This window comes from Eucalyptus grandis, chromosome 6 (genome assembly GCF_016545825.1).
Source record: "Eucalyptus grandis isolate ANBG69807.140 chromosome 6, ASM1654582v1, whole genome shotgun sequence".
NCBI classification, from domain to species: domain Eukaryota; kingdom Viridiplantae; phylum Streptophyta; class Magnoliopsida; order Myrtales; family Myrtaceae; genus Eucalyptus; species Eucalyptus grandis.
The window spans coordinates 30,450,062-30,512,114 of record NC_052617.1 but is presented as its reverse complement, the minus strand read 5'-3'; the positions used below and the strand labels follow the sequence as shown (position 1 = coordinate 30,512,114).

Sequence of the window (62,053 nt, the reverse complement as noted above, 5' to 3'; positions counted from 1 at the left end):
CTCAACTTTGTCTTGGCTTTGTTGACATGAACTTGAGCCTTTTTTGCTTATTTTACTCTTTAATGCAAGATTTAGATCTTAATTTTGGTCCAAATTGACAAGTATTTTGTTAGGGTTTTTAAAAAGAGGAAATTTGCGACATTTCATGCATAACTACCTCGTTTTAAGGGCTTTTTTGTTGAATTTTGCCACGTGGGCTTTCCGGTAAGCCATGTAGATTAGAAAAAAATGTTAATAATTGCTATGTTGGATTTCCAGTATCTCAAATTAAAATTAGCACTCAAGTAATCATTTTTTTAAATGACACTTAAATGATTTCATGAACAGTTTTGACATTAAAGTGAGTGTCGTACAAAAGTTAAGATTATTCTAAAATCATTTTTCCCAAACTTTAAGAGTTTCAATTAGAGCAAGGTTTTAGCGTGATTTGCTAAGGCAACCTCGATTGATCTAGCTAATCGGTCCAGGACACTTCCTGTATGGTCTAGGCAGATGCATGAGATCGCTCCGTCCAAAGAGCCTTCCTCGAATGAAACTAAGTTGATTTTCCAAGCTCCCTCCCTGGTGGGTTCTAGATCTGAGGTGGGTTTCAATTTCTCCACTCAGCAGGTTTTGAATTCGAGTTCCATTAGCTAATATTGCGTCGCCTAACTTGTACTTCCTCTAACAGGCTTCTCGGGTCCGGGCGAAATTGTCGCGAGCCTTCCCAATATGCCATAGAACTGTGGCCACATGCTCAAGCGGAGGTGATGTTGCTGTGTTCACTGAAAACTTGAGCAACCAATTTTCTATGATACCCCTATATAGGGAAGTTACGCAGCATTGGCTTCTCAAATAATATGAAATGCCGTTCGAAATGGCTCTTATTCCTTGGTTCTGCCATTTTGGATTAAGGCTCAACCTTTTGACATCCCCCTAGGAGAGATGCATGAGCTACATGAAAGAAGCGTGAATGCATGAAACAGCAATCACCACCAATATCTAGCCCTCTGTGCCCGTCCATGAGAAACAAAATACGCAACGTGCATGCATTTCTTCAGAGTGGGGCCTTATTCGGACGCAAATATATCCTTCTGCTAGAAAAGTCGCATAATGAACATTGAAGCAAAGCAAGCAATTACTGCTACTATACTCACGACCAAAATTTAAATGTCTCCTGCCTCAACCTTCTGAATGAGCAAGAGCTTCTAGACGAGATGCAAGATATTGAGCACGCTCATCTTTGAGTGGCTTTATTTCGGGCACAAATTCCTCTAGTCTTGCTTTCAATGTCTCCTCTTGTTTGCATAGAATTGCAAGCTTCTCATCTATTCTGCAAGGTACAGATTGGATATTTGTCCCTTGGATTTCACATCATCCCGCTATTGAGCACCTAGGGAAGGCGGCACCTGATAGCGTTGGGAGAGAGAACATGTCACGGGATAGTAATATTTTGACAAGTTAAGCATAGCTATTGGCAAGAATAGTCACAGGCAAATGTAAGATTTGATAACTAATAATCAGTTGCTCCGCATCAGCTTACTAGGGCTTAACCACATATTTCGCCACCAGGGAATCGTTGGCTTTCCATTTTGTCTCCCACTTTAATGCAGTGTTTGTGGCGACAGGGATAGCAGGAGTTCATCAATTGTGCCACATTCGGAGTTTGTGTGAATGAATAACTATCTATCGATCATTTGGCATATGCTAACTAACATGATAAAAATCATATGCCAGAAGAACAATGGATGCTAGATCTATTTTTTACGCTGGGACTGCAACTTTTTTTGCCCAAGAAGTGTGCCTAATTGCCCCGAGAGCTCCCAAACCCTCATCACTCACATCGGTCACTCATCCTCAGAAATTAACACAAACTCTGCCGACCCGCCCGCTTGGTAGTATGTGGTTTCTGCTACTACCTTAAGGAGAGTGATCTCTAACTGCACCCTCACTGTGCAGCTAATTACTCCACCCCTGAATGCGCTGCTAGGATACTTCATGATGATGATCACACTTTTGCCCTCGCCGAAACGATGCTGGGATGGAAGCGCCTTATGCCTAGAGACCAGTGTGACTACAGTGATCATAGCAATGGCAAGACCTATCAGTGTGTGCTATCCTCATGTTTCAAGTGTCATGAATTAGCATGAATTTGAGGAAGCGGGTAAGTTATGCTTTTAGGTCTACATCGGGTGGCAAGATTTACTTTGCCAAAACTATTCACATATGAATGAAAAATAAGGCGTGATGGGGCTTCATTACATGTTTTATTTCTACTTAGATACCACCTCCAAGTATTTCTGGAGACAAATAAAAAGAAAGAACCTATCTATCTAAGCTCTCTCTTTTGCTCTTTCTTTTAGGAATTTAATCAAGCCTCCCAAATTCTGGTAGGATGATCCACCCTTCTTCTCCACAGCCTGCCTTGCCAATCTACCAATCTGTCTTGCCCTGTCCCTAGCCTGCCTTGCTCTCTCTCCTCCCGTTAACTCCTTAACTCCATCCATTATCACCTCACTAACAATTGTCCCTGTGACACCACTTTCTCTCACCATCACCCGGCCTTGAGCCCTGTCACCACAAGCTTAGCATTAAATAGCTGCTCAGCACCCATCGGCTACGCCAGCATTGGCACCCCCATGGGCAAGCTTTGTAATAGGAAGTTCGGCAAAAGTATGCTCAAGTGCCAAAAGTTGGCACGAATGGACACTTAAATGCCAAAAGTTATGAAAGTGACACTTAAGTATCAAAATCGGAGAGAAATTGATCACTTAATGCTAATTCGGCCAAAATGTTGACGTGCGCAATTTTCGGTGAAGTAAGTGCAAAACGGCGTAATTTTGCACTCGACGTGGCGAGATAATGCAAAAACAACATCGTTTTGGTGCGACGTGATAAAAAATTAATTAAATTTAATTTAAAACTAAATTTATTTAAAAAATTTAAAAATACTAATACAAATATTCAAAATATTTTTTTTTTAAAAGGGGAAGGGGGCCGGCGGCCCGGCCAACCCTCCCTACTCTATCATCGGCTCTTCTTGGTGTATTTTCATTTTTAAATGTTTTAAATAAATTTAAATTTAAATTTAATTAGTTTTTATATTAATTTTTTACCATGTCGGCACCAAAACGATGTCGTTTTGCACTTGTTTCATTGGAAAATTGACACATCAGCATTTTGGCCAGATTTTGGCCGAATTGGCACTTAAATGATTAATTTTGCTCCGATTTTGATACTCAAGTGTCCTTTTGTGCCAACTTTTGACACTTCAGGAGTCTGGGTGTTCAAAGAGTTCCAACCTCAATGACTCAAGAACTCACCTCCCACCGGCTATGACAAGATGTGCCGCCAATCCGACCAATTGTGCAAGATGAAGCCCCTCCTTTTCAATAGATCCTCCCATCCATTGTTTGGCGACACCCATGTTGCCAATTTCATCGCCCATATGAACAGATGCCTTGCCATATGTAGTCCGTGAGCTATATAATCCGTTTGCACGTCACTCAAATGATACATATATCACTCCGCCTCTTCCAACATGCTCATCCAGCTACTTTATGTAGGATTGAGATGGGTCTGCCTATTTGGATCCCATAGGCCTCTCCATTTGATTCTGGTCGTAGAGCAAAGTCGGCCAATGCACCAAGCTCTTGCTCCCTGGTAGTAAAATCTTTCCAAGGCAGCAATATAATCACCTTGGAGCTCTTCAAAACTTGACGATGACCCCCTCACTATTCACATTCGCCTCTTCAATTGCCGCTAGTACAGACAAGAAAGGGTCATTTGGGTCTTTGCACCTCTCTAAAATGGTGATGTCATACTTATTGATTGTGAAAGGAATACTCAACTTCAGCAGTTTGATAAGATCGGAATCAAGCATCACCAAGATGGACAGGACAGCTTTCACGATGACCATAGACAAAACCCCCATCCCATGGAAGACAATCCTAGGAATTCTGAAAGACTGACACACATCAAGTGTCCATCCTAGGAAAAAATTAGAAATCACATAGAGTGGGCGATACCGGGCTTCCGACATCTCCCTGAGAACACACTCAAAGGCAGGTCTCATGGCCTTGGTGGCTTTCAAGAAAGGCACCAACAGAGCCATGGTAGGATGATCAGCAGTGTTCCCACCTCCTTTAGGAAGCTCTGGGACTCTAGAAAACTATATGGTGCGCAAGGAGATTTCAGAGTAGTTCAAAACAAAGATGAGTTGGGCATTCTTTGGGGTGGTGATAATGGTGACTTTGACACTGAGGCTTTTTAGGGCTTTGCATATGTCTAGTAAAGGGAGTGCATGTCCCTAAGCGATGTGAGGGAACACCACCACATGAGCACAAGGTGATGGTAAGACCAATCCTGTCATGGCTTCCACGAAGTCGAGATCAAGATGGACAATATTTTGGAGAAGGAGAGTTAGGAGAGAATTGCGAATTGCCATTTAAAGAGAAGCTCGCATTAAATAGAGAGACATTGGCAGAAAAGGAAGCATATAAATGCTCTATTGCATAATTCCATAGCAGGTGATGAATTAGTAACGTTCATCAACTCCTAGATTTATTGCCTTTTTCTAACTAAATGTGGATCAAGCACTAAAAATAAGGCCTAATTTTCTAAAAAAACTCCAAATTTTAAACTTAATCCCTAATCTGTTCCAAACATTCTTTTTATTTACAAAAAATTTCAATTGTTATTCTAGTCAAATGTGTCCCATTAACCTTCCATCCACAAATCACCGTTAATTATCAATGTGGCAATTCTAGGCTAACACTAAATCCCTGTCATCAAGCTGATATGGAAAAACTCCACAAAAACTTGGACTTTCCCTGCTCGGAAGACTAGGAGAAGTTAGAAGCAATTAGGGCTTGCTTCTTCGCTTCTTCAATTCTCGCTTGGAGAGAGAATGCTCAGTCATGTTTTTCAGTATCAGATTCACTTTCGACAATACGAAGCCAGAGCCAGTGAGCTCCTCCGTCCCCCTCTTCATGCATTTACCTCTCGATTCATTTCGCTCGAAGGAATTGCTTGCAGACAAACTTCTCAGATTCTTGAACAAAATTTGATTGGACAAGAATGCTAGTTGATCGTCGTGGTAGTCAATTTTTCCTTGGAAGTGAATTGTGTTGTTTACAGTTTGCTTCAATTAGTGTGACGAGTTAGACATTGAATTTACAGGTCGACCATCATTTTGCTTGACTATTGAAGCAATGATGAATTCATTCAATTGTTGACTTTTTATGTTCAAATATTGTTTCTAGTTTATGACTTTACGTGTTTTTTTTTTTAACAAAATGAAGTGACAGTGATGATAGTTCATAAGGTTGGAGTGATTGTAGTAAAGCTGAAAAGGAATAAGTAAAGTAGAAGTTTTGAAACTTACAGCAAAAGTGTAATTAAGTCCTAAAATTTTCAAAAAGTACAATTAAATTTTAAAACTTATCGAATTGGTGTAATCAAATTCTTTTGTTAACACTTACCAAAAAAAAAAAAAAAAAAAAAATTCTTTTGTTAACTCCGTTAAACTTGACTAACAGAAAATGCTGACGTGATTTTTTTATATTATCTTCTTTTTTCCACGTGGCATCCTATGTGACATGAGGTTAACTAAAACACTAAAATGATGCTGTTTTGATCAAGATCTCAATTTTTAACCTAAATTGTTATGTTAGATTAAAAATAAATATCATATATATATATAGGCATGAGGGCTATGGCCAGCCCTCTCGCCTATGGCCATCGCCCCATCGCCAATGGGGCGTTAGCGATGGTCGACGACCTTCACCCAGGTTTGAGAGGGGACCACCCTCTCCTAGTTTCAGTGAGGGTTGATAAGGGTCACCTATCCTTGCCGAGGTGTCAATGACCCCATTAGCCATCACCAATGCCCCATGGACAATGGGGCAATGACCACAGTTGGAGGAGGGCCTCCAATTGCCAGTCGTTTTTTCCTTCTTATATGTACTTTTTTTCTTAACTTTTAGCATTTTCCTAAACTTTTAGCCTTTTTCAGTTCGTCTTCTTTTTGGAAAAACTTTTGGATCTTTTAATCTAATTTAATTGAGATTTGATGTAAAAATTAGGATTTTGATCAAAATGATGTCATTTAAGTGCTTTAGTTAACCTTAATGTCACGTATGTGTAGGAGAGAGAAAATAATAAATAAAATCAAGTTGGCACTGTTAGTCAAATTTGACACAATTAACGGAATGACTTGATATATTTTTTTGAAAGTTTTAGTTTTTCTATTGCACTTATCTCTAAAGAAAAGAAGAAATTAATACAGTATTTTTTGTATTACAATATCAAAAAGGATTACAACTCAAATAGGCCTTTCTCCGACCAAACAAAAAAATATGTCCTTCACCTTTGACCGGAAAAAAAAGGTCTTTCACCAACACTAGAAACAAGTAATTCAAAAAGAGAAAATGAGAGATCCTTAAAAAAAACAGCTGCAAGATGCTTTGCATCATCTAAAACACGACTTCATTTCAGTCAGAGCTTCTCTATACAAAAATCATATGCTAGCGCTCAGTTAAAAATTGATGAGCTTCTTTACTAGCTGAAATTGACATTTGCATAGCACATAAAATATCTTAAATTTTCTAATTTTGACATCATAAACACCCATAACATTGCACTTAATGTTGTTCTTTATATTTAACCACTATCCATGCACTGATATATATCAAGCCCGTTTTAAATTGGTATAGCACGAAACAAATAATTGGAATTCATAATTCATCTACCAAATGAAAAATTCTTAGTGATAGACAATACATGTTATTTGGGAAAATTAAATTTGTTTAAGGTTATGGATGGAAATGTGGTCCCTAGAAGTTTCCTCTTTCTTTGACACGTGTGATTGAAAATTTAAATTTCCGCGGAATTTGTCCTTTTTGCATTGGATAATAACTCCTCTTTGACTACTTGCTGGTTTAAATGCAAACTCTGACCTAACCGGAAGATGCTTTATGTTTTAAATGGATTGGAGTTGAACGGATGAAGTTCACAAAAGCAAGGAAGGTTATTTTGTTCTGTCCTTTGGTCCCATATCTGGTATCTTGTGAACTCTGTATTTCATGTTCGAAGTTTTTGATAGGATGGCTATTCAAGAGTCAATGTCTTAGTAGGATCTTCCGTAATCCATACACTATACCATGTATCAGTCTAATAACATAAAGCCTGCCATGATCAAGTCTTGCCTCATTGATCACAGAATATGAGACGAAACCAAAGACTAGAGTCGGATGTCACCGTGCTAAAAAACCTTATTGAAGAACTCGATGCAAAGACGGCACAAATCTACAAAGAAGAAGATGACGTAAGACTAGAGTAAGTAATGGCTAGGATAAAAACACTTGAGAGTGCTGCATTTGGAACACAAAGCCAACATCGAAGAAGTAGAACATGACAGTGCGATGACAATGACGAGTTGCTGATCCTTGAAAGTAAATCTGTTGTTATAGAGTAATTCTGGGTTCTTTGTTTCATGTCGTGGTTCTGGATCATGGCAAAACCCAGGCAGAACCATATTTTAATAGAGCATTACAGTGCAAAGGCTTTTGAGTTACATTTTGCCCCTCTTGTTTATTCTTAAGATGAAAGAATATAGTGAAGTCCGAGAGGCATGAAGAAACCTAAGAATTAGGGGTAAGCAGTTCCAGGTTCCGGTTCGGTTCCGTCTGGAACCTGGAACCTACCCTCGGGTACAGGTTCCTCAAAATGAGGAACCTGGAACCTACCCGTGAGAACCGAGAACCTGGAACCTACCCTGTCACAGGTTCCAGGGTCGGTTCCAGGTTCCAACAGGTTCTTTTTTTTTTTTTTTGTTATTTTCAAATTTTAACTATAATGTACGAGCACGTTACCCAAAAAAACTATAGCGTACGCGCACGTTACCAAAAAAAAAAAACTATAACATATGTGCACGTTACCAAAAAAAAATATAACGTATGCGCACGTTACAAAAAAAAACTATAATGTACGTGTATACTACACGGTAACTTCCCATTGACATGTTATCTTGATACATTAACTTCGCACTGCACAACAATAATAGAATATAATTAGAAATTTCAAAACAAATAGTAAACTAGAAAGTATAAATAAAACACCACTAGAACAAGAATGTCTAGAGGTACAAGTTTTGAAAAAAATTTCGATTAAACCCTTAAATGAACTCATAAAATTCTGAAATTTGGACACGTTGTATTTAATACCTAGAGGTACAAGTTTCATGAAGAAATCATAGTCCAATTCGTTCTGGATTAAAAGATAAAATCGATTTACTTTTCCTATTCTCTACTTGCACAATTTTTGAAACATTTTTGGTTAAATAGGCAAATGAACTACAAAAATTACGAAATTTAAATATGTTATAGGGAAGACATGAAGAGAGATATTTCATACAGAACACATTTCCAAAAGAACCTCATACAAAATGATATAGTCCACGCATTGCAACTTACAAGATCCGAACACATCAGATTGCACAGTTTTAGAAACATTTCTGATTAAATACCCAAATGACCTTAAAAAATTATGAAATTCGACTATGTGATAGCCAAGACCATAAGGTAGATACTTCATGAAAACATCGAAGTCAAATTCGTCCTAGATAATTAAATATGGATGGTTAAAATCCCTGTTCGTAGTACCGTAATTCCAGATCTAACCATCTCCAAAGGACCACGATTTCACCTACCTATTCTTGTTTTTTTTTCTCTAAATTTTCGATATGTTGTACCTCAGGATGTCCTTTACAACTTTTGTTAAGAAACCGAAGTGAAATTTCGACAAAAAGGTTGCCTTACAGTCCATGCATTCATCAAGGGTCGGTCCCAAAATCTCCAGATCCAGTCTTTCCAAAAATAACGATTTCACCCACTTATACTTGTTTGTTTTGTCCCAAATTTGAGTATGTTATACTCCAAGAAGTCCTTTACAACTTTCATTTAGAGGCCGAAGCTAAACTTCAAATAGAACATCACATACAAGTCACTAGAACATCCAAGGTCGACCTTTTTCTGCCCTAAGTAACCAGTTCCGGTTCGGGACCGGTTCGAACAGGTTCGGGACCGGTTCGGTGCGGTTCGAAACAAGTTCGGTTCGATTCGAAACAGGTTCGGTTCCTAGAAAAAGGAACCGGAACGGAACCGGTCCCCCTTGGAACCGGGAACCGAACCGGACCGTTCCGATTCCCGGGTAACCCGGGAACCGCGCTCAACCCTACTAAGAATCTAGAAGATGACTTTACGGACGGAATTGTATTTTCAGCAAGGACCCTTGCCACCTTAATTGTTAGTATACTTTTTTCAAGATTAGTAATACTATGCAACATAGTGATTGTGCACAGTGTAAGACATCAACCTGGTTGATCAGCATGTGTTTTATGGACGCAGTAGAGATGGTGAGTGGCATCTTGAACCTTAAGTTCAAGGTTGGGGGAGACACAGCTGAGGAGCTGAGATGTAACCTTAGGAGGTAAGATCAACCTTTACTACTTTCTGTTGAGGAAGTTACGTTTCAGCAAGCTTTCTGTTAAGCTGAGCATGCATCAGGCCAGCTTCCTGTCCATGAGAAGTGACGCAATCTGGCGCAATTTCCATACATGAATTAGTATGAAAGAGAGATAAGGCACAATATTTCGATGGCCGCAAGATTTTTGTTACCAAAACTAGTCACATATCGAAAGAGAAATAAGGCACAATATTTCGATGAGGCTCAGTTACATGTTTTAGTTTTACTGAGATACCACCTCCAGGTATCTAATTCTAAGCCTCATTGTGCCTGGAAACAAATTAAAAGAAGGAACCAATCTAAACTCACTCTTTAACTCTTTCTTTGAGGAATTTAATCAAGCCTTCCAAATTCTTGTACGATGATCCACCCTTCTTTTCCACAGCTTGCCTTGCCCACTTACCAATCTCTCTTGCCCTGTCCCTAGCCTGCCTTCCTCTCTCCCCTCCCATCAATTCCTTAACTCCATCCCTTATCACCTCACTAGCAATCGTCCCTCCAACACCACCTTCTCTCACCATAACCCCAGCCCCGAGCCCCATCACCACAAGTTTAGCATTCAGTGGCTGCTCAGCATCCATCGGCCATGCCAGCATCGGCACCTCCTCCGACAAGCTTTCCAGCACCGAATTCCAACCACAATGACTCAAGAAACCACCTATTGCCGGGTGTGACAAGATGCGCCGCTGGTCCACCCAATTGTGCACCACCAAGCCCCACCCTTTCAATCGATCCTCCCATCCATTGTCCGGCAACACCCAAGTTGCCGATTTTACTACCCATATGAACGGATGTCCTGCCATCTCCAGTCCATAAGCTATATTGTCCATTTGCATGTCACTCAAGCGTGCCTGTGTTCCGAATGATATATGTATCACTCTGCTGCTTCCAACACACTCGTCCAACCACTTGATGTAGGGCTGAGATGGGTCTGCCTGGTTGGATCCCATAGGTCTCTCTATTTGATTCTGGTCATAGAGCAAAGCCGGCCCAATGCACCAAGCTCTTGCCCCCTGGCAATAAAATCTTTCTAGGGTGGCAATATAATCACCTTCGAGCTCTTCGAAACTGTTGACGATAATGCCCGCACTATTCACTTCCGCCTCTCCAATCTCCGCTATTATATGCGAGTAAGGGTCGTCCGGGTCTTGCCACCGCTCCAAATCACAGATGTCACGTTTATAGACCGTGAAAGGAACGCTCAAGTTCGGCAGTTCGATAGGATCGGAATCGGGCATTGCCAAGAGGGATGGGGCATTCATGAAGGCAATTTTTAAGATGACCATTGACAAAACTCCCATCCCATGGAAGACAATTCTAGGAATTCCAAAAGATTGACACACATCGAGCGTCCATCCTAGGAAAAAGTCGGAAATCACACTGAGCGGGCAAGAACCGGCTTCAGACATCTCCCTGAGAATACACTCAAAGGCGGGTCTCATGGACTTACTTGCTTTCAAGAAAGGCACCAACAAAGCCATGGAAGGAAGATCAGCAGTGTTCTCGCATCCTTCAGGAAGCTCTGGGACTCTAGGAAACTGTATAGTGCGTGAGGAGATTTCAGAAAAGTTCGATATCTTTGACAGGATGAGTGGGGCATTCTTTGGGGGTGGCGATGACAGTGACTTTGACGCCGAGGTTTGTGAGGACTTTGCTTATGTCTAGTAATGGGAGTGCATGTCCCTGAGCCATGAGAGGGAACACCACCACATGAGCAGATGGCGAGACCGCTCCTGCCATGGCTTCTAAAATTCAGTCGAGATCAAGATAAACAGACACTAGAGTTGGGAGAGATGGGAGGGAATTGTGAGTAGGCATTTCTACAGAAGCTCGCAATAAATTGAGACATTCACGGAAACGGCAGCACATAGACGCTGCGCTACACGCTTCAATATGGACCCATTTACTGCAATGAAATAGTCAACTCTGTCAAAGTCAAAAGATTTTTATCTCTTGTTTCGAGATGTACGTGGACTGCGCAATAAAAGAAGGGTTTTGCTAATAAGTATCCTACAGGCATTTGTCGTTTTCTAGGCATTGACTCCTCCGGTGCTTAACATCAACCTCAATTGAAACTGAAAGCAGGTTGTCAGCTGTACGAATAGTCAAATACCATCACCGTCAAATCGAGAAGCAGGTCTCTTAACTCTTCTTCTCTACACGTCGCGTCACCCGTGGGGGTGACCATGGACAAGTGGGGAGGACTAGCACCATGCGTTACTTTCGATCGCATTGAATCACCTCAAAATTGATGGACTCAGAACGGGACACAAGCTAAAGACGCGAATCATAATTATTCATTTCTAAAATTCAATTTCTAACTTTTCCTATTTCTATTTTCTAGACAAATTTCTAAACGAAAATATTTATTTAATAACGACAACATTTTTTTCTCAAAATAAAATTTCATTTGATAACAATATAAAATTTCTCATTATTAGGTGGGCACTCAATTGGTAGACAAAACGAACGATTATAAGTTTTTAGTTTTTATTTTTGTTTTAAAATAAAAAAGTAAAAAGAAATTACTTTTCGTTTCTATTCTAAACCTATTTATAGACTAAAAATGTATTTCAGAGATAAAAAAATAAAACAAAATTACGTTACTGCTCGGGCAGGCTGAGCAACGAAGGTGCATGCCTTTTTGACGAAAAAACAGAAAAACAGAGGTGCATTGCATGCGTGCACATTCAAGTCATTTGAAAAAAAAAAAAAAAGAAAAGGCATGCACAGCGTGCTCATGCAGATACCTAAGCCGACCAGTAGATGTTCACGTCGTCGTCCGTTATATAGACTTGTCCATGCTCGAGGAAAACGTCGACCCAGAGAGGAACACAACAGTAAGATGGATTTCTTTGAAAAACAACTCCCCGATTTTACGTTCACATCAAAAAATCTATCTTGATACATAGAAGGGACGCTGACTCTATGCATCGCTATCGAGCCGTGTTATTGTTCGTCATTGGAGAACACTAAATTACTGTCAACCTCGTTCCGTCACCTTCCATTGATGTTGCACTCCATTTGCACTCCTTTGTCTTCTTGAACTGACAGTCAGCCCAGTTGAGCAGATGGATTTCGCGTACGAAAGGAAGCCCGCGCCCCGCTCGTTCAGGTCCACGGATCGAATCTGGTCTTATTGGGTCGTATTGGGTGGGCTGGACGAAATTGGCGATGCATGCGAACCCGACTGCGCCAATTTATTAACGATTTCTTAAAATATTCGCAAACATCAGATACGTTCTCCCCCCGAAAGCACCTCCCTCGGTCGAGTTTTCCCTCGTTTACGTCTCAAGAGTGTACTAAATTATCTCGTGCCTCGATCGCATCGGTGATTGAGATATGTATAGGACAGCGAACCGGAAAGCCTTCCAGAGCCACACAGACACGCGTCTGACTTGTCGCTTTAGTTGGGCATTCTTCTTCCCTTTTTTTGTCGTTTCAGATGGTTTTCTTGTCCGACCCTCTGTGCCGTATCAATCCATCTTTCTGGTTTAATAATCCAACTTGAACTAAGATGAAGATTTCTGGTTTTCAGAAGAGAAGTAGGAGGGTGGAAACGCTCTCAAGAAATCTTATAGCTTCTCCAACCGTTCGTTTTTCTGAAACATCCTCACCTCGAACCAAATATTAAATCGGTGTCGCGGAGAAATCCCGTCTCCCAAACTCACCTACTTCAGCACTTAAATTAATTTACTCGAGACGTTAGGAAGACGCGTCCACTATTGACCACAAGATATTCTTGTCTACTAAAAGGACAAGTGCCTCGAAATTCCATGTACTTTACTGTACATTAAAGTTGAAAGAATCTACTGTTAACTTTCTACTCATATAAATATCACTAAACTTGTGGGTATCATCATCTCCCACACTTTACCAGCGACAGAGTCCAACCTAATACATGGCGAATGACGTTCTTCCATCACCGGCCGTTACTTCGCCTCCGGCATCTGCCGATGGGTCCGCTTCTCGGCTGGGTGTCATCGGTACGATGAGAGAAGCAATCGAGCTACCGGCAAGGAATCCCAAGCTCGTGATCCAAATAATGCTCTTGATCTTTTCTCCCTTCTCTTTCCTAGTCCTCCTTCATTATGTTCTAGCAGGGCCACTCATGGAGAAAGTCGAGGATGGCTACGAGCGCTCTGAGCTAGATCCGCGTGATATAAGATCATTCGTGGGAATTGAGTCGGTATTCTTGTTATCTTCCTGCATAATTTTTTTCCTCGGAATGCTATTGATAGTGTATGGATCGGCGGTCATTTATAACAACAAATCTATAAGCCTCAAACAACTGGTGTCAAGGATAAAGTCCACATGGAAGAAGTCATTCGTCACATGGTTTTTTGTTTGCATTTTGGCAATCTTGTACTGGGCTCTAGCTTTGGTGATAGTTCGATGGGTTAATCTCTACATATGGAGTTGGACAGCGGGAATGCTTGCTGCAGCTTTGTATCTGTTCCTGGCTGTTCTTTGGAGTCTTGGTTTGGTTGTTTCAGTTTTAGAAGATGATGTTTCAGGACCAAAGGCCTTTTTAAGAGCGGAAAAGCTGATGAGGTGCAAAAAAATGGAAGCTTTCAGGCTAATGTCGATGCTGGAGCTCATGAGTTTTCCGATCTATATTGTGTTCTATGTCACGTCAGCTGATGATGATGATAAGCTAGGCGTTTTCGCTCAATTTGCTTTTGGAGCTGCTGCGACATTTCTCTTCTGCGCGGCGAAATTTTTCTCCTTTATGGTTCTCACAGTGTTCTACTACGAATGTCGACAGAATCAGGGGGAGCAAATAGACCTGGAACTGGGTCAGGTGTACAAGGCGGTTCCTCCGGTAGCCCAATGAGATCCTTCTCTTCCATGGGCTATATTATAGTTGTTTTACATGAACTCCAATTTGAATTTTGTTTTTAGATCCCATCATCTTCGCTCCACTAGCATGGAGACTTAGATTGTGTAGCTACGCATGACAACGCTTTTAGGCTGGGAAGAATTTTTTTTTTTTTTTAGAAATAGTTCTTTTTTATTTCTATTTTGGGATAAATTTCCAAGTAAAAGAACGCATGTGGTAGCTACACAAAAATTCGACTCTTGGAATAGAAAAAGAATAAAAATGTGTTTGGTAACTCTATAATTTCTTTTTTGTATTTATTCGTTTTTTATTCTTACTCATGGATCGCCGATCGCCAACCACCGCCCACCGCTGCCTATCGCCGACCACCGCCGCCCACTACTATCGTTGCATGATCATTGGCCGCCAACTGTCGCGCCGCTACACGACCGCTAGCCGCCAATCGCTGCCGCACAGCCCATTGGTCGTCGACGACCGTCGGCGGTGACAGTTGGCCGCTGGTGGTCATGTAGCGGTGGCGGTGGGCGGCAACCGGTGACGGGTAGTGACCGGCGGTGGCAACGGCGGCCGACGACCTACGGCGATGACGGGCGGCAGCGACAGCAACAATGGGCAACGGCGATGGCTGGCAATCGATAGTGGCAACGGGCAATGGCGGTCGGCAGTTGGTGGTGGCTCGGGCGGTTGGAGGTGGCCACGGCAAAAGAAAGGAATAAAGAAAAAAGAAAAAGAAAATTGGCTTATTTCTAGATTTTTTTTTTTTTTTGTTAAAGGTAATAATATAAAGATGAAAGGTCAAAAGTTATTTCTAAAAATTGTTTTCGAGAACAAAAAGCATTTTTTTTTTTTTTTCTCGTTTCTACTTCAAATTTATTCACGGGCTAACTTTCTATTAGGGAATAGAAAAACAACTTAGCGTTTCCAAATGGATTTTTATTCTTTTTTTGTTTGAACCAAAGAATAGAAATTTAGAGGAATAGAAACGTTACCATACGTTGCCTATATGTATGCCAGACTGATTCGTTTATTATATCTACATCACTAACAACAGATTCTAGTAGCCAAAACTAGCAAGCATATGAAGAATCTGTCTTTTTCACCGCCAATTAGCGTGAGGAATCAGCAAGTCACAAGATGTTGGAACATTTTGGCTACTTAGACCTAGACGGCCATCGATGTGTAAGCTTATCCCACTTGGTAACCTCAAAGGATAAATCATATGAGCTAAATCTATGGGGATGGAAAACCCGCTTCAGTATCATGCATAAGAATGATGTTCGCTCCTTGGAAAAAGTGCATTCACTTCATAAAGAGACTCACACATGCTGTAACTCATTAGTCTCTCTTTAATCATCAGAAGCTGAACTCACAGAACTGGGTAAAATAAGTCTCTGTTCATCAGGGAATTCATGGAAAACTAATAAGAGCGCGTGACTCTGAGGCAACGATTGAGCAGCACCAAACACTCACCCATCGTTGATCTGAGTGTCTCATCTCGTTCTTCCACCTATATCCGGATCTGATCTGATGCACGTGATACTAGTATGTTAGAATCATGCAAGATTCAAGCATGACTCTGCTAACAAAATGTGATAGATAGTGACAAGCACGTGAAAATGGGTAGTTCAGATCTCCCAAATCAGCATAATCCATAGACATCCAGCCTTTGAAAAGAATGTAATGCCTCAATCGGCAAACACTATTAAGAAAGAAACTGCCAGAGTGTCCTGAGCATAGAATATAAAGGGAAAGAATGATCGAAGATTTCATGCGATACAATCAAAAGACCACTAGTCGCTGTGCTTCAAGACTTCCGTCATATTAAAAATGGAAACTTCATCACATATGGGCTCCTGTCTCCTTTTTATGGGCTCAGCGAGTGATACATCGAAGAGCCCAGATACTCCCATTTTTTCTGCCATCGTACGAGAAAAGATAATATGAGACAAAAGCTGCATTTGGTGATTTGGATTTGAATTCAGATAGGATAGCAAAGGATTCTATTTACTGTTTGGCGATCTCCTTGGACTAAATAAATCTGGATAAGATGTCGGCTAAAAGGTCCAGGGGAGGGGTGGGGATAAATCTGAATTGGATAAAATGCAAGTTATAATACATGTGGAGGGTTTTAAAAGATATTTTATCTTAGGTTGCAGCGATCAAATGACAAGATTTTTTACAATTCAAACGATATTTGGATGATCTATAATCCCAATTAAAATTCAGATAACCAGACGCAACAAAGACTCTTAGATAGAATGTTTCTCGAGAGTTTTAGACCCACCCTGTGTGCCTTAGAAATGAGAACTTTCAGACAGAATCCTTCTTCTCCAGACTGAATCAGGAAAGTTCAAAAAGGAAGCAGGCCATCTGCATCCATCACATAAGAGACTCGAGGCCCAATTCACGCGACCGACTCCAAAATGAGAGTATTCAAAGTGAAGATCCACACGCCAGCGCCCTTGCTAGCGTAGCTTTGACCAGGTATCATTCGGTATCATTTCTGGGAAAGTCAGCGTATGAGGGCGTCGACAATGTTGAACGTGTTGCGCGAGACCAGAGATGCTGAACGTGGAAAACTGTTGTTTCCACAGGAAATTCGAGTATTAACGTGAAGCCAACGTGGGTAAGGTCGTGATCGATTCATGATCAAGCCAAGGCCGTGCCGTGCGAAGAGAATAGCTTGTTTTTTTGTCTTTAGCAACGGCGTAATTTTGTCCTTCGGTAGCCCTTTGCAGTTTTTACAGAGGCTCTTGACTTTTCCTGGGATAAATTCAGCTCTTTTGAGTGCATGACTGGGTCCAATGCCGCTACAGCAAACCTTGTATGTCGTTAAGTGTCAAAGTCAGCTCTATCCACCGTCTTTGGATTGCTTGGAGGAAACCCCATCTGCTTGTTCCATCTTCGCTCGACTTCTCTTCCTATATATGGCTGAGCGAAATGATCCTCTCCTACATTTTCTTGTTCTCGATCCTTTCATTCCTCTGTCAGAACCCCAATTGCTTCAAACCTCAAACTGCACAAAACATGAACCCGAGATCTTTCGTTTTCCATCTATCAATTGTACATCCTAATATGCTTGTTCATAACGCCGTCAATGTGTCAGAATGTAACAGCAACAAGGATAGATGTCGGAGTCATTCTAGATTTGGATACATATGTTGGGAAGATGAGCAAGACATGCCTTGAGATGGCGATGGACGATTTCTACTCTGCTCACAATGATTACACTACAAGATTAGTCCTTCACACGAGAAACGCAACGAGTGATGCGGTCACGGCTGCATCTGCAGGTACGGGTTGTTAAGTTTTCTTCTCTTTGACACCTGATTGTGTTCCCAGTTGTTTCTTGGTGGTATAACTTTTAAAGAAACAAAATACAATTAACTGCAGCAATGAGATTTCCCGCTAATGCAATAACTCAGAAATCATTCATCATATCTGGAAAATGAATTTATTTCTATTCTTCCACCCATCAAAGTCAGTGAATTTTCTTGGCGAAAGGCTTTTCTTTTTGGGTAAAGTATGCGAAGCGACCCCTTGGATTACTGCTGTAAGATGCTAGCAAAGTGTATGTGTATGAGGGAAAATTTGGACTAATTTTCAAAAACCAATATAGAACCTGAAGTTCAATGTGTTCTGATTTTGCAGCAATAGAATTGTTGAAGAGTTATCAAGTCAAGGCCATTCTGGGGCCTCAACAATCAAGACAAGCAGATTTTATAGCTGATATCGGGAATACCACTCAGGTCCCCATAATTTCCTTCACTGCGACAAGCCCTTTGCTTTCGCACCTTGAAACTCCCTACTTCATCCAAATGGCACAAGTGGACACCTCTCAGCTAAAAGCTATAGCTGCCATTGTCAAAGCTGCCCAGTGGAGGGAAATTGTACCTATTTATGAACGCTCTCATTACGGAAGTGGTATCATCTCTTATCTTGCTGATGCCATGCAAGGAATTGGCACAAGGATACCGCACCGGTGTGGAATCTCTCCTTCAGCTACCGATGATCAGATCCTGAAAGAGCTCTACAATTTAATGACTATGCAAACACGTGTTTTCATTGTTCATATGTTGCCAAGTCTTGCATACCGACTTTTTCTAAAGGCAAAGGAAGTGGGAATGATGAGCAACGGATATGCCTGGATAGTCACGGATGGGATTGCAAGCCTTCTCAGCTCCATGGACCCCAAGGTCATCAATTCTATGCAAGGAGTTATAGGTGTGAAGACTTACCCTCCTCAAACCAGAGAGCTAGACCAATTCACGAAGAGATGGGAACAGCAGTTTCATAAGAAATATCCAGGAATAAACCATGTTCAGCTAAATGCCTTTGGCCTAGGTGCCTATGATAGCATTTTTGCTTTGGCAATGGCAGTAGAAAAGGCTGATATAGCAAACTCACAATTTAGTAAACCAGCCATCCAGGATAAGATGACTGACCTGGAAACCATTGGCGTCTTAGAGTCGGGACAAAAGTTGCTCCAGTCAGTTTTGAAGACCAAATTCACTGGATTGAGTGGTGGAGTTGAATTCATAAATGGACAATTACCGATATCAGCCTTTCAGGTTGTGAACTTGGTTGGAAACGATGCAATATCAATTGGACATTGGACAGAGAATGGCATCACAGAACAACTTCCTGCCAGTAATGAGAACTCAATCGAAGAGAAGAATTTTATGAAAAAAGTTGTTTGGCCTGGTAAATCAGGAAGAATCCCAAAAGGTTGGGACATTCCAGTAAATGAGAAGAAGTTGAGGATTGGAGTCCCGGTAAAAGCCGGATTTAGCCAATTCATAAATGTGGAAACAGATCCTCAGACAAAGGCTCCCATTATTACTGGTTATTGCAAAGAAGTGTTTGAAGCTGTCATGAAATCATTGCCGTATGCTGTTCCCTATGAGTATGAACCCTTCGAGACTAGTGAAGGCAGTGGAGAAAGTGCGGGAACTTATGATGATCTTGTTGGAAACATCTCGACTGAGGTAATGAATTCTGAACTCGGATTTCACATGATTAAATCAAAGTTGCATGTTTTACTTGAACAGTCTGCTTCCCGACCCCTATCTCAGTTTCCAACCTCTCGCTCATATTCTCCACTAACATGCTTTTGTTTCTTAGACCAAAGAAGGCGTTATGATGCTGTCATTGGTGACATAACCATAAGGTCGAACCGTGCCGAATTTGTGGATTTCACACTTCCTTACACAGAATCAGGTGTCTCCATGATTGTTCCAATCAAGCATGAAAATAGAAAAAATGCATGGATCTTTTTGAAACCGCTGAAGACAGAACTATGGATAACCATAGGAGCCTTCTTTGTGTACACTGGCATTGTAATATGGGTTCTTGAGCACCGGGTGAACAAAGAGTTTAGAGGACCTCCGTCCAAACAAATTGGAATGATCTTGTGGTTCTCCTTCTCTACAATGGTCTTTGCCCACAGTAAGTGACCTCATCCATCTTTCTTCAGATACATAGTCAAATGAGTCGTCAAAAAGAAAGTTTGGCGACAAAAAATCAGTAGAGCTTGGTTATATTATTGTAGGAATCGGTGTCTTCTATAATAATTGCAAAACTGCAAGATAATAAGTTATAGGTCGAGCGATCTTATACTGAATCATTAAAAAATAGGTATAATTACTTCTTTTGCCTTGTGATAAATGAAACAGAAACACAGATGAATGCTGCATATACAAAGAGTGGCTCTCTAACTGTACGCTTCTTAAATTTTGCAGAGGAAAGGGTAATGAGCAACTTGTCGAGATTTGTGTTGATCATATGGATCTTCACTGTCCTAGTACTATCATCGAGTTACACAGCTAGCTTGACCTCTCTATTAACTGTACAACAGCTCCAACCGACAGTCACAGATATCGATACTCTCATAAGGAATGGAGAGTGCATTGGGTACCAGAATGATTCTTTCATTCCGGGTCTTTTGAAAAGCATAGGGGTAAATGAGTCAAAACTCAAAGTGTTGACGACTTTAGAGGACTTTCATGGGAACCTTTCTAAAGGCAGTAATGGCGGGGTATCTGCGATTGTGGATGAACTCCCCTATCTCAGGCTTGTTCTCGCAAAGTATTGTTCAAAATACAAGTTGGTTGGTCCAACCTACAAAACTGCAGGCTTTGGATTTGTAAGTGTTTCCACTCTCTCGCCCAATATGCACACATACTTATGTACTTGCACAACTGTTGAAAGATTACCGAAGCAAAAGGTTGCTCGATTGAACTTTTTTTTGGCATTGAACCAAAGTGTGCTCTATCATAATTTGCTTGTACGAATAGTTGTCATACCAATAATCTATCCTATGGCCACTAAAAATATTATGATAATAACTACTCTTCCAAATTTCAAAGCGGACAACACTTTCAGACAGAAATCTTTTCCTAACAAAGTTCTTTCATTCTCTCTTTATTCATAGATAATAGGAGATCCTCTGATCTGTATTTTTCCCTGTCTTCAGGCATTTCCGAAGGGCTCACCACTAGTTCCTGATGTATCGAGGGCAGTTCTGAAAGTTATGGAGTCGCCTGAGATGGATGTGATTACAAAAGCATGGTTTGGGGATCGGGACAAGTGTTTGGAGGAAGACGAGACAACTGTAGCCTCCGACAGCCTCCCGCTGGACAGTTTCAAAGGCCTTTTCCTCATCGCAGCGCTCACCTCAACCTCTGCACTCTTCATTTTCTTGATCAACTTCTTCCATGAGAACAAACATATCTTAGCCTCCCAGGAAACGGTGAAGCAAAAATTGCTGCCGTCGTGAAGACATTTGACGAGAAGAAGGAAGACGCCCATCAGGCGGCAAAGAAGGAAAAATGCAAAGAAGAAGAAATCGAAATGGCTGCTAGAGGAGAAATCCATCTCACCCCAGGTGAAACCAGCTTTTCCCATCATGAAGAAGGGCTATTCTCACCGGATGAGGGCTTATTATCCACGGAACCTGGAACCCCGTATCACGAGTATGCTGTTATAGGGATGAATGAAGATGGTCAAAGAAAGTATCATTTCCACTCCAACTCTGATTCTTCCTTGTATTATAAAATCTAATTGCACTAACCTCTATAGCAGTGTCCATAGTTACGCTTCCTAATCAGGGGCAAAGGTTTTTTCTTTTTATTCTTCCATTCATATATTATTCATAGATGTAATGATTGGCATGATAAATAAAGGAAGCCATATTGATTCATGCGTCTTCGTAGTTAGAATACTCCCAGGATAATAGAGGGGGAAAATGCAAACTCATTGAGGAGAAGCCTCAGGAGAAATTACTTGCCTTCATCTCGAATCTAAAAATTTCCGTGTCACTTATCTTGTTCACATAATATCATGCTCACATCTTGCATCTCCGTGCGAAATATCTCCTTCTTATTTTAGTTTAGCAAGAATATGAGTATGTAAACACCTAACATTTGCAGCTACAATGACCGATCATGTCCATTCCTTCACCTTTTAAAGAGAATAATATTGAAATAGTTTGTTATCATGAAAAGAAGTGATTGTTGACATGAAAATTGGTGATGGTTTGATAGCAGGATAATGTATCCATTCCCAAGTATGTGTTGATGGGTTGTCTGTGAAAAAAAAAATCATACATTGTTCATCACAACTATTCATAACAACACTCTCTTCTTCACAACATTCTCTTTACTTTTCTTTTCACACACAAGTTTGATTATACATTCAAGGTGAAATTCCAAGAGAGAAATTGAGTAATTGTAGAACTCGTTTCTCTATGGCTTTAATAGATATCCTAGAGGTATATTTGTTTAAACCCGACAACAATAATAATATGGGTAAATAATACCTTAATGACAATGGTCATCATCACGTATCAAAACATCAAAGATAGATAACTACTACTCTATCTTCATCATCAATCAAATTACCCCAAAAATCCAAATTATTATTTTCATGAAGATGGAGAGAGTAGTTGCATCAAATGCTTGCAATCTAGACTAATAATTATTATTGAAACTTTTGTTCTATTTATATGCTTGAGTCATTGATGTGGACATCAAGCCATATCGAGGAGAATGTGCTAGGGACCATAGTCTATTCCGACTGGTTTGATCACTCGGGCGCGGGCCAAGCAATTTAGGCAAGCTATTAGCGTCATGGTTCATGATCTTTGGTGTGGATATGACCTTGGATCAAATATTGAAGAATCTTGGAAATCTTGGCATAATTTGATTATCTGGTCACCAAATATTTGACCAAGTCAATATATATACATATATAGACATATATACATATATACATATATACATATGATATAAACATATATACATATATACATATTATTTTTTAGGAATATTCTAGAATATGACGCATTAGATGTCTAGGGTTGTTTTTAGGGTTTGTGTGGCGGGTAGTAGGCCTATATTAAAGACTAAGGGTCTGTATGTTTATGTTTCTTTTTTTTTTTTTGTTTTTAAACACTTTTTCTGTTTTTGTTCCTGGAACAAAAAGGAACAGAAACGCGTTTGGAGTGCGTTTCTGTTCCTTTTTTGTTCTTTTGTTCCAGGAACAAAAAGAAACAAAAATAAGAAACACAAATTTTGTGTTTCTTATTTCTGAAACAAATCTTAGAAACACTTTTGTATTTCTTCTTCTTTTTCTTCTTATTTTCTTCTTCTTATTTTCTTTCTTTTTTCTTTCGCCGGTCGCCTGGCCTCGGCCATGGCGGCGACCGGCCGGCGAGGGCCGGCGGCCTCGCCCGGCCACGGCGAGGCTCGCCGACCTAGCGCCGGGCTGGGCGGCTCGATCTCGCCCGGATCCGACGAGGCCGAGCTCGCCCGGCGGGCGGCGAGGCTCGGCCTCGCCGGCCACCGCCGGCGACGCCGACACGGGCGGTGGCTCGGTGAGGCCGACCTCGCGCCGGGCCGGGTGAGCTCGATCTCGCCCAGTCCGGCGAGGCCGAGCCTCGCCCGCCTACGGCGAGGCTCGACCTCGCCAAGGGGCTGGCAAGCCTCGCCGTGGCTGGGCGAGGCCGCCCCCTCGTCGGCCGGTCGCCGGCCATGGCCGAGGCCGGCGACCGGCCAAAAGAAGAAAAAAAGAAAAAAGAAAAGAAAAAAGGAAAAAAAAAAAAAAATAGAATAAATAGAATAAAAATATTAAAAAATAAAAGAAATAAAAGAAATAAAAAAAATTATACAAATTTACCAAACGTGTTTTGTTTATTTTTATTCCCGGAACAAATTTACCAAACGCGTTTTTTGTTCAAAAATTGTTCCGAGGAACAGAAACACTTTTTTCTATTTTCGTTCCCTGGAACAATTTTTAAAAGTAAAACACAAACAAATGCACCCTAAATAAATTTCTTTAGGACAGACATATTTTTATTTTTGAGGAAAAGAATTGAGAGGTTCTGTTTTACCGTTCTTTTGAGTACTTGACCTTATCAAGATTCTCTTGTGGCGGTCGATTCGACTTATCGAGCGAGATAGTGAATTCTTTCACTCGTGGTGTTTATAACGTTGGTTGGTTGACACGCGTTCGTCAACAGTCACGTTCATATCGAGGTTGCCAATTACAGGTTTGATTGGAGGTCGAAATTCACAATTCGCACCATACGGGCCTTCGTAGAATGATCTTTCCGCAACAATTCACATCAGTCATCTTCCTTGTAGCACAATAGATTATTTCATGTTAGTTATAATACTTTGAAATTTATGAACAAAAGTGGTATGATATCATGCGATAATCTTCACAAGAAATGGAGGATGAAAGGAGACGCTAAGGAAGAATTCTCAATACTCCATCGAAGTGTTTATATAAATTCTTTGATTTCATGCAAATTCTAGAGAATTGGAATCCTTTAGAGATCAAATACAATATAGATAAATAAGGTAGAATAGATTTGCCACTTTGAAATATTTTGAACCTATCATGATTAATAAAAATATGTCTATAAGCAAGTAGAGAAACCACAACTATATATGTTGCCAAACTCAAAGACCTTATGTTTGAAGTTTTTGAACCTCTTCAAGTTGTTGCAATTAATTCAAAATTGTGTTCAACTTGGAATGATTATTGAAAGAAACTTCTCCATACAATTGAGGACCTGATTGTGGCTAATTTGATAATACACATTCTAATTGAGGAAGGTTCTCGAAATCATAAGGCTAATTATATGTTTGAGAATGGCAACATAAAAGCACCGAAATAATGACATGGGAAAATTTGATCCAGTGCTATTATCATATAGCTTTAAATATAACAATGCTGATAAGTGCATTTACTTAGTTGAATCGCATGTATGAGTTGTGTTAGAAAGTCCCATATTAGAGAATTTGTGTAGTGTGGAGAAGTTAATGTATCTTAATTAGCTTGTAAATCATAGGCTTAAGCTTTTGAGTGAAAGTAAGTCTAATTGGATATATTGATAAGCTTATACCTAGGTTGTCTTTTGATGATCTCCCGGGTGAAAGTGTCAGACTTCCGCTACTCATTTTAAACAAATGATATCCTAGCCGATACTTGATTTGTGACCCACTCCCAATATATATAAGAGTTGGATAGGTGGGGTTGATGTAGAAGGATACTTGAATTAAGGGAAAGCAAACCTAACATTAAGTCACACGTGAAGGGGAGATTGTTGAGTTGCATGTGAGTTGTGTTAGAAAGTCTTACATTAAAGGATTGGTGTAGTGTGGAGTAGTTAATATATCGTAGTTGACTCATAACTCATAGGCTTAAGTTTTTGAATAAATGTGTGTCAACTAGATATGTTGACAGGAATTGAGTTAAGTTCCCTCTTAATGATCTCCTCGGATGAAGATATCAATGATTTCTATTGCGTGCTCCCAATATACTCAAAATTTACTGTAGGGCATGAAAAATAATATATTGATTGTTGGTCCAAGTACGCTCTTCTATCTTCTTAGTTTAAAATGAAAGATTTGAGAGAAGTTGATGCAATTTGAGATATCAAAGTGATTGAACATAGTGGGGGATATGCTCTAAGTCAAGGTCACTATTAGAGAAAATCATTCAACGATATTAGCATTTGAGAATTAAAGAGTTAAATGCATCATATGATATATCACTTTAGTTGCTGGCAAATACTAGACAATCTTTAGCCCAATTAGAATATGCTAGTGCAATTGGAAGTATGATGTATCCTACCTTTATCGTGAATAAGGTGTCAAGATTTATTAATAATACTAGTACTATGAATTAGAAGGCCATAAGTAGAATTCTTGGTTACTTAAATAAAATAATAAATTTTGATCTATCTTAGGGAAGACAGCTAGTAGTACTAGAATGATATGTAATGCTAGTTCGATAATTAGCAAAATTGATAACAAGTTGATATCTGGAAGGATTTTTTCAAACTTACAAATGGTGCAATCTCGTAAGCATCAAAGAAGTAGATATGCATAACTCTTTCAAACGAGGAGTTTGAGTTTGTAGCACTATCGAGAGCCAGTAAAGAGGTTCAATGGTAAGACCTAAAAAAAAAAGGTTCAATGGCTATAGAATTCGCTATTGGATAAAAAGTTGTGTCCACAATCAATGACAACTATATTTTTATATTGAGACAGTGAGGCAACAATGTCTAAGGCATTTAGTAAAATATGTAATGGAAAATCTAGACATTAGCTTGCAACATGAATATGTTCAACAATTAATTTCTGATAGAATTATTTCAGTATTTATACTCAGACAAACTATAATGTGACTCGGTCATTCAAGGGACTCTCAAGAGGCTAGCAGTACTACTAAAAGGAACGGACCTTACACCAATTAATAATAGTCAAGCATAGTGGAAACTCAACTTTATAATTTTTAATGAATTATCAAAGTTTAATGGGTAACAACAAGCTGTTGTATCTTGATAGTGATCATGTATTGAGTACTGGAGCACAAAGTTTGAGTTTGTACTCATGGAAAGTTAGAAAGATGAATATAAGAAAACACTCTTAGTGAAGTCCAAGATTTTAGCAAGGCAATGTTAAGGTAATAAGTTAGGAACTTCACCTACATATATATATATATATATATAAAAGGAGTGGTACTGCTTCTAACAAAATCAGATGAACTTTTGTAAAAATTCATGAATGCAAGAGAAAGCTCAAGGCGATAAAAGTGTTAAGGCATAGAAAATTTCTAACTGAATGTATGTAAATTCATAACATTACTAAGCTATAATAATAGACAAGAGATCGCGCAACCTTGGTATCTTTTAGACCCACCGTTTATATCTCAGAAAGGAGAACTCCCAAATAGAATCCTACTTCTCCAGACCGAATCAGGAAAGTTCAGAACGAGCCATTCAAGCAGGCCGTTTGCATCCGTCATGTAACCGACTCGACCCAATTCGCGCGACCCAATCCCATAAAGAGCGTACTCAAGTAAAGATGCACACACCATTGCCCCCGCTAGCGTAGCCTGACCAGGTACCATTCGGTGGCATTTCCGGGCAAGTTCCGTGTAAGGGCGTCGACAATGTCGTGCACAAGACCAGAGATGTGAAACGTGGGAAGCTGCTGTTTCCCGGAAATTTCTAGTGTTAATGTGAAACCAACACGGCGCAAGGTCATGCCGTGTGAAGAGAATCACTCGTTTTTGTCTTTAGGAATGTCGTTATTTTGTCCTTTTGCAGTTGATAACGGAGACTTTGAATTTTCCTGGGATGAAGTCCGAATGAAATCTCGTGGTAATATCCCTATCAATATGATCTCTCTTGTGCGTTTGACTCGGTTTAATAATGCTATGACGCGCTATATATGTCAAAATGTCAAAGTCAGCTATTTCCTCTGCCCTTGGAATAATAAGAGGAAACCCCCTCTGCTTGTTCCATCTAAGGACCAAGCAAGCAATGTTGAGCGAAGACTTTGGAAAAGGACTGGACTCTAGAGACATGGTCCCAGAAATATCGATTCATACTGCAATCATTTGAATGACAGCTGCATTTCTTCCGGCTGGACCATCGCCATTATGACAAAAAATCCAACCATTTAAGAATAATCCTTCGCATCTTTTGGGCATGGCATGGCATGGCATTTCACTGCATTCTAAGCTGAAGCTTTCATTTTGGCGGAATAGTAAGGTTAGACTGTACCAAAATCTACGGCCAAACATTACGACTTGTTTGTTTTTCTTGCAGAATGAAGTTTTATTTGAATATAAACCCAGTTGTAATAGTACTTGTCCCAATCAGTTGATATAATGCATGTTAACACCTCATCTTTTCTATCTTCATCTTTCCTCTTATTCATCGTTGCATTTCTTGTAAAGACCCATTCCTACTCATTCAGCTGATATAAGCTCAGTCGTCCTTGAGCGTATCCAAAATTGGCCTTTCTGTAGGAACGTTCCCACCTTCATCTTGTTGGTCTACTGCACATTCAAATCATTGTGCCTTTAATTAAAAGGAATTAACCCAGATTAGGGCGTGGAATTTGCGTGTTCAATAACGTAGTCAAACTATGGAATAGTCAAAAGTTGGGCAAGAGCATGACTAAGCCAAACATAACCACAAGTCCTTCTCTAAAGATTTTTCCAACGTCCTCACTTCTGATTCAAGAAACTTGAGCCTGACCTCCTCCCCTGACTTATCTTCAGTTATATGGCTTAAAAATGATCTCTCCCTATATTATCTTGTTTTCGTTGCTTACATTCCCCTTTATTGATCATATTCCTTTCATTCCTAGACTACTCACCAATTACTCCAAACCTCAAACTGCACAAAACATGAGCCTGAGATGCTTGTTTTCCATTTCTTTATTGTCCAGCCTAGTATGCTTGTTCATGACATCATCAACATGTCAGAATGTGACAGCAAAAAAGGTAGATGTCGGGGTCATTTTAGATATGGATACATATGTTGGGAAGATGAGCAAAACATGCCTCGAGATGGCAATCCATGATTTCTACACTGCACACGAGAATTACACTACAAGACTAGTCCTTCACACGAGAAACTCATCAGGCGATGCAGTTGTGGCTACATCTGCAGGTATGGGATGTGAAGTTTTCTGCTAAAGCTCTTTCACCCCTGATTCTGTTCCTAGTTGTTACTTAGTGTTACATATTATAAACAAACAAAATCCAATTAAGTGCAGCAATGGGATTTCCAGCTAATGCAATTACTCAGAAATCATTCATCACCACTGGGAAATGCATTTATATCTGTTATTTCATCCATACAAATCAGTGTGAAACTTTCATGGCAAAGGTTTCTTTTTAGGTGAAGTATCCGAAACAACTCCTTAGATTACAGTCTTAAGATGCTAGCAAAGAATATGTATATAAATGGAAATGTGACTATAATTCTCAAGTACAAATATAGAACCTGAAGTTCAATATTTTTTAATTTTGCAGCAATAGAATTGTTAAATAATTATCAAGTCAAGGCCATTCTGGGGCCTCAACAATCGAGACAAGCAGATTTTATAGCTGACATTGGGAACACAACTCAGGTCCCTATAATTTCCTTCACTGCGACAAGCCCTTTGCTTTCGCACCTTGAAACTCCCTACTTCATCCGAATGGCTCAAGTGGACACCTCTCAGCTAAAAGCTATAGCTGCCATTGTCAACGCCGTCAAGTGGAGTGAAGTTGTACCTATTTATGAACGCTCTCATTACGGAAGTGGAATCATCTCTTATATTGCTGATGCCATGCAAGGAATCGGCACAAGGATACCGTACCGGTGTGGAATCTCTCCTTCAGCTACAGATGATCAGATCCTGAAAGGGCTCTACAATTTAATGACTATGCAAACACGTGTTTTCATTGTTCATATGTTGCCAAATCTTGCATACCGACTTTTTCTCAAGGCAAAGGAAGCAGGAATGATGAGCAAAGGATATGCCTGGATAGTCACGGATGGGATTGCAAGCCTTCTCAGCTCCATGGACCCTGATGTCATCAATTCTATGCAAGGAGTTATAGGTGTGAAGACTTACCTTCCTCCAACCAAAGAGCTACACCAATTCACGAAGAGATGGGAACAGCAGTTTCATAAGAAATATCCAGGAATAAACCATGTTCAGCTAAATGCCTTTGGCCTAGGTGCCTATGATAGCATTTTTGCTTTGGCAATGGCAGTAGAAAAGGCTGATATAGCGAACTCACAATTTAGTAAACCAGCCATCCAGGATAAGATGACTGACCTGGAAACCATTGGTGTCTTAGAGTCGGGACAAAAGTTGCTCCAGTCAGTTTTGAAGACCAAATTCACTGGATTGAGTGGTGGAGTTGAATTCATAAATGGACAATTACCGATATCTGCCTTTCAAGTTGTGAACTTGGTTGGAAACGATGCAATATCAATTGGACATTGGACAGAGAATAGCATCACAGACCAACTTCCTGCCAGTAATGAGAACTCAACCAGCGAGAAGAATTTTCTGAAAAAAGTTGTTTGGCCTGGTAAATCAGGAAGAATCCCAAAAGGTTGGGATATTCCAGTAAATGAGAAGAAGTTGAGGGTTGGAGTCCCGGTAAAAGCCGGATTTAGCCAATTCATAAATGTGGAAACAGATCCTCAGACAAATGCTCCCAATGTTACTGGTTATTGCAAAGAAGTGTTCGAAGCTGTCATGAAATCATTGCCGTATGCTGTTACCTATGAGTATGAACCCTTCGAGACTAGTGAAGGCAGTGGAGAAAGTGCGGGAACTTATGATGATCTTGTTGGAAATGTCTCGACTGAGGTAATAAATTCTGAACTCGGATTTCACATGATTAAATCAAAGTTGCATGTTTTACTTGAACGGTCTGCTTCCCGACCCCTATCTCAGTTTCCAACCTCTCGCTCATATTCTCCACTAACATGCTTCTGTTTCTTAGACCAACACAGGGCGTTATGATGCTGTCATTGGTGACATAACCATAAGGTCGAACCATGCCGAATTTGTGGATTTCATGCTTCCTTACACAGACCATGGAGCTGTACATTAGCAAACAGAAATATCTCCTCAGCAGAGCCTAGGCTCTGAGGGATTTGGGATAAATAGAAAATCTGAAGCAGCAAAGCGAAAAGACAGTCAAGCACTTTGGTCATGGAACAAGACACTCCACATTGACATCTTATAAAGTCAGGTTAATCTAAAATGCTAGGTGCTTAAATGCCAATGAATAAAGAACTAGTAACTTGATTTTTTAACACAGGAAAACATACCCAGGCTTAACATGACTACTAGGCACAAGATAAGGTGTCTTCATTTGAGCTTGAGCTTCCCTTATCCTCTCTGCAGACAAAGAAGGCGTGTCTGAATTCTTCATCTGCTTCAACTTCAATTCTTCCTGGTATTGCTTCATGCGCTTCTCTTGCTTCATTTTGCTAGGCCCTTTTCCATGAAATTTATGGGAAAGCAATCGGAAAGCTTCCTTTGGGGTTAACTGTTGCAAAACATTCAAAACAAGAAGATTGGCATAAAAACATCAAAGTAATGAATTGGCGTTTCTTTGTTAGATGCAAAAGAAATTATAATGGAGAATTTAGTATTACAAGGCTATAGTAACAAGACGTGAGTGGAAAATAAACTTACAGAAGCCTTGGAAAGAGCCTTTGCAAGTAATTCAACTGCTAACATGCCTGACCTGTTCAGTAGTTGCTCGGCTGCAGACTTGAATGCCATAATGACACTGCATTTTGGAGGATATTAGCATCTTGTTATAGGCAATGATTCAGCTTCTCAGCAAAAAGAATGACTGTACCTATCAGAAATGTCTTATTGATTCTGCAGCTTCGACACCAGCAGTTTGAGCAACATCACTTGGCTGCGGAGCAGCAATGTGTTCAAATTTTACCCCGGACTCTCTTTCGATCTTAGATACATTTGCCCTTCTTGGATCGTACAGCATGACAGCTGCTCCAGTATTGCCTAGAAAACAACATTGCCCTCAGCATCTGGCGAGCTATAGAAATAATGAAGCTATGGAAAATGCAATGCAGTTGTGCTAATAGTCGGCCTCTTGTTTTTTGGGGGTTAAGTGTGAGCCTCCATGTGATGTTGAAGCATATATTCACAGAAAAGAGAAGCAAATCAAAACATACCACATTAATCATCCAGCATACCTGGATAATTAACTGGACATCATTGAAGTCCAATCCACGTGCCACCACATTCGTGGCCACTAATATGATATACTTGCCAGACCTGAAACCAGCAAGTGTAACTTGCACTCAGGAAGCAAAGTTTGAGCAAGGAAAAGCATGTCTTGTGTCAATTAAGAGGCAAAAAAGGTTTGGACCATTTTAATATAGATGGTCATTGGTAGCCATTCTGAGCATGTATCCAGATGGCCTTTTACATTTTGTTTTTGCTTAATATAAATCTTGTGGCTTGCAGACACTTCTTTTAAATCTGAAACTCTCAAAATCATCACAACACTCAAGTATCGACACATAAATTCAGAAATAATTCATTCATAGTATTTGTCAAATTCAAATAATATTTTAAATTTTAGCAGGAAGTACTTATCGCTTTTGCTTAAGTGTAACCAAACATGCCCCAGAGCATGAGAGTTAATTTCTAGAAATACTTGCACACAAAACCAGAAAACAAGTGACATACAAGGAATGCATCACTTAAACAGATAGCCCCTGCAAATTAACAAAAGAATATTGTTTCCAGTCATGATGCCGGACCTACCACTGAATTAGATCCAAAAGCAGATGCTCATAATTCATTCTATTGAAGCCTAGACCTATGCATTCATCAATCGAAAATCTGAGGGTATGTGCCCCACTAAAAGCATCAACCACCTTTATTCTTTGAAAATATTTTATAATGAAAGGGAATTTTTTGCTACCGACCAATTTCTTTGCCTCGGGATGTAACATTTATTGCTGTAATCATTTATACCTTGTGAAACCACCACACATCAATATATCAGCACTCTCCAAGAAAATGAACTTCTAGGCAAACTAGGTTGGTTGATTTGATTAAGATAGTAATAAACTCGCACGACATTGTCACCCGCTATATGTGGTTGACAACTAGAGAGCAGGCAAACCAACTATTTGTAGTCATATAATTTAGTATAATAAACCATGCTCTATCTTCTTTGTTCATCTCCTCTTCAGTGTGTTACAACATTAATACTCTTACGTGTATTAGTATCTCTAAAGATTATGCACATTCATCATTTACCTCTCGTTGGGCTTGCTGTATGTCTCCATGCAAGGGCCGTGCTCCAGGCCATAATCCGGAAAGTTGAGAAGCAGATTCCTTCATCTCAGTAAAAATTATGGTACGGCCCCCACTAAAGAAAATCCAACCAGAAGAAAGTTTCAAAAGTGTATAGTGTCAAGTAAATCTTGTGACTAACAAAAGAGCACATCATTGAAGAAATGAAAATGGAAACAACTAACCTGCTGTAACAGCGTATTATGTCTGTAACAATATGCCTAACATTGGTTCTGGCCTTCATTTTCTCATTACCTACTGGATCTATAGTTCTCTTGTTTTGTTTAAGGAACCTGGAAGAAATCTGGAAATGCAAAGTCGTGCCATCAGGAAAAGTTGGGTGAAGATGAGTTTGCATAACAGCAGATAAGTAAAACCAAACATTGACAACCAAGATACAAATTCAAAACAACAAAACAACTTTGCCAGATTGAGTTACATACACCTTCACCTATTCTGGTAAAGTAACGCTAAAGAGCAGCGTCTGAACTTTACCTGTATCCTTCACCTTGCCTACAAGAACCAGAAGAATTGAATGATAAGTATATCCACATCTATCAGTGATGTGGTTAGATCGAAAAAAATCACATAAGTGAGACAAAAATTCTCCAAATATCTCATGTTATTATCGGTTTTCAAACTGCAGCCTAGATAATGCCTTATGTAAACCTACTCAGACAAGCCTCAAGCAAGCCTCAAGCAGAGGAATAGCAATATTGGTTAGAGCCCCTCTTAATGTATGCACAATAAGAGATAAGTTACATATAGTAGAGCATTTAAAAGGCACAAAGAAAATAAAGATCTTGCTCTTAAAAAAATATTCAAAAATCTCTTTTTTAAAAAGTTCTAAGTAGCTGCATGATGCTGAAACTGAAAGACCTATTGTCAAATTTCAAAATATAACATCACTAACAATAATTGTAATTGCAATAGATAAGTAAAGCATATTTCCACCAACTCCATAGTGAAAAAGATTAGTACACACGCCAAGAATTAGCTCCACATCTTCAACAAAACCCATCCTTAGCATTTCATCAGCCTCATCAAGGACACGGAAGGTTAAAGAGCTCAAGTCAATATTTTCCCTCTCAATGTGGTCCTCGCCACAAGATGTAACAACTGTGAACATGCATTATTCCCAGCGTGTGAAAGAAAACCAAATAAGCTTCCAATTCAATGAATTACTTTCACATGGCCAGGTGTTCCAATCACTATATCGACCCGTCTCCTCAATCGGCTTTCCTGAGCATGATAGGCAGCTCCACCATACAAACAACATGATGTTAAGCCCACTGCTCCACCATAAACTTCAAAATCAGAGAACACCTAAAATAATAGGGTAAATGATGTCAGACATCTATCTCTGTAAAAAGATGAGATTATTTCTATAAGCTTGATTCCAATACCGCTTAGCCAATTCCCTAGTAGGTAAAAGCACCAAAACACTTGGTGGCCTACCACATCCTTTCTTCCTTGAGGTTTTGCGGGCCCATTCGTCGGAGATTCCAAAATGGGCAAGACAAAAGCCGTAGTTTTGCCCACTGGTACAATTTGCACAGTGAACTAGGTGATAATCAGTGCTAAATTAAAACCCATCAACTACGAAATGAGCAAGGAGTTCGAAAACTCATGTTCCTAGCAGCCAATCATCTTTAAAAACTTGAAATGCAAGCTGGCCAAACAGTCTTCACGCCACTTTTGGTTTTATATGTCAAATAACACCAATGAACTAATGTAGATGACTTTGCCACAAACTAGAAGATTTATTTAGCTGTAGGTTTTTGGTCGAATTACCAGCTGTAGGTTCGAATGCCCGAAAGATCGGTCAGAATTTGACTTTTGCAATGATAATCGGGGCTGAAATACAAGGATTTAGGACCAGAAATGCACGAAAGACATTTCGGGAACCAAGTGCACTGTGCTACACTTTACACCATGATTGCTTTGTCGCGCTGTTAATTAAAACAACATTCAGCAAGCTCATACATCAACCATTCACTACTCATAGAGCAGATAAAACCTGCTTCTCTTTTCATATATGTCAACTTCGTGACCCTTTTCCGCATTACACACTATCATTACTCCAACGTTCGAGACCATTCACTTCTCTAAATTGTCGGTTAATTAGCAGATTTCAAACAAGCACGCGAAATTCAAATAAAAGTTTTCATACCTAACCAGTGCGGGCATGGCCGACCAAATCAGTCCCATCGAGGACGATATCAAACGTCATGGCCTGAATGGGAAACAGCGCCTCGATACCATTGTCCTTCAACTTCAACCTCAAGCTATCTGAGATCTTGAAATTCAACACAGCGTTGGGGTTCTCCTCCTGAGCCACCTCATCATCGCCGTCGCTCAACCTCGCCTTCTTCTTTTTCTTCTTCTTCCCCTTCAAGTTCTCGAGGTCGACCAGCTCGGAGCTGGTCTCGCTCTTGTCTTCCTCGTCGTCCTCGCGCAGCTCCAGCGCCTTCCTCTTCTTCTCCTTTTCGCATCCCCCGATGCTCCGGGAGCTTCGGCTGCTTGGATTCGGAGCCTTTGCCGCTCTTATTTTCCTTCTTGTGCTTCTTGTCCGATGCCGCCAGAGACTTGAAGCCGCCATCGGCCTCGAGCTAGACCTTCGCCTTCATCTTCTTCTCTTTCTCTTGCTTTTGGAGTTCTCCTGGGGTTGAGCTGAATCGGACACAACCATCGAAGGCATCAATGAAGCTGTCGGGAACCGCGAGAGGAGTTTAGGGGACGGGAGGGGAGGGAAGGGGGGGTGGTTTTGTCCTTCTCTTCTCTTCTCTTCTCCTCGTTGAAAGTAATCGAAGGCGGAGGCGGAGGGGGCTCGGGACCCATTTGCGATCGAGCGGGGCTCTCACGGGGCAATGTGCCAACGGCAGATGACCGGCGATGCTTTTAGGAGGCGGAGGAGGAGAAGAAGCACGAGGCCCTCAGGTCCCGACCATCAACCTCGAGGACATAGAGTCCAAAGACCTCGGGCTACTCGGAGTCGGGCTGATGACGCGTTCGTCGGAGGTCGAAGTTGCCGAGAAACCAACGCAAGCACAAACCTTGTGCTCGATCTCCGCGTTAGAGGAACAAGTCGGAGGCGGAGGGGGTGAGGACCCGACTGCGACTGGCGAGGCTCTTGAAGGAGGCGACGTACCAGAGGCAAATGACCGGCGAGACTTTTGGGAGGCGGGCGAGCCGGATGCGCGGAGAAGGAAACAGAGCGAATGTCGTTCTGTTTTGTTCTCCGCTAGGAGAGAGAGAGAGAGAAAAGCCGGGGAAATTCAATTGAGGAGTGAGAAGATTTTTGGGCGGGAGCGTTAAGCATTTATTGACCTGACCATTGTCCCTTCTTCTGCCAACGAGCTGAGCCGAGCCAGCCTAGCCGAGAGAATCAACTCTTCCATTTTCCAGCGGGTCCCTAGGACATGTGTCGATACTTGAGTGGTATGTGCGCACCACATCAGCGGATGACGTGGCACGCACGTACCACTGAATATTTTCTCGTAGTGTGGAGCAATTAATATATCACAGTTGGCTCATAACTCATAAGCTTAAATTTTTTAATAAATGTGTGTCAACTAGATATGTTGACAGGATTTGACTTGAGTTCCCTTTTAATGATCTTCTCGGGTGAAGATATCAAGGATTTTTACTGTGTGCTCCCAACATACTCAAAATTTACCATAGGGCATGAAAAATGATAAGTTGATTGTTGGTCCAAATATGCTTGGCATAATTGAAACTAGAAGGTATCTATCTTCTTAGTTTAAAATGAAAGATTTGAGAGAAGTTGATGCAATTTGAGATATCAAAGTGGTTGAACATAGTGGGGGATATGCTCTAAGTCAAGGTCACTATTGGAGAAAATTATTCAAAGATATTAGCATTTGAGAATTAAAGAGTCAAACGCATCATATGATATATCACTTAAGTTGCTGGCAAATACTAGGCAATCTTTAGCCCAATTAGAATATGTTAATGCAATTGGAAGTCTGATGTATCCTATCTTTATCGTGAATAAGGTGTCAAGATTTTTTAATATTACTAGTACTATGAATTAGAAGGCCATAAGTAGAATTCTTGGTTACTTAAAGAAAATAATAAATTTTGATCTATCTTAGGGAAGACCGCCAGTAGTACTAGAATGATATGTAATGCTAGTTCGATAATTAGCAAGATTGATAACAAGTTGATATCTAGAAGGATTTTTTAAAACTTACAAATGGTACAATCTCATAAGCATCAAAAAAGCAAATATGTATAATTCTTTCAAAGAAGGAGTTTGAGTTTGTAGCACTTTCGAGGGCTCGTAAAGAGGTTCAATGGCTATAGAATTCGCTATTGGATAAAAAGTTGTGTCCACAATCAATGACAACTATATCTTTATATTGAGATAGTGAGGCAACAATTTTAAGGCATTTAGTAAAATATATAATGGAAAATCTAGACATTAGCTTGCAACATGAATATGTTCAACAATTATTGATAGAATTATTTTAGTAAGTTATACTCAGACAAACAATAATGTGACTCGATCATTCTTGGGACTCTCAAGATCAAATGAGACCTATGGGTAACAAGGCCGCGATACAAAGAATACCAGTTAATTAATGCTAGGACTACATGAGAAGTCCGTAACAGTATGCTAGCAAAAAGGGGAAGAAACCATATGCGACAGTCTTTTGTCCTTATTCTAAAGGAGAGTCAATACCTAAAGAAATAGTCTAGATCATGCAAAAATATCAATATTCTAAGCTCACCAACAAAAGGAAAAAAGCACACCTTGTGATAGATGGCATGGTCGCCACAATCCCAGCACATGCATATATTATGGGGACCAGAGTCTTAGGTTTGTTCTTCCGGCCACATCAATGATCCCAATGCAGCCAGGGATATGCTGAAACCTGCATTCAGAAAATCAGGAAATGAACCAATAAATTGGAAATAAATACATCGGACTTCTAATCTTCTCCAAGAAACTTTCAGCTATTTTATCTATATTCTATCCAAACCCTTTAATGGAAGACATCAATCATCTCAAAACTTCCAGAGTAACCTGGGAGGAAGATGATACAAAGAACACATACCAGGTTAGCATTGGCTTCGAGACCTTGCAGGATGTAATCCAAGTAAACCTAATCCCCGGGCACCAACCCAAAGGGGTGCTAGCCTATGTAAGACAGAATCGCGAAAGCCCATCCTACAAACAGTTAAGAGAGAACCTTGTTTAAATCATCTTTCCTGCTATAAACTGATCGGGCGGGACGATCAAGATATAGTTATGAGATACACATAATTTTTCCACAAACAAATAGAAACCTTAGAATTTGAGTTGATGAATGCTTCACATACCAAGGCCTACAGCTTGGAACTTATGGTTTTGTGATATATTCCTATGAGTCAGCTGTGTTAAGGCAAAGTAGAGCCCTGCTACATCTATAAACCAATCAGAGCTTTCAGCAATTCCTGAAAATAAATAAGCATGACAGATTTAGAATGAATTTAGCTAGTAAATGTTAAACAAAAGAGCATAGTAACATGACACTCTGAATTAATTTGTTTTCAATCAATTGTTAAAGGAAACGCCCTCCACCCAAATCTAAGCCAAATAGTAAATAATCATGAATAACAGAAATGAGCCTCAGGGTGGAGTACAAGTGGCAGAAGAAGCATTGCATGAAAACAAAATCGTGGGTTCAGTGATACTGGGGCAATGCACAGTTTCAGTAACATGAAATATGAGGGATTCAATCAAAGTAATATCCAAATGTTAGCCCAAATTAAATGTGCAAACAAAATCCAACTGAGCAAGAACTGAGAGGAGAGTACAAAAGGATACCTGGTAAGGATCAAAGCTCTCATTTTCTGATACTTTGAGAAAAGTTGCTAGGCAAACCAGCTGTGGGTTAATAGATAAGAGGAAACCTCCATGCAATTAGCATATCAAAGAAGATTGAAAACTTTAATCTCAAGTATAATCTGCTGTTGGACCAACCTTAACTAAAGCCGTCCCAAGGTATACAAGAGCAGCCTTGACAGAGGTTCCCAGTGTATCATACTGGATCTGAATGTAAACTCATTAGTGCGTATGTCAATTGAATGACTTTACACACACTTATTCCTTTTTAATACATAGAAACAGTCCTTCTCATTCTCAAATATAACCCTCCCCACAAAGCAGATACTTCCACTACAACTACATACATGCAGAAAGCAACGACATCTGAAGAAGAATAAAAGAACCTATCAACTACAGAACACACTAGAAGGACATACCAGACTGCTCTTTCCGGTGGCTCCTGAGGTACATCAACCAAAGAATCATACTTTAAACTCAAAGTATGCAAGTTTCAATTCTTTTTACTCATCACTCTAGAATACCTATAGGATTTACTAAAACTTCATGAGAATTACAATAAACTCTGCTATTTCACAGCTAATCATCATCAAACAACTTGAACATTGCTTCCATTAAAAATGCTTGCGGAGCTTTTTAAAAATATAGATCACTTTGGATAGCCTAGCTTCATGGTTATCACCTTAGGAAAAGCTAGTATTTGGTCTCTTAATTGTGCTCTGATTTTACCTTTGCTAGAAAAAGCCATTCAAGTGTGTGCTAGCAGCAAACCTTTATCAAGTATGTTGTTGCTATTTGGAAAAGGTCAATCTACTTCTTTGTGGTATGATAATTAGACCCTCATGAAATCTTGTTGAGATCTACATACGGAGACTAGTCTATAATGCTGCTCAGCATCTTAGTTCAAAGGTATCTGCTATGATATAAGGTTTTGATTGAGATGGTCCGAATGCTCAATCCCAATATGTTGGCCAAACAAGCTGCATTATGCAGTATGCTCATTGCAGATTCTTTCTTGATGATAAAATCCTTTGTACTGCCCTCTCCTTCTATGTTGATTAACTTCCTCCATTGATTAAAAACAATGTTTAAAATAGGAATATAAGGTTGAATGGCAGACTTATTGGTTTTCTTAGTATGCCTAAATCCTGTGCCATTCCTAATATGCCTACATTTAATAGATCAGAAGATGGTCCAATCTTGTAAATGGTTCGCACAGTTGTCGTGCAAGTAATCTAATGGAGTTGAGCTCACTCATAGCTAGAGCGCAGCTTCTGTTCTCAGATTTGGAAAGAAATGCTTCAGCCGTGTCATGTTGAGAGGATCCAGGAGATTGGTCCGCTGAATTTGAATGGATAAAGACCTCTGAAGGGTGCAGACTTAAGGAAATTTTGTCAGAATTTACTTGGAATAGCTGCATTTACCTCATCTGGAGAGGTAGTGATGAGATAATCCATTCTCAAATCCAACCACCCATCCATAGAGTGGCTAAATTGGTTGTGTTTACAGTTAAGCACAAACACGAGAGTCATACCGGCGTTAGGCATTACGCACTTCTAACTTGCCCCCTTCGGCTTTGTTCTCGATGGAAAATTTTCTTGTTAAGTCTTTCTGTCGTGGTATGACATAGTCCATTCATAAGCTGATTGTGATACAAACACTTTCAAGAGGAGTCACACAGCTCATGATCTTGAGCATGTGAGCATGTGGGCATGAGGCGGGTCTAGTCCTCCCACAATGAGATTTTGCAATAAAATGATAGCTTTACTCATCCAAAAGAGGGGGGAAAGAAAACGTGATCGAACAACAAGAACCGGAACTTAGCTAGATCACCAACGCGAATGCGACTCTCTCGAACTTTCCTCTTTCATGACTAAGCAATTATCTCGCACCCATCAATACTTCCTCTTTGTAATTAAGTCAGTTTCAGAACCAACCACAACAAACAACAGGAACCCAATCCTTCATCCCATCGCTATCCCCGATGAGGAATTACCGAGATACAAAAAGCATGCTTTCTTTCCCAAATCAGGGACGGAATTCAGGACAACCAAAAAAAAAAAAAAATACAATCATCAACGTGACTAGAAAGCCGCACGAGAAACATATCTAAGGCCAATCGAATCGACGGCGATCGAGCATCGGGAAAAGCGGATCGGAACGAGCGCCGCAAGACGGGAAACGACGGACTTACAGGGAGTGGCGGAGTAGTAGACGGCGTGAGGGCCGAAGGTGAGGATCGCGCAGTTGAAGAAGTGGAACACCGTCATGCTCGCTCGCTTCCTCTTCCAAGCACCCGACCAGGATTCGAGAAGCGGCGCCGAGCGAGCGAGCGAGCGAGGAGGAGGACGAGGAGGAGATGGAGATGGAGATGGAGATAGAGAGCGAGAGCGAGATCGAGCTGAGAACGGCAGGGAACAGGCACTGTAGATCTTCTCAATTTACGCAAAATGCCACTGGCTGTTGGGCCTGCAGCTGGGGCTCATCTCGAGCCCCAGCTTCGGACGAGGGGAAGTGTCGGGCTTGTGGGCCTCAGATTGGGGGCCCAGATGGAATCGCCTCGACCTTGGGCTCAAATCAGAGGTCGTTGGTTGGGCGGGTCGGGTCGGGTCGATTTGCTCCTGACTATGTTGCCGTGTCAGGTCAGGTCGGGCCGGGCCGGGCTAGTACTTTTCGAGAAGGGCCGGGTTTTTTTGTGTGAGACGTTTGCCCGAACCCGCTCGGTTTTCCTTCGGCTTTTTGAGGCTTGGGTGAGCCAACTGGATCGCTGACTCCACAGTACACTTTTTAATTAGTAACTTACTCATGAGACAAACAAGAAAATAAAAAGAATTTATGGCACGTTGAAAGCTGTCATAAAAGGCTTTCGAGCGATATGCTCTTGCACTCGGTTCCTATGAGTTGATGTGAAGCGTCAAATCATGAAATTTTCATATGATATCATAAAATTTAATTATTTGCATTACTCTCATGGATCATATTAACATGGGTCGATCTATGTGTTAAGAACTCCATTACCCGTTAGTACACTTGCAAGTGCCATTGTGCAATTGATGTGTGCACTAGCCAAACGAGACATTACTTCAACGAGAATTGATTCAAACTCAACCAGAATCCAACAAGAGATAGAAGCATGAAACATAAGAAAGTATGGTGCTTTTGATGGTTCATTCAAGCTTACAAACTTTGTCAAACAAGCTATATTTTGTCAAATCAAGTACATAGAAAAGAGGACAAGCATTAGGATCCACTGCAGGCCATAAAGATCAATGCCGTCTCTAGTGTGTTTATAGTGAAGATAACTATGAACAACCAATGGGAAATGCTCAACATTCTTCTCATGTACATGGTAGGACAAAAGCATCGATGGTCAGCAAATTGAAAACCCACGAAGCTATCTAATCATACACGAACGTATGTACCCTTCAAGGTTTGTTTTTTATCAACTTAAGGGTGTGAATAAGAAATATATATTTTTTGAAAAAGAAAGATTAGTACGAATTATATGATTGTGAGTTCCATAATTGAAAATCTCTGGCGAAAGATTCCACAAGTGTCTTTATCTCCACATGATACTCCCAATCCATGTTTCAACCATTTTATCCTTGACCACACCATCCCTCTCTCCCTGACTGCACATGGTCTGCAAATGTTCTTGTGTTTTTTATCCTTTTCAAGTCCTAAGTGCCATAATGCTCTTCTGCAGGTTTGGACTCTTGGATTCGACCCATTTTCATATGATTCTCTCTCCAGGAAATCATGGTTGTTTATTTTATCTGCTTGTCTGTTTGAATCCTTTGTTCTTGTTCTTTTCCCCTACAGATCAGTACACGAGAAAATGATAGACTGACGCGTTTCTTCCTGCAGTCTTAACATAAATCAAACAGATTCTTGCCTTCGATGTATAGGCGAGAAAACCTTTCACGAGCATGCCCATGGAATCTAGATTGTCAATTTTGTAGGAGGGGTTTCTGTGTGTTTAGTTCGGTGCCCAATTGAAAATCGAAAAGAGAGAGAACAAAAAGAAAATAACACCTCAGGTACGAGATATATTATGACAGTGATGCGAAAATTAGGGCATTTATGAAAGTTACATATATGTACTCAAAATGGGTATGGACCATTGAATCCAGTAAATCTTTCGTCGGACTCGCTTTATGCAAGGGCTCGGTTCATATGTGTCATGGCTGCATTCGATGACTTCTCCTCTACCGACGACCACGACTAATAACCAGAATTAAAAAAATAAAAATAAAAATAAATAAAATAAAAAATAAAAAATCTCCGTGACAACACCGGAATAAAAGCAACAGGAGGACATTATATATAAAGTATTATGATGTTACTTATGGGTCCACTATAAGCAGAGTTTGGTCTTTGTGGTCCAAGCGACTAGCAAGGAGAAAACACAGAATGAGACTAGCTTGGAGAAGGAAAAGAGGCCATCAGCAGCAGCAGCAGCACAGAATTTTCAATAAACGACAAGGGAAACTGGGAGAGGTTTGGGTTCAAGCCTTAGCCACACGAAAATGAATTCAAAACAGGAAGACATGATGGATTGCATCCACTTTCACATTATTACTTTCTAATCGGAAGTGATCTATTAAGTCCGTGAAAGAGAAGTTAATCATTATCTCGTGAACTGAATAATGGAGAAAATGATGTAGGGGAGGTAGTCTTGAGAGAGGAGCCAACAACTTGGAATAAGCATGGTCTAGCAACCGAAATTATTAAATTCTTGAAATGGTCCCAAATAAAGGGGATTTGATTTTCAAAGGTATAAGTTGCAGCAATGGCCCTCGGGTAGGTTTTTCCTTACGAAAAGGAAAACCGGACATGTCATTTTCTTCTTTTGGTCGAGGCAGCTTTACTTGTATGAGATCCATTTCAAAACCAAAAATGGCCAGACCCTGGCCTCAGTGGCCATTCTGAATTTCCCTCCCTCCCTCCCTCCCTCCCTCTCTCTCTCTCTCTCTCTCCCCAACTTGAACTGATGATTCAATAAATCAAACCACGATATGAACTGGTTCTCCGTGTGGGTCCTTTCCACTAGAAAACATAATCCATTCTTGAGAAATTCAAGTCCATCATGAATGAGAACAAAAGACTATCGAGTTCAATCAGTCAGCCCATGAGTGAAGGGAAAGTCGCCAGGTAATGATACCCAAAAGAGCTCACTAGGGTATGAAATGTCCTCTCTTTTCCTCCTAGAGTTTCTCTTACATTGTGGAACACAATTAGGCAATCGTCATATGCCTCTTAGCTGGGACAACGTCTGTCAAATACTTACAATGTTAATATAATTTTGATAAGCAATGTAATGTGACCTTTCGTGCTCAATGCCCTAGTGATGCACAACATGTGTCAATTTCCTCGAATTTGCAATGTAAATCACACTGTAAACATCCACACATCATTTGCTTTCATTTTTCTACTTCTTTGTGTTCTCTCCTTGAAAACAATGAAAAAGCAGACATGCCTCTACTCTCTTTCTTTTCCCTCCGAAATTGGGTCGTCTTCTGCCTCTCTCTCCTTAGTTCCCCTTCCCTTGTTTTGACGACAATTCATGTACGGGAATTTACTAGGGACTTCTTGAAGGCCATGACGCACCGTACGACTTACAGTCATTTAGATTCCAGTGAACCTGATGGCGATGATCATGTCATGGCAGGGAGATAAAACAACAGAGGGACAGTCGGTACTGTGGTCTTTGTGTTTGTGCTTATAACCGGTAAGCGAGAGTGGTTGAGGCCGAACCGAGGCACACTTACCCATGGAACTTTAAGGGATGGAATTACCAGAGGACGGGGGTTCCATCATAAAGTGGTTTAGGGTCTGATTTTCGCATGTCTTCTTCGGTTTTCCCTGCATGGCATGACCTGTCCTTGGGGAACGCCGATGCTTGATTTGCCAACTCTTAGCTTTATTTAGGACATAGATGAAGAATAAACTTTTGTCTGGTTTGATGTCTCTGACCCTTCTCTGACTTCATCCTTCTGATCACGCTCTTTTCTTCGAGGCGTGCATGTATTAATATGTCAATGTTCAGGGTTAGGCTTCTCGTTGACCAGTCCAATCTGCCCACATTCACCCCCAAAATCCAACTAATAATCTCTCCCTTGGAAACCGACCAAAAATAAATAAAAATCACCCTTAGAACAATAAAAAAAAAACCGTAATTAAAGAGATAACCAAGATACAACTCCTAAAAACTTTTTTGGTAATTTGCCCTATAACAAATACTATTGAAGACTTTGGATTTCACTATGGGGTCAATTTGCTTATTTTATAATGTTTTGTTGTAATATTTCTGAATTTGTTATTCATCACTTCCCTCGATCTATTTCCACAATGTTTTGCTGTTATATATTTGATGAAAAGAAGAGTTGTCACTTTAGTGAAATATTATAATAGTAAATCCCCAAATTCTAATTGTTGATGGGGAAACTATATAATCAATCCCAAATATATTATACAGAAATCAATTCATTTTTAACTTTCCAATTTTAACATATTTAATCTTAAACCTTTGCGTGAAATTCCAATATAATTCTTTTGGCCAATTTTGGCAAAAAATTGGTGACATTGCAGTGTGCCATGTAAAATGGCTGGTGATAACTAGACTGTAATGTCAGCGATTTCCAATAAAAAAAAATGACCGGAAGAACTATATTAGAATTTCATGTAAAGGTTTAAAATTAAAATTGGCAAAACTAAAGAGTGTATGATAGAATTGACATTTGTATAAAATAAGTTTATAATTGTTTGAGCAATTTTCTCAATTGATAAATTGTTTGTGTTGAGCAATTTGAAATACAAAAATAAAGTATTTATCATGGTCTTCTTAAATTTGATTTTGGTCCGGAAATGTTTACATTCTAAGAAGGGGAAAAGTACAAAAAAAAAAAAAAAAAAAAAACCTAAACCTATTGTATTGTCGTCAATTCATTCCTAAACCCCTCAATTGAATCAATTTAGTCCTAAATATTTTCACATTAGTACCAATTAAGCCCATCTAGTCAATCAAGGTCGGAAATTGCCGACATGGACTTTGGTTATTCTATGTAACACGGCTAGTGCTTATGTGGGCATTTAATTTAATTTTAAAATACTTTTTCTAAAAAAAAATTTAATTTTTCTTTCCTTGTTTTCTTTTTTTTTTTTTTTTTACTCTTTTTTTTCTTATTTCCCTACACTAGTCACCACCTTCCATAATGGCCAGTGGAGGTTGTTGACCATCAACAAGGGTAAGGGCCAAGACGCCCTTGTCGGTCTTTGGTGAGGGTCGGCAAAGGTTAAGCTAGGCCACCCTCACTAGATATGGTAAAGGGTGGAATGCCTTTGCTAGCACCTAAGGTGGCCTAGCCTCACTCTGGCGAGGCCCCTCACCCATCCCTCACTAGAGGCTAGGGAAGGCAGGGACGCTTTTGCCGCCTTCGGCTATGGCAAGGGCCGGGTGAGGGTTGGCTTTGCCTATGGCTAGTGAGGGCGTCTCGGCCCTTGCGCTCATCGGTGGTTGGATGGAGAGGTGGCGACGGTAGAGGGAAATAAGGAAAAGGAAAGTAAAGAAGGAAAAAGAAAAGAAAAATTAACAAAAATTTCAGAAAGTATTTAAAAATTAAATAAAATGTTCATGTCAACCAATCATGTCATGGTAGGATGGCCAAAGTTCACATAAGTGATTTCCAGCCAAAATTGACTAGATGGACTCAATTAATATCAATGCGAAAAAGGTTTAAAACTAATATTAGTCTAATTGAAAGATTTATGACTGAATTAATAATAATATAATAGATTTAAGATGTTTTTGGTACTTTTCCCCCCTATAAAGTGTAATATATAATACTTGTATAGTTTGGTTACCAATAACTGACTTATTTTGTACCGTCTTGTGATCAATGTAGTTTTAAAGATATCCGTCTCCATTTGATGGTGATCTTATGATAACCCTCATTCATTTTGATGCTCTATTTTATTAAACAGCTTGAACTTTAGCCGTGGAAATTTTCATTTCTCCATGTAAAGGTGAAAAAAGCTTACCCAAAAGGGGTGGATCATGTAGATTAATTCAATGTGTATATAAAATAAAGATGAATGGACTATGATTATAGGAGACTCGGCCGCTTGAGTTGATTTTCCATGTTGTTAACTTATGCCACTATTTCTGCCAATTATTAAATGTGTGTGTCTATATATATCATTTGCAGAGGATCTGAACAGTAAAAGGCAATTTTTCATCTTTCCCCTTTTTCACTTTTACATATTACTCTTTATGTTTCGCACAATCAAAAAGTGGCATCGTGTTTTTATCTTATAATATTTTTTAATTTTTTTTTCCTAACCTAAGTTCCACCACTCATGATGCTTAATGATAAGTTTTACCATAAAACTGTTCATTTTTGTGATCATATAGGGTATTTTATGACAAATACTACTCCATTAACATCTAGAATTCACTTTTGTGAATTGCAAACAAACAAAAATTAAAATAATATGATTAATCACGAGTCTGTTTACACCCTAGCACTATATGTAGGAGGGGTTTCATGAAAATGATAATTTAAGAGCACCTTTAAAAAAATGAAAAATGCAATGATATTTATTAACTTGGGCTACTATTATGATCAATTACGGCTAGAAATTTATGTTTGATTGACTTATGCACACTTTCTTTTGAACATAGTGAAATTTAGACATCAGATTTATTCGTCTATTTTCAGACAAATTATTTAGCTTTTTAGAAGATCAAGATCATCAGCCTTTTTTTTTTTTTTTTTTTTTAAAGTCTAATTCGTTTCGTGCATATTTGAATTGGATTTGTATGACCTTGTCTATCACTAATTAAAGATTTTATTTTCAAAGCAGTTGCTTGGAGACTTCACATATGCAGTTTTTTTGGTAAGTGACTTCACATATGCAGTTGATATGTGAAAAAAAATCGAGAAACATCTAATTCTAAGTACATTGTACCTGCACTCACGAATTAGTCAATCGGCATGTAAATTGACATTCAATGATATAGACAGTGAAGAACAATGTCATCCCATGAATATGTTGATGCTCTGACTTTGTGGGCTATATAATTTAGGGTTAATACCATGACAACATACTTTGAATTTTTTTTTATATCTCTAAAAACTCTAAACTTATTCAATGGGACACAAATATCCCAAACTTTTTTTTTGTCATAAAAAATCTCGAATTTATATCAGTATGACAAATACAACATGTATGGAATTGAGTTAAAAGGTATATGTGTCACACATATATAATTTGGGTTTTTACGTGACACAAAATAAAGTTGGGAGTATTTATGTCACAATAGGCAAGTTTAGAGGTTTTTTTGTAATAAAACAATGCTCGGAGCATTTGTATCACAGTGATATAATTTGGGTTATATATATATATATGTATATATATATATATATATATATATATATATATATATATGTATATGTATATGTATGTATGATTTAAGGGCTCTTTAGATGCTAATGAATGTTTTTACCTCAAAGTCAAAAAGGTGTGGAGGATAACTATCTCCGGCCTTTTGAAGTTGCTCATGGAAAATGCATATGATTTGGTGGAGGCTTCAAGTTCCCAGGGTTGAATTTGTTCCCTTCGGGGGCGTGTTTAGGACTTTCGTGAATGCATACGGCATTGATGCCCCACCTTAGCCGTCCTTGGAAAACAAAGCTTTATCAACCACATGCTTTCAAGTTACCTATTTCCATTTAAAAATAAAATTGGAAATGAAAGAAATGAAATAATCTACTTAAATTCATAGCTCATTGAAAACTAAAGATAGAATAAAAAAGGAAATGAGAGTGCTGTATAACTATAAGGATAGTCATCCGCCAGCACCAATCATGCCACGTAAGATGGCCACATCAACAATTTTCGACTAAAATTAGTAGGATTAACTCAATTGGCAAATTGTAAAAATACAACTAAATTGACACAATTGTAATATTTGTGATTGAATTGTTATAACTGAATAGATTTATGATTTTTTTTAATACTTTTCCTTCGATTCCTATGACATCCAGGTGAGTTTTGGCTCTCTTAAGTCATGTACCTCAATGGTGGCATGACCCATTGAGGTACTCCCAATTCTTGTTAGTTCACTTCATATAAGTCATTATATTTGGTGAGATCCGTATATATCAAATCCTAATTAGTACATTTAATACATGCTTTAAGACACTAGTTAATACAAATGTTCACCAAAATATACCAAATTGATTTTAATTTCTACTGAAAATAACTGCTGACACACATGGACTTTGATCGATGATTCTTGTGACAATAACCCTTTTTTTTTCCCCGAAAAGAGCATTATCAATAAACAACCATTCTATTAACAACTGTGTCGCTCTTTCGAGGGTTATGATTGTAGCTATCAGTTAATGTACTCCACAAGTGTAAGTACTTCCCATTTTAAGCAGGCCATTAAATTTCGCTTATCGGGACTGAGTTTCAGTCACGTTCTTACTCATTAACTCATAATTACAGTGACTACTGTGATCATCATCAGGCAATGATAGCAACTCTTTGCCAGCCGTTGCCACTCCCTTTCCAAGAGAGCATCTTTTCTTGCCCTAATCGACATAGAAGAACTCAAACACTCTCTCTCTCTCTCTCTCTCTCTCTCTCTCTCTCTGATGGAGATTAATCAACAGCGACGAGTGAATAATATAATATCATTCTGTGTGATGTAATGTCGTGGTGCACGTCAGCCTAAACGGCGGTGATTTCGGTGATTCCTTGCTTTCTTTTTTGTCGTTGTTAGTCAAAATCGGAGAGAGAGAAGAAGAAGGTGACATTCAAATTTCAAAGCAAAACACATGCATGGCTGTAACTCATTCTCTCACGCTAATCAACCATAAAGAAGCTAATATTCTTCCGATTAGTGTAGGCTCAATAGAATATTAGGGCCAAAAGCAGGAACTTTGAGATTGCTGTTTAAATTATTTTATGGAGCCATTTGGGTTCGGAAGTAATGCCCACGAGTGACGGTGTTAAAAAAAGTTCTTTGCTCTTTTTCAATTTTTTTTTATATAATTTAGCGGCATTCTATAATGCTCTTTATTTACCCTAGATCTAGGGCACAACTAGTTTCACCTAACCAGTGTGTAGCTTATAGGCATTATCTAAAAGTAGCCACAAACCCACAAACTAACTAGGTATAGTAGCCGTTTGACTTTTGTTCAGCGGACCAATACGTTCTAGGGCTTCTCTTCTAACGCTTCCAGAGAGTTTTATGTTATGGGCTTCTTCAGTTTTGGGATCTTCGACATTACCATTTCCATTGGATATAGGCATTCTAAAGTTTGGAACCCCATGCAGAGAAACAATAGAAAGTCCTATAAGCATGAACTATATACAAGAGTCGGAAAGGAAAATAAATATGCGAAAGTCGGTAATAGTCCATGTAATTTTATTCATTCCATGCTATTGTAGGAAAGTGGTAGTATTGGCGGGAAGAGGTCAGCGTTTCAGTAGTTTTCTCTGTGTGTAGCATTAAGCTTGAGACATGAGTCACATAATACAAGGAGTGACTTTGGATTTAAAATCTTGAGTAGCACATGTCTGTCTTTGCTCAATCTTCACTAAATCTAATATTCTCTTCTGGTTAAAAAAATAGGGCAAGCAATTTATAAAAAAAAGGGGAATACAGGAGACAGGTAGGTGCCTTAATCAAGAAAATGCTGGGTGCCAACTTGCCCGGACACTGCTTATATTAACATTGTTTTGACGTGAAATTGAATGATCCTCCTCTCACGGAATATAATAGTAGGGTAGACAAAGGAGAGCTAAGAAGTGTTCCTCCAATACGACAAACACAAGGAATATGGAATATATAGCCCAAGCATTTGACAACATTACAAGCAAGCCACAGAGAGAGAGAGAGAGAGAGAGAGAGAGAGAGAGAATTTAAGAGGGCTAATAGAGAAATGAGAAGAAGACAAAAAGTTTGCATTTCCCGGAGAATCTAGAGCGCATAAGGCGCTGACCATGGCTTTGAGGAACCATTAGTTTAAGCTCACATGATTTGAACGTATTCAAGTCTTCCCTTTGTTCCTTTCTGCGAGGAAGAAGATAAATAAAAGAGGGCATTTTCTAAAGTAGCTCGAGGGAGGAAGAGTCCACGCCCAAGGGAGACTTATTTAATACTTAATTAACCACAATTAAAAATGAGAAATAAGTTAGAGAGTTTGTCAAATTGGTTGAGGTTTAAACAAAATCATGCTTGAAAAAAAAAAGCAATCACACGTTCGAGTTTTTTAATTTTTTTCCCTAGAATTATCATGTTAGGAGTAATAGAGAGATAGTCATCAATTGCTGAGATTCATATAACAATGTATGCGATCTAGGTAAATAGTTAATAAAAAAAAAAAAAGGTTAAGAGGAGAAATACATGCAGAAAATACAACAAAACGGGGTTAAGCAAATGGAACAAGGTGGGAGAGAAGCGAGAGAGAAGAACAAAGAGAGCAAAGAAAAATGATAATTAACGCTGAGTAATTATAGCACATTCAATTGCACAAAGATGATTTTCCGCTGGCGGTTTTATACATAGTTGATTTGAGAAAGTGGACGGTTCTAATTCTCAAATCAAAAGACAAATAGAGTGATTTATGTAAAAACTATCTTCACATCAAACGGTGTAAACTATATTTCTCCATGAACATATACCAGTACCACATTAGCTTAACAAATGGTCACGAGTCACGTGACGGGAAAGGAGGAGGAATCCCCACGTTGATGCCGAGGGATGGGGGCGGGGTTCCACGCGACGGGTGGGGCTCGACGGGGATGATGATTGATGGTGGTGGTGGTGGGGTCGGGGCCAAAGGGAATATTTCAACACGGAGAGGGAATATTGGGCCATGCGATGTTGTGAAGACAATACGCTAGACGTTGAAATTGTGTATTGTTCATGTTGGAGCGCCCACTAGTACCTACAGTTCCTCTTCCAACGTGCCATCATTGCTCACGCGCTATCCATCGTCCCTATTAAAAGAAAAAAGAAAAAGAAGTCTTCATCCCGGTCCTCGATTCATCCGGTGTTTCGATCCATCGACGTTTCTCGGAGAAGAGACCTGTCACGAGCCTCGTCATTGTCGCTGAGCCATTGAGTGTTGGTTGTCTGACCTATTGACATGGAATTTGTGTTTGAGCGATGAATGCGTTTTGAGGGTGGTGGCACGGAGGTCGCGAGTTCTTTTGGTGCTCGTCGGAGCAGCGTCGTGCGACTTGTGCGCCCCCACACGAATGCCTCTTCGCCACGGTTGCCTTGTCCTCATTGACGGTGGCGGCAATGAGGGAGATTGGGGATGTGGAGGCTGGTGTGGGGTGCGGGTAGATAGAGAGCGCTCTACTTTCGAGCAAATTAGGGAGACAGGGAGTTGCGGTGGTTAGTGCAAGCTAGACAAACGCGGAGCGACGCGAGGGTACGAGGGATATTAGCATTTTTGTGTGAGTGCTTGTTAGACACGCAGCGCAAATCTGACAACCGATTAGATAGTAATGGGTAAATGGACACCGAGGAGACATTCTAGACCATTATGAGTTGGAGACTTATATGTATGATTTAAAGTTAATCACTGTAAGAATTTTCTATATCACTTAGAGAGGATTATTGTATCTGGCAAAAGTAGTCATTTTTAAGATTGTTCCAACAGGACTCCAAGTGTAGTGAGGGTACCACTCGTCTTCCAAAACGCACTATTGATCGAACGACGGAATTAAAATTTGCAATAAAAGAAATAGTAGACACATGCTCTCATTGACTCTTCACAATCTTAGCTGTGACCATGTAAACAACTCCATTCCTAAATGTGCATAGCTCCCACTTAGTATAGAAGACTTATCATGTGACATTGATGTTGGGATAATCCATACATTATATACTCATTCGTAAGGGGTTTTTGGCTTAATGAGGAAGATTTTCCTGATCTTTAAAAGTACATAATGCGACGATTGAAAGCTTTGTATATGGAATGATTTTCGCTACATAATAAAGCATGTAGTAATGGATGTGATTGATGCACTTCATCTGGAAAAGATTAATCAGGGTTCCAGCAACAACCTCCTAAGAACCAATGACTGACATCTATAGACCAGTTTGCATAAATGAAATTTCACATAGGCAGAGTGCAAAATAAGGAATACCTGCATTTCTTTCTTTAGTTTATTGTTCACGAGAGCTCAGCTCATCCTAGACTAAGTCCGACATTTGCGCTGGGGCTGCGCACGTGTCCAGCTCGGTACATACATGAGACCGACCACGTATGGACTAGTTTTGTAAGTGAAGAAAGCGTGGACAACATAGACATTGACTAGTCATGGCAATTAGTCAATATGGTGGCCACCCAAAAATCATTGCTCGAGATAAAATCTCCCTAGACATCTAGTCTAGCCTATAATTATTGGTAAATATTCCTCTTGATGAAGAAAAAGTTCGTGTAACAAGATTCTTGCTCGCCCTAAACATTGCAAGCATTTGTCACATTATTGGCCATTTTATGAACTCAAATGATACGCATATTCATTTTCCCAAACAAAACATATTGATGCTTTATTTTGTGAATTGAACTCATACCTGACTAATGAGTATTCTTCTATAGACAGAACTAAAAGTATCATCAATGGATATTTTGCATGTTTTGAAAGTGAAGCTAGGTCAAAGAGGATTGAAGTACAAACGTCGAGTCAAGAGAAGCAATCCATGACCACTGGACAAAAAATGATGAGGTGACTAATTAAATTCCTTCTTTCAAAACGCTAACTCATCAAAAAATGATCAGGTGACTAATTAAATTCCTTCTTTCAAAATGCTAACTCATCAAAGGTGAGTTTGGCAACCATTGGTGGAGATGCGCGGGTCACATCTGCTTGGGAAAAAGCCAATAATAAAGGGCAATTCAGATACAGGGATATTTCTAGGCCTGCTAGTCAATCCTCGTTCATGAAATAAAAATGGGAATATTCTAAACTCATTAAATGACATAATTGAAATTTATAAATTCAAATGGAGCCGGAAAGAGAAAAGCTTTTAAAAGGGAGTTCTTTTTCTTTTTTCCAAGGGGGGTGTCACTGTCCATCAATGTAAGAAGAGAGAGACTAAATTCCTTTCCATATATTCCATTCAACTGCAGCACCCCCTCACTTTTCTCTTGCTATCATTCCAACCATTCCCATCAAGAAACCACCATTTATCACATCCCTGCCTCAATCCTCTTATTTATTATCTATTTATTAATTTCTGCTTTTGAATATGCCTTTAAAGATAAGGAAGTAGTACCTGCTCTCTCTCTCTCTCTCTCTCTCTCTCTCTCTCTCTCTCTCTCTCTGTGCACTCACTGCATTGATCCATAAATATACTTTCTTTCTCTTTTCTCTAGGTTTTGCCTTCAAGAGAGCTTCAACCCAGAAAAAGAACTTTTGTTACTTTCTCTTTCTTCTCTCTGCATTCATTCATTTTCTTCAATTTTTTTTTTTAATCCCTCACTGGGTGCTCTGGAATCTGTCTATTACTTGCACTGATCTCTATTCAACCTAGAGAGATCCTACGAAAAAAAGCCTATATTGTTCCATCCTCCTCCTCTTCCTCAGTCTCTCTTCTTTTCAAACACACCCATGCAAATCATAAGGCACTCATGATCTAATCACAACCTCTATCATTCCATTGTCAGCCTTTTATATCTCCTGTAGACACACCCTCTCTCTTTCTCACCGATTCTTCACTCTCCGGTTTCCAGTTGCTTTGATTCTCCTATTTCCTTGTTAGGACTCTCTATCATCACTGATCCCTTGTCACATTTTCCCTTCAAAATCCATAACTCTCATTCCCATGTTTTCTAGATCAGGCCCCCCGATGACACCCCCACCAACTTTCCCTGATCTTTCCTTGCAAATTAATCCTCCAGGTGTTCCAGATTCCGGGAAGAAGGTCGCAATTTATGATTGCGATGATTTTGCAAGGAAACCATTCTGTAGTGAAATGAGCTCAACCACTGACTCCGCAAGCAGTGGGAGCGATTTGAGCCATGAGAACAATTTCTTGTCACAAGAGAGGAGTTTTAGTCATGGTCATGGGGAGCCCACGTTGAGCTTAGGATTTGCAATGGGCGATGTCAACCATTCAACCTTGCAACAACCACCAAGAAACCTCAATCATCACCACCATCCTCACTTATACAGCCGCGAGTTCAAGCGAAGCACTCGAGTTGGGAGCAGTGTAAAGAGAAGTATTAGAGCGCCCAGAATGAGATGGACCACGACTCTCCATGCCCATTTTGTTCATGCAGTCCAGCTTCTAGGCGGTCATGAAAGTAAATCCACGCACACATCATGAGTATGCTTTCATATTTGGACATTTCTTGACTTAGCCAAAAGAACGCACCCCCCCCTTCCCCCGAAACCAAAAAAAGAAAAAGAAAGGAAGACGAAAAACAAGAGAAGCCTCGCCTTTTTTGCTTATAAACTCCACTTGTTTTGACTCAGAAAAAGGATATCAGAAATGGGTCGTAAAGAAATTTAATCCGATCGAATGTGATTTTACAGGAGCAACCCCAAAATCTGTACTGGAGTTGATGAACGTGAAGGATCTAACCCTAGCCCACGTGAAGAGTCACTTGCAGGTGGGCGTTTGCTCTTTATATTTTTCTTCTTTTTTTTTTTTTTTTGGAGAATTAGTTTCTCCATATAGTCTCTTGATCTCATGAATTGTGAATGACATTTATGGTTTCTATGAATTTTTTTTTTTTTTGTCCTTGTTGTATTTTATGATGTTGCGCATTTGTGGTGGGTACTGGATTACAAGAGGTAAGGACAAAGGGGTATCTACAGAGCTCTCTCTCTCTATAGCTAGAGGGCATTAATCTTAGCATTGTGGACTTCAATTTCTCTCATTTATTAATTTATTTTCTATTGTGGGTTTTGATTCTCCATGCAGATGTATCGAACAGTGAAGAGCACTGACAAAGGGTCGTCAGGTAATTGTGGATTAATTCTCCTCTAGTTGCGGATCATCATATTTATTTATCCACCTTAATTTTTCCCACGTTTCCTCTGAGAGAGCTTGTTGATCGGAGTTAGCTAGCTCCAAATGAAGGAAAGAGAGGAAAAAACTCAAAGAAAAGATCAAAAAAGAAATGGGTTTTGAGACTTGGGAAACTTGTACATTTGAACGGGTTCACTCGCTGAAGAGAGGATTTTTTAACTCTTTGCTTGATAAATGTTTCAGGTCAAGTGCAAACACTAGACGTCGGTACAAAACATGTAGAGGCAGGGTCATTATCTTCTGAGAAACACGAAGACTGCGACAACTCTTACTCTCTCAACCCATCATCCCAAGCAAGTTTCAAACAAACGCAAGGGTTAGTTTGCTTCTTCATCTGAAATTTCAGTGCATTTGATGAAAATAAAATAAAATAAAGAAGAAGAAGATCCACATACATTGACATAAATGTGCCTCCTGGTGATGGGCAACGTAACTGTGTCGTGTGTGAAAAATGGTGCTTGTTTTGTTGTTGGTAGTCTAAATAATTGGATGGAGAAGCTCGAACAGGCGCATTGAGTTTGATGAACACAAAAGGTGCCTTATTTTTAGATAAGGCCATCTTTTTACGTGCTTGGCCTTTATGATAAGCACAGCATATTTATGGATTAAAAACCCACATTAAGGTTCCAATGCATGCTTTAAAGTCAAGGGTTTTGGTTCAAATCTCGAAATCACTGAAATCCAACGGGCGTTTGGATGCTGACAAGGGGTTTAATTCCTCCAATAAGCATGTGTCGCCAAGCAAGTTGAAATCTCTCACTTTTAGAAATTTATGTTTCTTCTTAGACCTAAGACCGCACATACAAACCATCAAAGTTTACCAGGTTAGGCTACTGTCGTCTTCTTCCGTGCGTGACTCATATTGCTTACCCTCACTCAAATGAATTTATATCAGTATTATAACTATAATTATTGAAAAGAATTCTTCTATGCCAGTGTTTTATAACTTGTGCGTGTTCCTGGTTCGTTCTTGGTGACCAACTAATCGTACATATCTCATCCACCGAACCCGGCTTGTGGAATTTTTTGCATCCCTCCAGGGTATACCAAATAAATATCCAAATATCAATTGCAACTAGATTCGTTACATGTCTAAATCATCGAGATTTCTTTAACTCTTGGACCTTTGTGCAAGCAGAGGTTTATTGTGGTTGCAATCAATGGAGACAAGCGGAACAAGTGAGTCGGATCATGAAAATGCTTTGACATATGATTCCCACTTCAAAGCAAATGACGCCAAGGTAAATAGAAAAGAATCAAGGGAGTACCAAACAATGTCTGGTCCAAAAAAAGATACCGCTCCTTTTAAATTTATCTTTTCTCTGTTGATAGCTTTCATTTGGGGTCAATTATTTTATATAGGTGGACGGACAAAAGATTATTGATCGACGTATGTCTGAAGATGCGAAGGAAAGATTGGACTCGAGCTCCTTGTCACCACCTCCGGAGGATGCGTTGGTCAATCTGGAGTTCACTCTCGGGAGGCCAAGTTGGCAAATGGACTGCACCGAATCTTCGCCCGAGTTAACCCTTCTCAAGTGTTGATCCATCCATCAATCAAATTGATTACCTGCTTTAATTATGAGGAAATGGACGAATGAATTATTTGAGCCTGCAATATTTCGTACATCCATGCACTTGCTTGGTGATTTCCTTGAAATTTTGTCTCGATTGATGGGAGGAAGAAAGAACGGTAGACATGACTAAATATCACGGACACTCGCTAGTTTCCGAGAGTTTACAAGACAAAGCAAGAACTCAATTTTCAGGCGACCTTTATTATTTCTCTAGTCTTTTGCCTAGTATGTCAAATAACATATGGCTTTGTACGAGGGGAATTTGTATAAATAATTCACTGTCGTGACGGCGATTCGAACCACGGTCCATCATTGGTCCCACTAAAAATTCTCTAGCCATGACCTGAAGGGTCGCGTCCAAAGGTGGAGCAATTTGGTTGTGTTTTCAATCTTTCTCAATTTTCGCACCTCAAGGTCTTCAACACCTTACTCGAGCCCACGTCCCCCATCCTGGCCTTTGCAATAATTTTGGGTTGTCCGTTCCTGGCGACGTACTTATATTTTTATGTGTACTTAAGTAAAAAAATTGAAAAGAAAAGAAATTGGGTTATAAACTAATATAATTGACGGTTGGGGTAGTTACTGTTCCTGAAGGACTATACATGGTCTATAATGCGAAGGTCCATTAAATAAACTCAAATGATCTCATAAAGGGCGCAATCTCATTAAGTATATTGAAGCACGCACGACCTTAGAAATTTTTGAGCTTTTACCTTCCATAGATTTACATTTTAAAATAGGAAGAATAAATAGTCTATTCGTGGATAAGTATTGTCTAATATTCTGTATGCAAATATTAATGGATTAATTTAATATCAACTTCAAATCATGTCCACGGAGTTATGGCATCAAGACTAAGCCTAGGGCGGCCACTCCCATCGAGATACCCCAGATCGGAGGAGGTTGCTTAAGGCAGGCCACCTCAAATTGCATTTATTTTCTGTGTGTGTGGTTTTTTTTTTTTTTTTTTTTTGGGGGGGAGGGGGCGAGAGAGATTGTAATTTTATTTTAATTTTCTTCTATCATAAATTACTTTCTAAAACGGTTTACATGTTAGAAGGGGATGGCCGGCAATTTCAAGTCAAATGTTGGAAACTTTTAGCTCGGATACCAACTAAGTATTGATTGCTCGAACATCTTCTTTAGAAGTTTAAACTGTTAAGGAATGATGCATAATATACATTTAGATCCTGATACTATTAGATGATTGTCACAAAGATGGAAATTTCACATTCAGGCTACAATTAAGAAGGCCCCAAGGAGACGCCTGAATTTCCAAATGAGCCACCTCTCCATACCAAATATGTTAGAACTCTGTAACCTACAATGTAAAATGAAGGTAGAATAAATGACTTCATATAGACTTGGCATAGACCTCCATGTTTTTCCATGCTGGCCAACCTCGGAACTACCTAATCTGGGGTGTAGTTTTGACTTTGAAAGTAGTTGAGATATAGGTGCAATGTAAGCAAAAATCAAGGGAGTCAGTGTTATGACAACTATATTTTTTTTTCCGTTCCCAATTGAAGGGAACTTTCTCTAAACTTTATTTTATTAGTGAGTTACATTATGGACACCATCCACATATATATTTAACTAAATATAAATGTAAATGATGCCCATGTTTGTAAATAACAAAACAGAAGTGTGGTCGGGGAAATTTTTTTCAAATCAGAAATTAAAAACACTTTAACTCATTCCCGCCATACAAGTTGGACGTCATCGGTGCCATAAAGAGGAGAATGTCTACCTTCATCAGTAAACAGATTCACTAAATTTCTCACCGACATCAAGTGAGTACATCAAGAAACGGAAAACGTCGCACTAAAACTTTTTCTTTTTGCCCTTTCAGAGGGTGGGCGAGCAATCGACAGGAGGCACCCCCTCCAATATCATCATTGCGGTTTTGTCCGAAGTGGAGGGGAAAGTGGTTCTCTCACGCAGGATTACACGATGTACATGCACGAAAGCTGAAGAGACTCCGGACAATTCAGAATTTTCGGGGGTGTCCCAATGGAGGACACACATTTTCTTGCTCCCCCATCATGATATCTTATCATGTTATTCCGTGAGAAAAGATTCTCGACAAAAACCGAAAGTACGTACCTTTATCTTTTGGGTTTCTAAAAATCCTCCACACAACGTTTGGTCCACTTTTGCAATTTGAACTTTGGAGCTTCTTTCTTCATTTTGTTCAAGTGATTGTTCTCCTTATTTGAGATTGGGGCCTCTAGAATTGGGTAAAATTATTTCTTAAAATTTAGACGCATCAAAAATAAGAAAATTCAACAGCTCAAATTAGTTTTTTTTTTTTTCATTTTGCTTTTCTTCCCCTTGCATATGCTCACTACACCCACCCACATTGCATTATGCATGACCAACCTTAACCATGTCCATCGGAGCCTCTGCCGCCCCATTGACACTTGCATGTGCCTCATGATGAGGCCGACATGGCCATCGGCTCGTCCTTGAGCCCCCATTGCCATTTGTGTACGTGTGGCCTCCCTGCCCCCACCCCCTCTCTCTCTGCCCTTGCGTGTCGGGTAGGCCTGGGCTCGCAACCTGGATCAAACGTCATTAAACTTAGTCTAGGCATCATTGCTTAAACTTGGTGGTCCCAACCCACTAAGCCTGTCCTCTGTCCTTTTAAAGGACAGAGAACTGGACCAGCCTTACTGGAGATGTTCGAGGCCGGTTAGCAATGCCAGGTGATCATGACCTTGGTTGTCAAGAGGTCGCAACCACCGGGCCCAACCTTAAAGAGAGGGAGAGGGAGGGCTTCTTAAGTCAAGCAGGGCGCAATGAGAGCGAATGGCAATAGGACGAGGCTTGATGATGGAGCTGAGGTAACAAGATTAGTGTTGCTGGTGTATCAGTAGCAAAGAGGGAGGAGGAGAGAGGAGCGCGGAGGGAGTGTACTTGGTATGTGGTTTAAATTCTTTAAGGACACATGCATGTTTTGATCCAAGTTACCATAACTTTAAAGGACCCCGATTATTTTGCTGGATCTTATATTGTACCTGGAGACCTCATTATTGGACCGTTTTTCTATTCTTTGCTTGCTTTTCAAGTGGCAAAAATTTACATGACAAATCTTTCAATTATTTGAAAAATCATATCAACACCTTCGTTGTGATACGCGGGTATTTGACCTAGTCAAAAGGCCAACAAGAAAGGAGAAAAAGAAAGAGGAGGGGGGTTGAAGAGTCAACGAAGAGAAAAAAGGGGAGGGGAAGGGATGGGGGACACTCGGCAAGACAGAAGGCCGAGACACGACCGAGGAAAGAAAAGAAATAAAAAGAGAAAAAGAGACCACCATGAATAAAGGGGAAGAAAGAGAGAAAGACAGCCATGTCACTACCCTTATTCATTTAAGATTCCGGTTGTGACATCCACAATGGAGAAAAATGTTACAATGTACAACTTTGCCAAAAATACATTGTAATCATCCCAGCATCGCTGCGATGATTCTTGAATAAGTATTATTTATGAAAGAATTTCATGAATAAGTTTGAAGCAAGACAATTAAGTATAAGATTATCAATTGAGGTCCCCTTGACAAGATGTCCCCAATCTAATAGCTGAAATTAATCCAGAATCTTAGGTTGATCTAAAGGAAATAGAATAATGCTGCTAATTAAGGAGCAATAAAAGATCCAAATCTTGACACTATCCAAAGTGGTTAGTGTAAATGAAAAAAAGTAGTCGAGATTTTGTTTCTCCTCCTCTCTCTTCTCTCTCCATCGTTGTCTTCAACCTTCAGCAATGGGAGGATTTGAGCTAATCTCACCCACCCCTCCATTTGTTGTTGATTTTTCAAGTCTTCTTGTTATTTTTTTTCCTTCTCTCATGATCTAGATTTGGGAGCTCTCTTCTATAGTCTAATTCTAAATCTTAGAGTTTGATCTTTCATAATCTAATTCTAAAACTAGGAGTTCTTCTCTCCCAATTTATATTTGAGAGTTCAATAATGTCTTTAAGGATTCAATATTCCTGTACTCTGTCTGTGTATAAGTGCTCTAACTCCAGTTTCAAAAATGATTGCAGGAGCTATGATGTCATGCTAAACAACGAAGATTTGCTCTTTTGAAAGTTAGATTTGTGTTTATCTGACCTATTTTAGTTGTCTCTGCATGGTGACGGTATAGAGGAAGTTGAACTCAAATGCGTACCACCAACTAGCAACGCCTTAGTTATTAGAGAAGGAATTTTTAGTGTATGCTCATTACTAATGATGATATAAGATCCAATGATTGATTGCCTCTTATTTTGCTTGATAGGTCCGTTCTTATGGATACTATGATGATCCTCATTATTTTCTAGATTTGACTTTATTTTGTAGTATTTTGGCCTTTGCTCTTTTCAATTTTCTTTGTCATAAAACTTCACGTGCTTCTCATATATGCTTTTGAGCAATAAATACAATTTTCATTTAAATAAAAAAAATTTCAAATCTCAGGGGCATGTTTGATTATTGAGAATTGAAGCCATTGGAGTCAGAATTTAAAGCTTCCCTTTTTGAGGAACATCTGGTTGATTGGAATGGAATCAAATGAAAATTACCAATAAAAATGCCGCATTACTAAGGGTGATTGGTTCCGGGGTGGGTAGATTCCAAACTTGGACCCTGTACTTATCTTGTTATAACTAGTTTCTCTTTTTTTGGACTATGTGTCCTGCCATGTTTGCATTGGAACTTGTTCTGTAACCTATTCTGTTTTTTCGGTCTAGTTCCAAGGTCTACCCTGTTTGCACTGGAATCTATTTTGTAACCACTCAATATCCTATACAGCTTAACTACTGGGGTTTACCCCAGTGGCCACCCTTCTAACTCGGAAGGGGAGGTGTGGGGGGGTTCGAATCCTTACATTCTCGGGGTTTGGGGTGGGGACGAATTAGTTTCAGGAGTGGGTTTCGACTCCCACGCCCTGCAAGGAGGCAGAGCACAAGTCTAAGAGTGAGAGTTAGAATAGAACTAGAGTAGGACCGACAAAAAAAAAAAAATCCTATACGGCTTTGAATTTTACATAAATACGTGAGAAA

General features: G+C 39.7%; 5 protein-coding genes, 1 long non-coding RNA gene and 1 pseudogene across 6 annotated transcripts; 4 read left to right on the top strand and 3 right to left on the bottom strand.

Moving 5' to 3' along the window:
• Positions 1-9,809: 9,809 nt before the first annotated feature.
• Positions 9,810-11,244, bottom strand: LOC104424206 (UDP-glycosyltransferase 90A1). The gene is made up of 2 exons (XM_039314492.1): positions 11,131-11,244; positions 9,810-11,042 (listed from the first exon to the last, which is right to left on the bottom strand). Exons 1-2 carry the CDS (start codon positions 11,242-11,244, stop codon positions 9,810-9,812), a joined length of 1,347 nt encoding a protein of 448 aa, XP_039170426.1.
• Positions 11,245-13,405: 2,161 nt separating this feature from the next.
• On the top strand, positions 13,406-14,341 carry LOC104424205 (hypothetical protein). The gene has a single exon (XM_010036570.2). The coding sequence runs from the start codon at positions 13,406-13,408 to the stop codon at positions 14,339-14,341; it is 936 nt and encodes a 311-aa protein (XP_010034872.2).
• A 2,802-nt stretch (positions 14,342-17,143) lies between these two features.
• LOC104423259 (glutamate receptor 2.7) lies at positions 17,144-21,509 on the top strand. The gene is made up of 5 exons (XM_010035768.3): positions 17,144-17,640; positions 17,999-19,335; positions 19,472-19,795; positions 20,089-20,492; positions 20,823-21,509. The coding sequence occupies exons 1-3, from the start codon at positions 17,445-17,447 to the stop codon at positions 19,508-19,510; spliced, it is 1,572 nt and encodes a 523-aa protein (XP_010034070.3). The 5' UTR covers positions 17,144-17,444; the 3' UTR covers positions 19,511-19,795; positions 20,089-20,492; positions 20,823-21,509.
• A 6,671-nt stretch (positions 21,510-28,180) lies between these two features.
• LOC104424204 (glutamate receptor 2.7-like) lies at positions 28,181-30,274 on the top strand. Its single transcript, XM_039314491.1, has 3 exons — positions 28,181-28,325; positions 28,691-30,027; positions 30,164-30,274. Exons 1-3 carry the CDS (start codon positions 28,181-28,183, stop codon positions 30,272-30,274), a joined length of 1,593 nt encoding a protein of 530 aa, XP_039170425.1.
• A 27-nt stretch (positions 30,275-30,301) lies between these two features.
• On the bottom strand, positions 30,302-35,110 carry LOC104424203 (annotated as a pseudogene).
• A 2,538-nt stretch (positions 35,111-37,648) lies between these two features.
• Positions 37,649-38,565, bottom strand: LOC120294729. The gene is made up of 4 exons (XR_005551969.1): positions 38,501-38,565; positions 38,345-38,404; positions 37,858-37,971; positions 37,649-37,705 (listed from the first exon to the last, which is right to left on the bottom strand). It is a non-coding gene; the product is annotated as an uncharacterized LOC120294729 (long non-coding RNA).
• A 15,384-nt stretch (positions 38,566-53,949) lies between these two features.
• Positions 53,950-57,102, top strand: LOC104449366 (probable transcription factor KAN4). The gene is made up of 6 exons (XM_010063500.3): positions 53,950-54,702; positions 54,935-55,011; positions 55,326-55,365; positions 55,617-55,749; positions 56,572-56,674; positions 56,796-57,102. The coding sequence occupies exons 1-6, from the start codon at positions 54,222-54,224 to the stop codon at positions 56,976-56,978; spliced, it is 1,017 nt and encodes a 338-aa protein (XP_010061802.1). The 5' UTR covers positions 53,950-54,221; the 3' UTR covers positions 56,979-57,102.
• Positions 57,103-62,053: the final 4,951 nt, after the last annotated feature.

Excerpts from the sequence above, each read along its gene's own strand:
- LOC104424205 (XM_010036570.2), top strand. The coding sequence starts at position 13,406 with ATGGCGAATGACGTTCTTCCATCACCGGCCGTTACTTCGCCTCCGGCA.
- LOC104424204 (XM_039314491.1), top strand. The coding sequence starts at position 28,181 with ATGGATACATATGTTGGGAAGATGAGCAAAACATGCCTCGAGATGGCA. Across the intron at positions 28,326-28,690 it reads AGTTGTGGCTACATCTGCAG|CAATAGAATTGTTAAATAAT; the intron begins GTATGGGATGTG and ends TTAATTTTGCAG. Across the intron at positions 30,028-30,163 it reads TTGGAAATGTCTCGACTGAG|ACCAACACAGGGCGTTATGA; the intron begins GTAATAAATTCT and ends TCTGTTTCTTAG.
- LOC104424206 (XM_039314492.1), bottom strand. The coding sequence starts at position 11,244 with ATGGCAGGAGCGGTCTCGCCATCTGCTCATGTGGTGGTGTTCCCTCTC. Across the intron at positions 11,043-11,130 it reads TCACAAACCTCGGCGTCAAA|TTTCCTAGAGTCCCAGAGCT; the intron begins GTCACTGTCATC and ends CGCACTATACAG.
- LOC104449366 (XM_010063500.3), top strand. The coding sequence starts at position 54,222 with ATGTTTTCTAGATCAGGCCCCCCGATGACACCCCCACCAACTTTCCCT. Across the intron at positions 55,750-56,571 it reads AGTTTCAAACAAACGCAAGG|AGGTTTATTGTGGTTGCAAT; the intron begins GTTAGTTTGCTT and ends TTGTGCAAGCAG. Across the intron at positions 56,675-56,795 it reads TCAAAGCAAATGACGCCAAG|GTGGACGGACAAAAGATTAT; the intron begins GTAAATAGAAAA and ends TATTTTATATAG.
- LOC104423259 (XM_010035768.3), top strand. The coding sequence starts at position 17,445 with ATGTGTCAGAATGTAACAGCAACAAGGATAGATGTCGGAGTCATTCTA. Across the intron at positions 17,641-17,998 it reads GGTCACGGCTGCATCTGCAG|CAATAGAATTGTTGAAGAGT; the intron begins GTACGGGTTGTT and ends CTGATTTTGCAG. Across the intron at positions 19,336-19,471 it reads TTGGAAACATCTCGACTGAG|ACCAAAGAAGGCGTTATGAT; the intron begins GTAATGAATTCT and ends TTTGTTTCTTAG.